Source organism: Stylophora pistillata, chromosome 11, assembly GCF_964205215.1.
Source record: "Stylophora pistillata chromosome 11, jaStyPist1.2, whole genome shotgun sequence".
NCBI classification, from domain to species: domain Eukaryota; kingdom Metazoa; phylum Cnidaria; class Anthozoa; order Scleractinia; family Pocilloporidae; genus Stylophora; species Stylophora pistillata.
Window position 1 is genome coordinate 27,400,993 of NC_142529.1, and position 70,602 is coordinate 27,471,594.

Sequence of the window (70,602 nt, forward strand, 5' to 3'; positions counted from 1 at the left end):
TACAGAAAGATTTTCAGCGTCCTCAATCGTCATCAGGCTCAGGTACAAGATCTTGTTCAACAACAGCCGAGCAAACCAAATGCACGGAACATGGCGCAATACAAAAAGGCAGTGTACAGTGCACTGTGGGTGCAGTTAGCATTGGTTGTTTGCTCTGCACCGATCAATTTAGTGGAAATTGTGATCGCTCATAGCAAACGATATCCAGCATATTTAGTGGTCCTCAGGCAAATAGCAAGTTACTTAGTTTTCTTTAACTTGACGTTAAACCCATTTTTTTACTGCTGGAAGATAATTGAGGTAAGACAAGCAGCAAAGCAAACAATTAAACAATCACTTTGTCCATGGAGTTGACGGGTTGAAAGGTAAGGGTGAAAGCGTTGTCTTCGTATTTTCTTAACTCAACATACATCGTGCTCTACTTTAATGTATCAAGCACTGTGAAACAGAAAAATCGAAACGCAGACGTCCTACATACCGTAACTCCTCTATCAAGCCCCCCCCGTCTTCTTTCAGGTACTTTGGGGACTTGGCTTATAAGAGGCGGGCCTGAATAGAAGGGGGGGGGGGGGTGGCTATTAATTTAATCTGATGTTTACTACCAGGATTCAAAAGGATATGATAAACCGTATATATTTATTCAAAATTGTTCTCACTTTACATTTTTTCAAATTGACAGAGTAAAAACCCTCAGTAAAGTGTGATGAGTTGTATAATTTGTCATAATCATTGCTCTGTAATTTCTGTATACCGTATTCTATTGATGCCAACCTGCTAACATCAATCAATCAATCAATCAATCAATCAATTGCCATGGTTAATTATAAATAACAAACTAAAATTACGGTACTTGATATTAAAATAAAGGTCCAAAGTAAAACTGAACGGTACGATGGCTTTTAGTTTATAATTAACATTGTTATTCTTTTTCTTATTATATTTATTATTATCATTATTATTATTTTCATCATTGTTATCAATAATGTTATCATATTAATTAGTTCTTATTTCTAACCTAGAACAGACTCCCCTTAACAGGTGTCAACTACTACCGGCTCCATACAAACGACTCATTCACGACATAAACATTACAAACGAACTGAACAGAACGACCTAACTTTACTGACGGATCGAAACAGACCATTCACGACCGACTTACGCCACTTGAGTCTTACCGCCAATAACATCACGGTAAAACTGAGCAATCATTTTACACGAACTGAAATAAGAACATTCTACTGACAGCAACTATTCACTTGACTCTGATGATGACTTCCGCACAGGTTGTCGAAACGTCAGTCACTACCACCGAGAACAGTCCTTCTCAGGACTACACTCACCCCGACGATCACACCACACTTTAAAATGTTACCCTCGGGTTCAAACCATTTACTGCAGTATTATTATTGTTACCATTTTTTTATTCGTTATAATATCATCATTTTAAATAATATTTTTAACATCATCACTGTTAATGTCACTCGTAACACTGAGTGGATCGATTTCCGACCTCGACCCTAGACTAATTTGTTATTAAAACAGAATGTTCGTGAAGTTTCTATGGCACAGGAAGAATGTTAGGGTACAAGCACCTGCCGCATACATGACACCTTGTGTACATGTAACAACCAAGCTTTTATCTTATCCCAACTACTGTCCAACTTGGGAAATAATTACAAAAGTGTCACCACGCTCTCTCGTACGCGACTGAAATGATTTGTTAGAGGGATAATCCTCATTGTCACACTCAACTTCTGTGCTAAGTTTCAGCCAAATCGGTTGACTACCACTTTTGGCCCCTGGAACACTTTCTCAGACGTAGGGAAAATAGCAAGTTGCTTAGTTTTCTTTAACTTGACACTAAACCCGTTTCTTTACTGCTGGAAGATAGGTGATAAGACAAGCAGCAAAGCAAACAAATGGACAATCACTTTGTCCAGGAGTTAAAGGACTTTTGACATTTGTTATCTAATTTTTAGAGATTCAACCAGAGATTGTCCGCAGACAACCTTTTTGAAACCACCTATATGTTTGATTCGTACCATCATGCCCTCTCCCACGTGACTGAAATGACTTTTTAGACGGATAATCCTAAACAATGTACAATAGCTTCACGGGATAACAATAGCTTCACGGGAGTGCATGGTTGAATTTAAAGGAAAATAAGTGAAATAGCCTAAAGCATTAATTTGGTTATGTAGCATTTCGTACCTGTCGAGTAATTGTCTCCGTTTCCAATTTTCGTCGGATATGAGGCGCAAAGAAAAAACCCAGTAAGGGGCTGTCATTTACGAAGTTTGCGTTCAAATAGTTTCCGATTTATTAACGTTTCATGTCGAATATTCAAGTTCAGCTTCCTGAAGCTGATCATCATTTTAAAGGTCTTTATAAATGAAAGCTGATACCAAAAATTTATTATTTATCCTACCAAGGACACTTTTTCTTAGTATTGGTAGCTTTTGCACTATGGTGTAAAAGCACAAAGTTTTCTATTTCTACCTGGTAGTGCAAATTCATTCGAAAATTAAAGTTAACCAGTGGGATAGACACGTAGTTTTGACGCAGAACAATTTTAGGTGATAAAGATCCCTGCCTCACCAATTATGAAAGATAAATTGCAAGAAAATCTTCCTTGCGGGAAAGAATATTTCTATCGTTCATGATGCTGCAAAATAAAGATATTCAGTGGATCTATGGAGGGATCTTTTAGAGTTTATAGACGGGATAATATGACATAGCATTACCTGTTGAAATTCATAAATGGTGATATTTAAAGCTACTGGGAAGAAATTGGTATCTCTTGTAACAGAATAAGCATTATTTAATACATGAGTGAAAGTTGCTGAGGACGTTTCTGGGTAAGTGTAATTAAACAGAGTGAGGTTTACGTGATCGTGGCCTGGCAGGTGCTGTCAAGGAAAAAATATCTCTCTTCAGATTCAATTGCAAAAAGGCATTAAAAAAAAAACAAAAAAAAAAAACAATTGTTTATGAAATGCTGGAGAATATTTTCTAGCCTAAATATTGTCTCTCGACTTCAACAAATGTAGTAGTCTTAGGCAGAATTTCATTTAAAATCTCCTTTTCAGAAAACGGTAAGTTATTATTTTTCTTTTCATGCTCGGTCGCTCGCTAGAAATTGATTTTCGGAAGCAAGCTACAAACAAAGGAAGAAATATTTTATATTTACGCGTACTATCTGCATTGTTTGAGACATTTTGCTTCAGAAGAGAGAGTTTTTGCTTATGCCATAGTCAAATTATGACACCAGTGCCAAAAATGCCTGGTATGTCTTAAATACTAAGTAAGACCTGCACTAGACATGCAGGTTTGGCAAACACCTTTATTTGGGAATAAAACTTCTTGTTTTTTTCATGTGAAGACAATTTGCGGAGAAGCTTTCCAGGTGTAGAACGTTCGTCGCACTCTTTCATATAGAAAAAAAAAAAAAAACAACAACAACAACAACCGAAAAGATCGCACCATTCAAGACTTACAATTATTGATATTACTTATGGTTACGTTCTGTTCTTTTTAATAAAGATTTCTAAGTAAAATGTAAATTATGGCGAAAAAGTCCAGAGAAATTAGAAGGGATCTAATAAGCTGCTCGTTACGCAGAAACTGGTTCCTCTCACGGGTGACAGTAAATGCAAAACACAGCGATGCGATCGGATAAAAAGTGACATGTATCTTAATCAAACAGACAGTTTTCACCTACATTTGAAATCTGGTAACTATGTTTTTGAAGTCAATATTCTAGGTTTTAAAATCAAAGCAAGGTATAGGGTTTTTTTTTTTTCGTAGGAGTGGTCTAAAGAAAATTTTGCTCGTTGCAATTTTTAGATAACTTCAAGGAAAAACGTATAATGAGGACAAAAGATTTAAAAGGAGGTGGATCACATACTCAAACATTTCAAGAAGAGCATTGCTCCCCCTCTTTGGTAGGTGGGCTTCAACAAGAATCAGTTTCGTTATCAGCGGTGCATATTCTCCTCTCGGTGACTGCTTTTCTTGGCAATTCCCTTATCCTTGTTGCCCTTCAAAAGGAATCTTCCCTTCATCCGCCGTCCAAACTGTTGTATCGTAGTCTGGCCATAACTGATCTGTTGGTTGGTCTTGTTAGTGAGCCTCTCTATGTTACCTATTGGATATTCTTGGTTCAGGAAAACTGGAGTCTTTGTCAATACGCAAGGGACGCATACCACATAACAAGCTATGCATTATGCGGAGCGTCTTTGATGACGATTTCGGCCATAAGCGTGGACAGGCTTCTTGCCCTGTTGTTGGGGATGAGATACAGACAAATTGTAACGTTAAAACGCACATACATCATTGCAGCTACCCTGTGGGTTATACCCACTGTCGCCGCTTTATTCATCAATTTATATCATAATATAACGAATTGGTATGAATATATAGTTATACCATCTTGCCTAGTTATCACAATCATCTCGTACACAAAGATTTTCCGCACTCTCAATCGTCATCAGGCAGAAGTGCAAGGTCGTGTTCAACAACAGCCGAGCCAACCAAATGCACTGAATATGGCGCGATACAAAAAGGCAGTGTACAGTGCACTGTGGGTGCAGTTAGCATTAATTGTTTGTTATGCACCATACTTTATAGTGGCAATTGTCATCGCTGAAAGTAAAAGATATTCATCACACTTAGTGGTATTAAGGGGAGCAGCAGGTATCTTAGTTTACTTCAACTCGACATTAAACCCGTTTCTTTACTGCTGGAAGATTAGTGAAATAAGACAAGCGGTAAAACAGACTATTAGAGAAGCACTATGCTGAAGTTAGAAATAATAATATGCGATTGCACGAGCAGTTATCGCGCATAGAAAAGTTCAATGTACTTGTTTCAGTTCAATCGAGAACAGCTAAAGAGAAGTCGAGTAAAAAAAACTCATTTTACTAAATGTATTAAAGTAGAGGAGAGTCTCTGGTTGGCATTCCTGATGATAAACAACGTATTGCAAACGGATAGAAACATGTTCTTGAGAGGTAGATAGGAGATGGGATTTTTTTCTTTTCTTTTTAAAAACAGCGTTAGTCAAATAAAGAATTAGGAGAGACTTCAGCTTCAAAAAGTAGGCAGTTTGCTTTAAGAGCCGGTTTACAAGTCAGCCGGTAAGCGAGATCAACATTTTTATCATGTAGTAATCCTTAAATCAATTTACTTTTTTTTAAAATCAAACTTAACCATGATTATCACTGTTTCTCATAGAGTTGTCTTTAAAGTAACAATCTTTAGCCAAAGACAAATTTACCGAAATTACAGCCGGAGAAAATCAAATTTATTCTCTTATTTTGATCGGGTTTCGACCGGGATCAGAATGCCGTTGCTACAGGAGACCATTATGATGAAAAGGTTCTTGTAGCTTTCACCTTTAATCCGAGTGTAGCGTTTCAAGATAACGCAAAAAAGAAAAAAGAAATCGAAATAACGATCACATTACAATCACTCAATCGCAAAATAATGAAGTGCGCATAATGACATGTAGATCTTCGGTTCAGAATACCGCAGGCACGCAGTTAGGCATTACACGAGGGCGTGAACTTCGACGAAAATCTAATTTTTAGCAAACATATTAGCGAATTATGCAAGAAGGCCAGTCAAAAGGTGGGCGTTCTCGCCAGGTTGAGAAACTTGGTTACTACGGAAACTAAACTATTACTATATAAAACTGCTATTATGCCATATCTCATATGGCATTTCTGTAGGGCGTCGGATGCAAGGAAAGTTGAAAGAATTCAAGAGCGAGCACTGAGGATAGTCTATAGTTCACATCCAGAAACGTAAATGTGCTTATTAGATCGTGCTAAACTACCTACCCTTCTTAATAGGAGATTGCAAGATATAGTTATACTTATGTATAAGGTTAAATATAGGCTAGTTCCTGATTTCATTTGTGACATTTATAGTCCTAAGTCTTGTAAATATAATTTAAGAAATCAAAATGTTTATATGCCTAGGTTTAATTCTGTATTGTATGGTAAACACTCTCTTAGATGTCTTGGACCATTTCTATGGAACAAACTAAAAAAAAAATCACTGAAATTAGTAGCCTCTCTAGGTTTCAGTTCCATATTAGACGTAAGGATCCTACCGAACTGATAAATGGTAACAATTGCTCCGCGTGCGTAATTTGTACCTTACGTTATATAATCTATAGCTTATTTCTTATAATTAATTAGGTTATTCATCTACGTTGCTCCGCGTGCGTAATTTGTATCCCTTACGTTATATAATCTATAGCTTATTTCTTATCATTAATTACGTTATTCATCAACGTTGTGTCCCCAATTAGCCTCAGCTAAATACATTGACACATGAATAAAGTTCATCATCATCATCATCATTATCATCTAAAAATACTCCTTTTTTTCTTCGTTTCAATAGAGTTATATTGTACCGTTGTCTGGCAGCGACTGATCTGTTGTTTGACCTTGTTAGCCAGTCTCTTGCTGCTACGTATGGGATGTCTGTGGTTCGTGAACGATGGGTTTTTTGTCGATACACATCAGAGGCAACTTTCATAACAAGCATATGTTTGGTGTATTTATTGACTATGACGGCCATAAGCTAAGCGTGGACAGACCTCTTACCTTGCTGTTGGAGCTGAAATACAAACATATCGTAGCTTTGAAGCGCATATATTTAACAAATGGTAAACACTACAGCGTACACTATTGAGTTATGATGCACGCGGGAAGTTGCTAAGCACGTAAGAAGTGTAAGAGTCGCGCGAGGCGATAGCCGAGAGCGACTCTAGCTTCTTGATTTTGTTATTAAAACAGAATGTTTGTGAAGATTCTACGGCACAGGAAGAATGTTAGGGTACAAGCACCTGCCGCATGCATGAAAGCTTGTGTACATGTAACAAGCAAGCTTTTACCTCATCCCAAGTACTGTCAAATTGAGGAAATAATTACAAAAGTGCCATCACGCCCTCATACACGTGACTGAATGATTTGTTAGAGGGATAATCCTAAATAATTTTAATAGCTTGATGGGAGGGCATGGTTGAGTTTTGAAGGAAAATAAGTGGAATGGCCCAAAGCATTAATTTGTTTATGTGGTATTTCGTACCTGTCGAGTGATTGTCTCCGTTTCCAATTTTGGTCGGATGTGAGGCGCAAAGAAAAAAAGCCGGTAATAGGCTGTCATTTACGAAGTCTGCGTTCAAATAGTTTCCGACTTAATAACGTTTCACGTCGAATATTCAAGTTTCTGGGTAAGTGTAATTAAACAAAGTCAGCTTTACGTGATCGTGACCTAGCAGGTGCTGTCAAGGTAACAATATCTGTCTTCAGATGCAATTACAAAAAGACATGAAGAAAAAAAAACAAAACAACTGTTTGTGAAGTCACGAAACGCTGAAGAATATTTTCTAGCCTAAATACTGCCTCTCAACTTCAAGAAATGTGGTAGTGTTGGGTAGAATTTCATTTAAAATCTCCTTTTCAGAAAACGGTAAGTTATTATTTCTCTTTTCATGCTCGATCGCTCGCTCGAAATTGATTTTCGGAAGCAAAATATAAACAAAGGGAGAAATTATTCATATTTACGCGTACTATCTACACTGTTTGAGACATTTCGCCTCAGAAGAGAGAGGTTTTTTTATCCCATAGTAAAATTATGACAGCAGTATTTGATACATCTTAAAGCAGTGCTAAGTATAGCATATACTAGACATGCAGGCTTGGCGCAGCCCCTAACAGTTTCTTTAGAAACTATCAGCTTTTATCCAAATTCATCAAGCTATTTAGAGGTAAATTAATTCGAATATCTTAAAAGAGTTGGGTATCTATCGCACTGTTAAAATACCGATATACTGAATACTGAATACTGATGTCTCTATTGATTCCTGTTGTTGCTATCTCATCCATGAGGCACCCACTCTCAATGCTACTGTTTGGGTGCCTCTGACTCACGAACAATGGAATCTTTGTCGATGCGCATTTGAAGCTTCCTCCCTCACAGGCTATACATTATATGGAGTGTCTTTGATGACGACGACGGCCATAAGCGTGGACAGACTTCTCGCCCTGCAGTTGGGGCTGAGATACAGACAAATTGTAACTTTGAAACGCACATACATCATTATAGCTAGCTTTTGGATTAAATGTACTGTCGCTGCTTTATGCTACACATTAGATTACCGTATACCCATTCTGTACTTCTGTATATTAATACCATCTTGCCTTGTTATTTCAGTCGCCTCGCATATAAAAATTTTTCGGGGTCTCAGTCGTCATCAGGCTCAAGTACAAGATCATATCCAACAACAGCCGAGCCAACCAAATACCCAGAACATGGCGCGATACAAAAAGGCAGTGTACAGTGCATTGTGGGTGCAGTTAGCATTAGTATTTTGTTATGCACCAAACTTTATACTGACAATTGTAGTCGTTTGCAATAAAACATATTCATCAGACCTAGTAGTAATATGGGAATTAGCAATTACCTTAGTTTTCTTTAACTCGACTTTAAACCCATTCCTTTACTGCTGGAAGATAAGTGAAGTAAGACAAGCAGTGAGGCAGACAATCAGACAAGCACTTTGCTGTCCATGGAGTTAGGTCCTCCTGAACTTATATAGAGTACTTTCGAAGCTGAAAGTGATTACACAGTTATTGCATGAAAACGCCCGTCAAATATGTCATTAGATAGGAAGAAATCGAAAGCTCAAATAATACTGCTGTTTGAGGCATGTACACAGTCTGTTGTAAATATTTTCCCCGTTAATTCTTGTTTTTTATGTTATAAATATCTCCCCCGTTAATTTATATTTTTTAGGCCGATTTATGTCAATCGTCGAACAATACTTTTGATTTCTGTAGCGCAAAGCTCTGTGGGGATCTCACTTCTAATCGAGTAATCATAATAACATAACAAATAGCTGAAAATAGAACACCATGCAAATAGCTGAAAGAAAGGCAATGGAAACACTAACCATATCTTTCCAGGACTGTTGTTCGTGTTAGCTAGCCACCAATGATCATGAATACTGAATACTGTAAGGTATAATTGAAGAAAGATATGCATGCATTTTACTTTCATGATTAATCTTCTTTTAGAAATATAAAAGTATTGGGTAAAACTTCAAAGAGTAGTTTGAGAGATTTTTTAATTTCAAAGTTCCTTTCCTAATTTAAAGGAAGCGACTTGTTATTGACGCCATATTACCAAACGAGTTGCGTTGGTTGACATTTAGTCTCGAAATTGTCTTGTTATCAGAAAAATTTCTGTAATGCTTATGATTATATAGAGATGGTTCTGTTGCCTGCGTATGTTAAACTTGCACCGCCCTCGCGGGAGCCTGGCCGTTCGCCTTAAACATAAAAAAAAACTCCAGGTATCCTTTGCGGATAAAAGGATGATTCTATGTGAACGGCACTTAGGATAAGAGAACTGCCTAGAAAAGCTGTGAAGGAGTGGCAAATGTTGACAGTAGACAAATACATTGGTTACCGTTTCACCTAAAAATCTTCCTCATTAGAGTTCCCTTTTCTTAAAGACTCCTTATATGAACTGCTTACCCTGTCAAAAGAAATGTCTGTTTTTCTTCTGAGATGTACGTGATGGAACCCTGCTTTGGTCATCACCCTTGTCACTAGCGTTTAGTCTTTAAAAATTCCGGCGCGAAAACCTTTTAAATGGGAAACATACCAATTATTTTCAGCGTTCATTGATGTGCCTTGTATTTACATTATCAAATAAACGGAGACAATTTGTGAGTTAAAAGCAAAGTAAAGGCCGGTAATTTTTCCAATTAAGCTGAACAAATTCAAGTTTCTTACTTCCTCTATAGTTTTGACCGGCTCGTATCGCAATATGACGGTAACGTCAAGTACTTTATTTTAGAAAGAAGGAATCAAAATTGTTTTACCGTCAAGAAACAAATTCTTCAATAAGATCTCCTTCACAACAACCTTAAGACCAGACTTTATTAACGTTAACAAGAAAGTTAGACAAGAGGGCAAAACCCAACTAAAAGTATGGTTAGCTTTTCTTTACCATGCATGAATGCATAGCTTCGTTTCTTTTATGTACTGTTGTATTTATGGCGAGTGCCGTCGCTCGAAAAACATTCTAAGACGTGTTTCTAGTGTTTCCGTTCGCTTTCTTTAAAAGATATAAGGAACAACTTGCTCAATAAATAACTTTAACCAAATTCACTGTCACCTTCTGTCATATTACTGGTCACCATAATTTATCAGTTCATCAGTAAGGCAGTGGTACACTAAGGAAAAGCTATTATGATCCTCCAGGTACGCTTCGCTTTGCGAGTTTGTGCAAACTATCTTCCCCCCCTAACGTGAAAACAGTAATAGAAAGATTCCTTGCGAACGGCACTTAGGATAAGAGAGCTGCCAAGAAAAGCTATGAGGGAGAGGCGAATGTTGACTGCAGACAAACAAAATTAATTGATTACTTTTGTAATCCATCAGTTAGCGAAGGGGAACGTGACTGGTCATAAAATATATGCTGCGTTCAACCTCGTGTCAGATTTTGGTCACGTTCTTCTAACAATCCAGTCCAATGAAGAGCCATCTCCAGTTTTTCGGCTTTGATTCAGGCAAGACATATGTTGTCTCACCTGAACTTGCAGCACCATCAGTACTTCAAATGATTTTTTCTTTACAAAATTTCCTTAAAAATCTTCAAACTGGATTAACTCATCTAACAATGTAACTGTCATCTGTTTGTCTAAAAGATGTCAAAATGTTTTTCTCATTGGAGTCAGTTAGTACATCTTTTTTTTTTCGCTATTACGAACGATTCTTTGGGAAATTTATTATTTGCTTTCTGCTCCAAAAGGCCCGAAAATAGCTACAAAGATGTTCATTTAATTCCTTAATACCGTACACCATGAACTATTAAAAGGTTCCGCGATAATTACCGGTAATGGAAGTTTTTATTGCAGAATCTCGCCCCGGAAATTGATTTTAAGATGTTATCGCTTTACGTAACACAGAACCAGTAGTAAAAATGAAGTGCAACTCAAATTGTAAACCCGTTTAAGGACTTGTCGTATTTACTATCGGCAAACCTCGAGCAACAATAACCGTATCCAACGAGCGTTCTCAAATAATAATCGTGACTCAGCCTTGAAGAATATTGATATAAGTATAGCTAGGAGAGGATCAAACTTCATGGACAGCAAAGTGCTTGTCCATAGGTAGTAGAGGGGACTGGTTAGGAAACGCGGCAAACTTCAGTCGGATAGGTTATTGTTCGATTTTATCGAGGTCACGTGACAATGGTCCTGGACACATAAATCCAAAATGGCGCCGCGGGCTTGTTTCGACAGTCACGTAGCATTTAAGTTTGTGGATTTTCTCCGTGATGGAGCGAAATCTTACCTTCAAAATATAGCTAAAAACATTAATCAAGTCAGTGGACATAAGTCCAGGTGAAAATTGTTGAGTATTTGGCTGTGGAACGTGTAGGAGAAGTAAAGGAATTGGAATCTGGAAGCTACCGGCGCCGCGAAACGTAGAAAACAAGAAGTGGCGAGAAGACTGGCTGAAAATAAATAAGTTACTCTATGTTAGATACTTTAACCATATAGCCTTTATACTCATTTTTGTCTATAAAATAATCATTAATGAGCAATATTTAATATGTTGCAGGTTGTAGCTACCAAATTAATCTTTTGTAATAAATTACTTATTGACAAATTGTTGCAGGCTCTTAATTCTAACTATATCTGCCTTTCTTGTTTGCTGGCTCTTTCCTTTCGTGGTGTTTTTGTCTTCATTTGTTTACATTGAATTTTGTGTTTCTGTATAACATCTTTGGCCAGTGAAAAACACCGTACAGTAACATATAAATGAATAATGCTGTCCAATACATCTTTTGCAATGCTGTTATCTACCACTATGTCTGAGTCCAACAACATGGTATTATATGCTAAGACCAAATGAACATCACAAGCTGATTTGGATTCTATCTTAGCATTGTCAATCTTCAGCTGGAGACTTCCTGAGATCAGAATCCTAAAATTATGTTCTATTCTCTTAAAAGTTGTTTGAGCCTTGTGCCCTCTACTAACTATGGCTTGTCTGAAAGACTGCTTTACTACTTACCTTTCCTCGCTAATCCTCCAGCAGTAAAGAAACGGGTTTAATGTCGAGTTAAAGACCTTGAGGACAACTTCAACTTCCCGAACGACGAATACGTATGATGAATACATTTTACTTTAAGCGATCACAACTGCCATTATAAATATTGGTGCATAGCAAAAGACTAACGCCAACTGTACCTACAGTCACTGTACACCGCCTTTTGGTATCGCGCCATGTTGAAAGCGTTTATTTTGATCGGCTGTTGTTGAAGCTGATCTTGCACTTCAGCTTGATGATTGTAACGAATACCGTTCATTGTTGTGATTGCGTGACCGTCAATACCTCCTTGTTTTATGCGACATATCGATTAGCTATCGGCATCACCTTTCATTCGACACACGTGTAAGTTACAAGCGCATGTAGCGGAAATTGATTAAAGGATCGTCGAATATATCATAGTAATAGAACGGAGAAAGAGGTATGTTATATCGTTCGTTCCCTTTATCTAGACCACGAAATGTACACCATTTAATCGAAAGCAGATTTGTTACGTTTAAGAATACTTGTGCCGTTTAGAATTATATATATGCGCGCTCCGCGTGCTCGAGTTAAAACATTTCGATTAGCGTAGATTTATAATAATAGCTCTATTCGGCTCGTTGTATTTTAGTTTTTACGAGCTTTCGAGTCCAATAAATCCATTGAGAAAGATAGATGCTTGAAGGTTCCGTCACTTAAAAAGCATTCTCCGATGCGGCGCTGTCAAGAATTTCACAGACCGAAAGAATCGATTGAAGTCAGCGTCCGCCCCGTTATAATGATTTCTGAGAGTGCGAGAAATTTTTGTGTAGGAGACAAACAAAATGACCAGGAAAAATGGTATAACCAGGTAGCAGTCACAAAGGCTATACGAATTTCAATACTGGAGGAAAAAGAGACGATTAGAGATAAAACCCAAATGGGAGCTACAATGATATATGTGCTCTTCAAAGTTGCAATTTGTCTGCATCTTAGCCCCAACAACAGGGCGAGAAGTCTGTCCACCCCGACGGCCATCATCGTCATTATAGACGCTCTAGATAATGCAGAGCTTGTTATGTAGGCTGCGTCCCTTGCGTATCGACAAAGACTCCAGTGTTCGTGAACCAAGGATATCCAATAAGTTGCAAACAGACTAACAAGAAAAATCAACAAGTCAGTTATGGCCAGAATACGATACAAGAGTTTGGATGGTAGATGAAGGGAAGATTCCATGTGAAGGGTAACAAGGATAAGGCCGTTGCCAAGAAATGCGGCGACTGAGAAGAAAATGTGCACCACAAAGACAGCCTTTTGCAACAAACTGTCACGTGATCGATTTTCCCTTGGCAACGCCATACTGGAGGGCAAGCCATTTAGTCTTTCCTTGACAACCAACAAAGGGCGAGTTGGCGGAGGGGATACAAAGTTAAGGTTAAAGGTCTTTTAAGGCGTTTGTTTGTTATGATGTCACAAGAAAACAACAGGAAAATATCTCTTTGAAATATTTACATACAACTGAACTAGTCTCGGACTGAAATCAGTCACTAAAGGCCGAGTTTCAGACTCGTGAAGTTTTAGCATGGTCAGTCTCTTTTGGAGTGATAGCGATGGCGGCAATGTTACCGAAAAATCGCCGTGATTCATTCGACTTTATTGCTGTCTTACACGGATATTTAAGCCTTTAGAATAAAAATATTGAGCGATAGTTTGGTTTAAATTTCAGGGAGATTAGCCTTGCATCATATGACGACTGCTGGTAGCCAAGCTGTTTCGACCGAACGCGAAGGTGAGTTTCTGTTGGAGGGAGGCTTCTTGCTCACAACAAGAATGCTAGCATATTTAATTGCAGTCTGGTTGTTCAGGGTGAACTCGAATCATTTTTCCTATATTCACAGGTGTGGAGTCCAGAGATTTAAGCAAGTTTCCTGATATTTCTTTCGCAGAAGTTGAAAGTTTTGCTCAGAAGGCGTCGGGATGCGAATATACCAGGAAAGCCTACAAGTTTTTTGCTGAACCTGGCTACCTTCATGATAAGAAACGTAAGTAAAATCTGGGATATCCTAACTTCTGTGTACAAATATAAGCTTAAATAAAGTCGTCGGGTGTTACATAATATTAAGGAGGAGGAAATCCTGGTGGAGTAAATGACAACAAAATAAAAAATATATATATTTAAGTGGTGATCAGCACCTAAACTGAACTGTATTTAAGCTTATATAAAGCCATAAGCTTAAGATCAAAATACCAAGAAAATTTCATAACATTGAAAATTGATATATATATATATATATATATATATATATATATATATATATATATATATATATATATAACTGCAGACAGTGCACACTGTTTCGACCTATGTGGGTCTCATCAGTGCAGTGCAGACACCGGGCAAGCTCTGGAATAAACCATTGCCTGGGCGCTACACTTGTGGGACCAAGTGCAGACACGTTGCCATGCGCGAGTGCTCAAATCACAACAAGGTGATGAGCTTCGCCCTATATATATATATATATATATATATATATATATGTCTATATCTAATGACAACTTTATGGGAATTTTTTAATGACAACTTTATGGGAAAATTGTAATGATGAACTCCCAGCAACATTGACTACTCCAACAATATACAGCTGTAAATCGTGTCGTAAAAGTGTCAAAAAATGCTCTTAGCGGTTTTAGCTGGGGTATCGTTTCTTATTTTGAACCAAAAGAGGGTAACGATTCTTTTAAAAAACTGGCAATTCCGTACTACTCTTCCCTTTCTGTCAACAATGCGCAAAAAGAAGTAAATAACTGAAGACGAAGACCCCCAGAAGGCTGGCGTTTCTTTTGGGCTTTTTTCAGTGACACCAAAAGCTACTCAGTGTTTATTTTAGCCGGAAAATGTATTTGGCTGTGGTTTTGTTATGGCATCGCTCAATATAAATACTTTACTCGGCCATATTGACGAGCTTAAGATATTTATAGGTAGTTAAAAACTTGCTATATTAGCGATCAATGAGACCAAGCTTGATAGTTCCATCGGTGATTCAGAAATACATCTACCGGGATTTGACGTCTTTTACCGTCAACGGGAGATGCGGTGGCGGTGTATGTTTTTATTTACGAAACAACGTAAATTACCATGTCTTGGAGGAGTTCAGTGCTGACCAACTTAAATGTCTTGTTGTCGAAATCACCAGACCGCATTCCAGACCTTTTTCAATAGGTACATGGTACAGACCGCCAAGTTCCCAACAAGAAATTATTAATCAATTTGAAAACCTTTTAGATATAACTGTTTCAGAACGCAGCGATTTCTACCTACTCGGTGGCCTGAATTGTGACATGTTGCACGAGCGGTCAAACAACCACACGTCGCCGCATTTAATGAACATATTTGATGTTCACGGATTGAGTCAAATGATTTCTGAACCAACTAGGATTACATCGATATGACGAACATTGATTTATCTTTCTATAAGTAATAATCCCAAAAAATATTTAATTCTGTGTCGTTCATCGTTGCATTAGCGATCATTCACTTGTGTTTATGACGATAAAGATACGCTATGAACGTGCTGATTCGCATTGCTCTATTGAAACTCGCAGTTTTAAGAATCTTAATATCGACCAATTTCTACATGACCTCGTACGAAAACCATGGGATTTAATTGGCTTAGGGTCAGATGTGGGACGCATGGAAGACCTTAAAGACGCTCCCAATGGATTTCACAAGTGCTCATGCGTAAAATCCACAAACGAAATTATTTTAAAAAAGAAAGCTGCCGGCAAAAATAATATTGCTAGGTGGGAACAGCACAAGCAGGCGCAAAATAGTCCATCAATCGAGATCGGAGATGAAGGGTAGTCAGAAAAAGGCTATTAACACTTGATTGACAATTTATTTTATTCTGTCTCATACTCCTGGGGAACCCATAGTTACTCTCGGCTAGGCGTTGAGCTTGTACAACACTTCCTTTCTGCTCCCCAAACCTTTCGCGTACTTCCTATCTGTACAACCGCACGCCGAGGCAGGAACCTATCATAGAATCTAGATTGTCAAAAATGAAGACAAAACAGCTCGGCTAGACACTATCGGCTTCGCTGTTAGACTGGAGTGTCATCAAAAACTAAATTATTCATATCGTTTTCATAGCATGCCACTTTATTTTTTTATTTTTACTCCATTGCTTTTGTTACAGACACCGGGATGACTGACAGACAAAACTGCTTAAATCCCTTCAATTATTGAATTAGGGTTTACTCCCGGAAATTGACTTTATAATTGCTAAGAACAAAGACTGCAGCTTTGGAACTAAACAATAGAATATTGGTCGCAGTCAGGTATTGATTCCATTAGGTAAAATTTAATCTGACTTCAATGAAAGTTTTTTCCTCGGCAAACAAAGACGACATCGGCCATACTATTGTTTGACAATACAGTAAGAAAACTCCTTTTTATCACTTTATTGAAATGAATTTAAAAAAGGAGTATATTTAGATCTGCTTTCATTTTCTAGGGTTGTGAATAATGCGGAAATACTCTCTCTGTATTGTTGCGGTCAATTCTAAACTCTAAAATTACTTCTTATAACGAATTAAAAGAGAGCAAATGAAAGTTAGGGTCAGTGAATCGCTTGGAAATGATGAAAGTAGAATCAAAACAACTTGGAGTTAATTCATAGATGCACCAGCAACAAACGTGAAAAATAAACATGGAGAATAAACATGAGAGTATAATGCATGTATATATTTCCTTCGATAATGACTTGTTCTATTCATGATGAAGTGTGGTGGCACAAAATACTCCTTTAAAAAGAAATGGATGGTGTCCGTTTCCTTCCCTTCAATTGTCTTCGTGCAAAAAAAAAAAAAAAAACAGACCATGTTCAATTTTATTGAGCTTTCTATGTCTTCCCATCCGTTCACATATCTGGCTAGACTTCTGAAATAATCATCGAGACTTTATAATTCTGCTTAGAAGATATTAATAACGGCAATGTTTGGGGAGGCACTAACTCGATGGAAAGCTAAATACTTCTCTGATAGTTTGCTTCACTGCTTGTCTCACTTCATTTATTTTCCAGCAGTAAAGGAAAGGATTCAACGTTGAGTTAAAAAAAAAACTAAGAGAGATGCTAAACCTCTTATGATGAGTAAGTGTGTTGAATATGTTTTTCTTTGGCTGATCACAATTCCCACCAAAACATGTGGCAAATAACAAACAAAAAATGCCAACTGCACCCACAGTGCACTGTAAACTGCCTTTTGGTTGGCTCGTCTGTTGTTGAACATGATCCTGTACTTGTGTCTGATGATGCTTGAGAGTGAGAAATATTTTTGAGTTCGAGGCCAGTGAAATAAAAAGGCAAAGTGGTATACTTATGTACCCGTACAACAAGGTTAAACGGAGATCAAAACTGGCGCTTAAACCGGCGACAAGAGATAAAACCCAAAAGGTAGCTACAATGATATATGCTCGCTTCCAAGTTACAGTTTGTCTGTATCTCAGCCCCAGCAACAGGGCGAGAAGTCTGTTCACGCTTATGGCCGCCATTGTCAACAAAGACACTCCAGATAATGCATAGCCTGTTATGAAGGTTGCGTCCCTTGCGTATATACAAGGAGACCAGTGTTTGTGAGCTATAAACATCCAACAAGAAGCCATGAGAGGCTGGGCTACAAGGCCAACCAACAGATCAGTTGTTGCCAGACAACGATACAAGAGTTTGGACGGCGGATGAAGGGAAGACTCCTTGTGAAGGGCAACAAGGATGAGAGAATTTCCAACAATTGCCGTGATGGAGAGGAGAATGTTAACTGTTGAGAGAGAAATTGACTCTTTATGAAGCCCACTCACCAAAGAGGGGGAGCACATCAGTTCTTCCAGTGTTTTCGTCTGCGTTCCACCCCCACTGAAATTTTTTTTGGACATTATTCGGTATTTATTACCTTCTTTTTATAGGTTATCTGTGATTGCACTAATATATTTTTTTTTGAACAGCACATGCTGAGCGACGATCACTGAGACCTTAATGACGTCCTTGTTAATTATCAAATAAGACTTCTCTACCAGTATTTATTTACTTACAATGCATCGGGATATTGTCTATTTTGTCAACGTAAAGAGAATGTTTTTTTTTCCTTGAACTTTGAACTATATGGCCATACCAACTGGCTATATGGTAATGTAATGTGTAGGATAAAAGAATGACATTAGATACAATCCAAAAGGTAGCTACGATGATGTATGTGCGCTTCAAAGTTACGATTTGTCTCTATCTCAGCCCCAACAGCAGGGCGAGAAGTCTGTCCACGCTTATGGCTCTCATCGCCATCAAAGACACTCCACATAACGCATAGGCTGTGATGGTGGCTGTGTCACTCTGCGAGTCGACAAGGACTCAGAAAATTGCCTATTATGGCAAAAAGCTTATTTTTGTCGCTTTAACTTGTCAGGTACACCCCGTATGAAATTGGAATAAGAGGAAAATATATTAAAACACATGGAACATTATCATTGTTTTCTCTGTGCGACAAACAATTCCTCCTCGGGAAGTCACTCATTACCAACGGTTCAGTACGAGTTACTTTGCTCGTGAATAAGTTTAACCCCTGAGCAACACGACTCGCGGACAAAGTAGTGACGTGCCGCTATGCTAATAACGAGGACTAGCTCGTAAGCTGACCCAGTTTTATTGACAGGGTGTCAATCAAATGTCCATATCATTTGTGTAAAGTTGAGGCTTGAATCGTTATCAGCATCAGCAAGCTAGAAATAAAGAAACTGAAACAACCGGTTATGGTGAATTTTATTTCACACGCATTATTAAAGCTTGTTAACATTCACAAGCAACGTCACCACTTTACATATTCATAAGCATTACGGAAATTTTTCTGGGACGACTAAACAAATTCGAGACTAAACATCGACAAATGCAACTCGGTTGGCAATATGGCGTCGATAACAAGCCTCTTTCTTTGAGTTAAGAAAAAACGTTGAATTTAAAAAACTCTTTTAAACTTCTCTTTGAAGTTTTATCCAACAAATTTCTATTGCTAAAAAAAAAAAAGAAAAAAGATTAAACGTGAAAGTAAAATGCACGCATATCTTTTTTCGATTATACCTTGCCGTATTCATGAACATTGGTAGCTAGCAAGCACGAAAAATACTCTTGAAGAGATATGGTTGGTGTTTCATTGCATTTCTTTCAGCTATTTCTGTAAAAAAATAGCTATTTAGTGCACACAACAAGCCATTTTGTTTTAATGAATACTCGATTAAAAGTGGAGCCCCACAGAGCCTTGCGTTAAAGAAATCAATAGTATTGTTCAATGATTGACATTAATCACATGACGAGCTTTGCCCACCAAAAAAAATTTATGCAAATTAGGCTAAGCCGGATCTGAGTTCCGCCTGGCAATTATTAACTGTAAGAGAAGATCTCAGTTCGCGCCCACATCACGTTCAAGGTGTTGCGGATGAAGTTTCTGTAATTACTTTTTGGCACTTTTCGGCGTCAAAATTGCATAGTTTGGGTAACCCAAAACCCTTAAGCTGACCTTTCTTGTCATAACACGAATGTTTTCCAGAAAGGGACACGCGGTAATGTCGGTGTCACTCGTGTGCAGGCATTTTTCCAGGTAAAACCCTCGCGTGGAATCAACTCATGTTTACTTTAACGCTCCTTTTAGGCGCACAATGTAAGCCAAAGCAATTTTATAGTTAAACGTGAAGATCAGATTATTTTCTTCTAAGGATGATAAATGATCGACGCTGAACTAAATTATACGTTGAAGAAAATGCAAAACAGCGTAACATGCAAAAGAGGAAATTTGGAAAAATTCGAAGTTACGGAAACCATGAAAATCTTCGATTTTTAAGAAAGGAAATTTTTATAATTCCAAGCTAAGTAAGCTTTTCTAGTGTTTCATTCTTTAAGGCTTTGTGTAGAGCGGGGCCTTTGTTTTATAAACCGTAAAACTTAGTGACAAGTCGAAACGGCTCGCTCTTGGCTATGATACCAAAGAGTAGAGGTACACCACAGTGATCTTCCAGGTGTTTGATCATCGTCGCCGCTCGTGGTGTACTTCGCTATTTAGGTGAGCGAGATCGACGTTCTTCCTCTCTTTAATTCTGACAGCTGTGTGAAAGACCTGATCCTTACAATGAAAAACGGTCGATTGTGTTTTTTCAGTGGCGGCTTTAAAGCTCGTCCATATTCAGCGCTTATCCTAAACATGGCATCTCTAGCTATCTACAAGACACGCTGCGATGTATTGTTCGTCCATGTTCAACACAACAACTGCGCTAGTGAGATAAAGAGTCGAAAGACCACATTGTTGCGCTCGAGCCAGAGTGCGCTAAGTTTGCCAAGTTCGACAATGGACAACAGATCGTACGGCCTCCCGCAAGAGTAGGGACAAGGTCTATCAGTTACAAGCAATGGATAAGTGGAATTGTAAAAAGTTTTAATTCGTCCGTGCATCGAAAGGCCGATGGTATGTAATTTTCCTCTTTTCCGTTCTTCACACACTCGAATAGCTGTTAAAATTAAATTTAATTGCGGGTTGTGCAGTCAAGATGCAACGTCGCCCAACATGGTTTTAGTTAAACCAGTGTCTTATGAGGCGCTTCCACGAAAATAATTTAGAAGGGAACAACAGCGCTAACCGATTTAATATCTTCTCAAGAACATGTCAAAGTCTATTAAAACGCAGAAATTAAAAATAGTAAGAATTGGTGGTGCACGTTAAAAATCATTAAAGAACAGTTCTCAGTTTGGCTCGATAGTGCTGTCACTTTGCACTAGTTGTTCATAGTGACTTACTCATTACTTTCAGTATTTGTTCGAGCTTTTCTTTGACGAAATAGGGGACATAAAAGAAATCGCAATTCACCTCTAAGGGCCTGATTACATGAGCCGAGCTGGCCCGGTTAGCCGGGCTGATCTCTTTTGTATACACGCTTTGGCGAACACCAAAACAAAAGAAATCAGCCCGGCTAACAGGGCCAGCCCGGCTCATGTAATCAAGCCCTAAAACAAAAATAATAACAAGCTCTTCTCCCAATTGGACACCAGATATGACTGCGTAGTAATAATTGCGTAGTACGCGAAGTTGCAGTGTGAGGAAAATAATTCTAAGTGCTGTACAGCGCGATTTTTAACATAGATTACCTAGCTAAAAGACCTGCTTGTCTTAGATATTTATGATAATATAGGAAGGTCCCCAAGGAATACTAATAACCCGGTGTGTAATTTTGTGATTGACAAAACCTGATAACTCAGGTTTATGTTTGAAAGGGCAAATCATTTAGTACATTTTACTCCAGAAGTAAATAATCTCTTAGCTTTCGTAATTATTATTTTGGTTTCAGGCAAATGGTGTCGAGTTGAAAGATACTAAGTTCCTGAAACATACATCCAAGCTTTGTTGGCAGGCATGCCGAATGCTTTTATAAACGTGCGAGGGAAAAAATGCATTTGCGGCCCCCTGTATGGAGAGAAAAATCCAAAGATTTTTATTACAGGGATGGTAGAGTGAATGATGTTATTTCTGGTCTGAGTCATCAAAGTTCTGTACCATTAGAGTTAAAGAAAAGCTATCGAAGGAATATGGAGGTTGCTGCAAGTAGTAGCTGTTAAACTCTCAACAAGCTTTACAGGCGGCCAAGGAAAGAGCATGGGGCAAGAAATCAAGCACGATTCTCACCCAGTAAACTAAAATGGTTGTTGGAAATTGAGAGGGATGAGCAACCAGAAAGTTTGAAGTAATCTGGTGGCCTGATCTTTTCTCAGGCACTAAAAATAGGAAACTGACCTTGCGATTTTATGTTCCTAAAGTGATACTTTGATTTCAATGATGTGAAGTACACAGTCTAGTTGACTTGTTCGTCATGTTTCCATCAATTTAGTGGCTGTTTCTTGGCAGTTTTTGTAAGTTTGTTTTAAAAAACGATAAAATGTGTTTTGCATTTAGAGGTACAAACTTGTCTGTAGAAGGCTAAGATTAAACCCTGAATACAGCAAAATGACCCTGTAATATTATTGCAATTCATGTCTAGCTGGGCGCACTATACTCTGATGTCCTTCATTCTGTTGTAACCAAATTCAGAGGAAAAAAAACACCAGGAGAGACTCTTAGAGGGATAATATCTGTGGACTTTCACCATTTCTATGGTCATCAGGAATGACAGAATAAAGCAGTAACTGTTCACAAGTCTTAATTCACTTAACTAAAAGAATAATGAGTTGGAGGGAACTATAGATCATTTTGTCCCAAGCATCTCTAATAATTCATGATGGAAATAAAAATAACATTGATAACAATAAAAATGATAATAATAATAACAGTGATGACAATAATAATGATAATAATAATAATAATAATAATAATAACAATGATAAAAATATTTACAATAGTTAGAGAAATAATGTTCATTATCCTGATGGTTACAATTCCTATGATTATTTCCATTAATCTAATCATTATTATTATCATTTATATTACTATTATGATTATTTCAATGTTTATCTATGAACAAAATGGTGTTATTGTTAGTCTAGCTGAATGAGTATCCAAGTGATTGAAACTGGGCCAAAAACAAATTAAGAAAAGACAGAAAAACCCCAAAAACTGTTCAGGACTGCAATTCTTGAGTTGGCTCATTGTGAAAGGTTTTGGGACTTCACTCAGCTAGTGCTGTCTGTGGTGGGCCCTGTGTCAAAGAGAGATGAGTAGCAGCTGAATTAATAATAATAATACTAAGGACAATGATAGCATTGATTGACCAAAGTCACCCTATGACTAATAACAGATGATACGTGACAAACAGCATAAGCAACACACTTTTCAAAACAAAAAGAGCAAGCTAAAACTGCCATAAGATAAAAATAACTGTCCATAAAAGACTGACAGCATAGAGCTGAAAAAAAAATAGGGACTGGTTCTGCCATCAGATAACAACAGTCCATAGACTGACCACCCACGAGAAACAGAACAGATTGGTGGTTCTGCCATCAGATAACAACAGCCCATAATAGACTGACTACCCAAGAGAAACAGATCCACCTGTTAGTTCTGCCATCAGATAACAACAGTCCATGGACTAACTACCAAAGAGAAACAGAACCAGGCAGGTGGTTTTGAATCAGAAAACAACTATTTAAGACCTCTGTACAATGTGTCTTAGAAAATCTTCTGCATTCTAACAATCTATTGAAGAGACAAACTATCAAAAACACTTGAATTTCTATTTGGGGGGAGGGGGGAGGAATGAAATGAAAATCTACTTGCCTCAGCATGCCATCCTTGTCACGTTCTAAAGTCGATGGAAATGGATACACACGAATCTAATCTATACATCTGCCATGCTGCTTTAATGATTCAATCCTCTCTTACATTACCTGCTTACCTACGTCATGTATGGCACACGAAGTGTACCTTACAAACACTACAATCCTCAATGAGCAGCCAATTTCAATTTGAAAATGATGATCACAATCATAAAGATAATGATAATGATAACGGTAACAATAACAAATCATTATTATTATTATCATTTATATTACTATTATGATTATTTCAATGTTTATCTATGAACAAAATGGTGTTATTGTTAGTCTAGCTGAATGAGTATCCAAGTAATTGAAACTGAGACAAAATAATTTCAAGAAAAGCCAGGAAAACCCTAAAAACTGTTCAGGACTGCAATTCTTGAGTTGGCTCATTGTGAAAGGTTTTGGGACTTCATTAAACTAGTGCTATCTGTAGTGGGCCCTGTGGCAAAGAGAGAAGAGTAGCAGCTGAATTAACAATAATAATAATGAAGACAATGATAGCATTGATTGACCAAAGTGCCTCTGACTAATAACAGATGATACGTGACAAACAGCATAAGCAACACATTTTTCAAAACAAAAAGAGCAAGCTAAAACTGCCATAAGATAAAAATAACTGTCCATAAAAGACTGACAGCATAGAGCTGAAAAAAATAGGGACTGGTTCTGCCATCAGATAACAACAGTCCATAGACTGACTACCCAAGAGAAACAGAACAGATTGGTGGTTCTGCCATCAGATAAAAACAGCCCATAATGGACTGACTACCCAAGAGAAACAGATCCACCTGTTAGTTCTGCCATCAAATAACAACAGTCCATGGACTAACTACCCAAGAGAAACAGAACTAGGCAGGTGGTTTTGAATCAGAAAACAACTACTTAGGACAAGCCCTCTGTACAATGTGTCTTAGAAAATCTTCTGCATTCTAACAATCTGTTGAAGAGAAAAATTATCAGAAACACTTGAATTTCTACTTGGGGGGAGGGGGGGGGGTAAATAAATGAAAATGTACTTGCCTTAGCATGCCATCCTCATTGAGCAGCCTATATTTCATTTTGAAAATGATTCAATCACAATCCTAAAGATAATGATAACAATAACAAAATCATTAATAATAATGATAATTATGATAATCATAACAATAACTACAATGACAAAGTCCGTGTTAGTCTGGCCTCTACCTTGCAGAAAATACAGCCCACCAACTGAAGCTGAATTTTTTAAAGGCATTGTATTGCAATTGGTCATTGAGGCACTTAAGCCACCTCACCACGACAAGGTTACATACATACATACTTTATTTATTCCAGAAGCAGACTATGTATACACTAAGAAGAAATGGAAAATATGCTTCCAGAAAAGGAAGTTAAGAGGTTATCCCTATGTGTAAACTCCCTAAAAAATAAGTCTAAATGAAAATAAAATACTTAGTTATAATTAAATATTTAAATACAATTTAAGCTGAGATTTAAAATGCTGAAGATTATCAGCTTCCACTATGTTTCTTGGTAATTCATTCCATAATTTAACAATCCTAATGAAGAACGAATGTTTATAACAATTAAGTCTTGCTGGTTTGACGTAAAGTTTGTACTGATGATTTGCTCTCGTACATCTAGTTGTGGCAAAATCAAAAAAGGTTCCAAAATCTAAATGGTAAAAACCAAAAACAATTTTATAACACTCAATTAAAGATAGATAAGTTCTACGGTCGGAAAGAGTAGGCCATTTTAGCAATTTGCATCGGTCTTCGTAGGACATGTCTCCTTTGCGTTGATTTAAAGCAAGTCTTGAAGCTCTTCGCTGTACATTCTCAAGAGCATGGATGTCCTTGACGAGGTAAGGACACCAGACAGGTACCACATATTCCAAAATTGGCCGTACAAGAGATTTGTAGAGCATAGAAAAAATATTTGCATTAGCGGTGCCTATCGAGCGTTTCATAGAACCTAGGACTTTATTCGCTTTGTTCACAGTTATACCAATGTGGTTACTCCATGAGAGGTCCTTAGTTATTATAACACCGAGATCTTTAAAGTTATCTACGTCTTTCAAGGGCTGTCCAAAGAAATAATTGGTCACTGACTTATCACGTGAATGTGTAATTCGCATAGATTTACATTTATCCGCGTTAAAACGTAATTGCCATTTACAAGCCCATTCGCCAATATTGGTAAGATCTTCCTGAAGACGCTGACAATCTGTGATCGGGTCAATTATCTCTCTATAGATCTTCGTATCGTCTGCATATAATTTGATTGTGGACGATACACATTCTGTTATGTCATTAATATACAGCAAAAACAATAAAGGCCCAAGGATGGTCCCCTGTGGAGTGCCGGAGGTTACATACGACCAATCAGAACAAGATCCCCTGATAACTACACGTTGTTTGCGACCAACCAGAAAATGCCTGAGCCAGTTAAGCAGACAACCGTCGATGCCATTACTTTTTAATTTTAAAAGCAGCCGCTCGTGAGGGACACTGTCAAAGGCTTTAGCAAGATCGAGAAAGATGACGTCGAACATTGAGGAGGAAAAAAGGGGTCTGTAAAATTGACTCCATGCTGATTCGAGATGAGAAATCTGTGTTCGAAGCTTCTTCAGTTCCACTCCAAGGAAATTTACTCTAGCTGATCTTTCGGTAAATTAGGAAGCGAGCTCTTCGGAGTCGTGACTGAGTTTGGCGCCAAAAGATAAATTTTTCGCGCCTTCGGGCTCAAAGTCTAGTGTGGCGGAGTTCACCAGATTTACGATAGTCATAAATCCCGCAGATTTAATAAGTTCGTCGGGTATTATTTTATCACGAAGAAGATGGACCAGCTATTAGACCGAACGTGAACACAACGTGAACGAGGTCGGGAATCCTGGCTAACCCCACTACTCCGAACGATGATTTGGCCGGATGAAGTTCCCGCGTCGCCACACTTTGGATTTCGTCGGGAAATATCTTAAATACATCGCATATGAAATATTTACGCAAAGGAACGTCACATACCTCTTTTAAAAGTAGATACCAATGCTTGGAAGGGTCAAGTGTGGCACTTGTAATCCTGCAAAGACTCTGCGTGGTTAAGTTAGCCGGTGGAAAGTCGCACGTCGAAAATCCGACTGCCTCTATGACTTCATTTCGAATGGTTTCGAAATCGAAAACATGATGCTTTTCGATATTTCGACATGAAAAATCTCGTCGAGGTTTAACATTATAATATTGGTAAGAATTTAACCAGGATACGAGGCCAAGTCGTGCGACCGCCACAGGTTTTGTACCAAAACAATAACATCGTGTACTACGATCGCAAAGCGTGAACACTGATCGATCCACCAAGTGACGCAATACTGGAAATTCGATACGGTTGTTATTCAGGTCGTACGGCACATGAAAATTGCGATATCTTTAGTTACTGTTTTATAGCAAACCAAGCGAAAGAATCACACCTAAATAATCGAAAGAGAGGCTTTTTCGAATACGGCGCCTCGCCGGTATTGCCTCTTCTGTGAAAAGGAAGGATCTTTGAAAGACTACGTGACTAAAAATGTCGTTATAAGGAAACAGGCAGAAACAGAGAGAACGCAGTATTTTATGACCATTACGCGCACAACAAACTTCATTTCATTTCATGATTTTGATTTTCATCGCCAACAGATGACCCCGCGTTAACTCGCACGCAATCGCGTATCTCTCGTGGATTCGTGGGCGCTAATCTGTATAATTACATTGTGGTGTAATTAATGTGATGACATCCACCCAACGCCTTCTTCCCCAAACCTCGGCATCAGTTTACGATGCCTGCTGAGAATTTTTTTCTTGAGCAAAGCTCGTCATGACATAAAAAACATAAATTAGCATGAAAAATATTCACAACACAAAAGAACATAGATCAACGGATACACTATCCTCAACAGACTGCGTACAGACCGCGAACAAAAATATTATTTGAGCTTTTGATTTCTTCCTATCTAATAACATATTTGACGGGCGTTTTCATACAATAATTGTGTATTAGTAATCACTTTCAGCTTTAAAAGTACTATATATAACTCGAGGAGGACCTAACTCCATGGACAGCAAAGTGCTTGTCTGATTAATTGCTTCACTGCTCGTCTTACTTCAGTTGTCTTCTAGCAGTAAAGGAGGGGGGCCTTGGGATTTTCGGTTTTGCGGTTTTGACTGTTTTTTGGATCGGTTTTTCGGTTTTTGGGCCAAAAAGGTTCGGTTTTTCGGTTTTTCGGTTTTGATGTTCAGAGCGGTTTGCGGATTTTATGTGTTTTTGCATTCGATTTTCGGTTTCCACGAAAACTCTGATGCGGTTTTCGGTTTTTCCTTTTTGACCCCTGTAAAGGTGAAAATGTAGCGGTTTTGTCAGGTTTGCATGCGGTTTTCGGTTTTGCTGCCTTTTTTCGTCGGTTTTTCGATTTTGGAGGTTTTTTTTTCCGGTTTTGCGGTTTCCCAGAGGCCCCAGTGCCCCCCTCGTAAAGGAAAGAGGTTTAACGTCGAGTTAAAGTAAAATAAGACACTTGCTCTTCCCCTTAGGACTACAAAGTGTGATGAATACGTTTTACTACAAGCGACTACAATTGTCTCTATAAAGTATGGTGCCTAACAAACTACTAACGCTAACTGTACCCACAGTGTACTGTACACTGCCTTTTTGTATCGCGCCGTGTTAAATGCATTTGGTTGGCTCGGCTGTTGTTGGACATGATCTTGTACTTAGGCCTGTTGACGACTGAGACCCCGAAAAATTTTTATATAGGAGGTGACTGAAATAACAAGGCAAGATGTTGTTAATATAGAAAAATACAGAATGGGTATACGGTAATCCGACGTGTAGCATAAAGCAGCGACACTAGATAAAATCCAAACGCCAGCTGCAATGATGTATGTGCGTTTCAAAGTTACAATAATGTACAGTCTGTGAGGAAGGAGGCTTCAAATGCATATCGACAAAGATTCTTTTGTTCGTGAGTCACAGAAAGCCAAAAACTAGCAACGACAATTAGGCTGGGTAACAAGACCAACCAACAGATCAGTTGTTGCTAGATAACGATACAAGAGTTTGGACGGCGGATGAAGGGGAGATTCTTTGTGAAGGGCAACAAGAATAAGAGAATTGCCAAGAAATGCTGTGATGGAGCGGAGAATGTTGACTGTCAAGAAAGAATTTAAAAAAATTCTTGTTGAAGCCCACCAACCAGAGAGGGGGAACAATACAGTTCTTGAAATGTCTAGGTCTGTGTTCCACCCCAGTAAAATTTGTCGTCGACATTATTCTGTATTCCTCTCTTTTTTTCCTTTTTTGAGAAATATTCGATCTAAACAGCTACACAACGACGACGATCACTAAAAAAAGAGCTCCCTACGTACTGAGTCATATGACTTCCCCATCATTGCTTATTCGTTTGAAAAATGTCAGAGAAATTGTCGCTTTAACTTGTCAGGTACACACCGTATAAAATTGGAAAAGGAAGCAAATACATAAAAACACCTGTAACATAATTACTGTTTTCTCTGTACGACCTAAAATCCCTCTTAAGTTAGCCTACGGGTCCATTATCGACGTTTCAGTAAGAGTTACTTCGCTTGTGAATGATAAGTTTGAGGCCTTGAGCACCGCGACTCGTGGACAAAAGAGCGACGCAAAACTAATAACAAGGACCTACTCGCAAGCTGACCTAGTTTCATTGATGGGGTGTCAATCAAATGTCCATATCATTTGTGTAAAGTTGAGGCTTGAATCATTATCAGCCTAAGCAGGCTAAAAATAAAGAAGATTCAAGTTAAGGATTTCCAACCCATATCAATCAGGCAAGGAAATTCAAATTCCTATAACGAATTGAAATTGATGTATAGCCACACATGCAAATTTACTTTAACATATTCGAATTCAACAGTGTAATTAGTAACATTTTTCGTATATGGGCACGACCCTTCGCAGTAAAGCACTATTTAAGCAATAGTGAAAATCAGACCTGAAAAAAATTCAGGCCTGTACGGGTTTCGAACCACTGACCTCTGCGATACTAGTGCAGCGCTCTACCAATTGAGCTAGTATCGCAGAGGTCAGTGGTTCGAATCCCGTACAGGCCTGAATTTTTTTCAGGTCTGATTTTCACTATTGCTTAAATAGTGCTTTACTGCGAAGGATCGTGCCCATATACGTTTCATAACCGCAGTTCATATATATGTATTTCATATATATTTGTTGTTAGTAACATTTTGTGGCTCTTTTACCTCCGTTTCGTCTCCGACAAAACTAGAACAAAGCAAAAGAAGAGCTAAAAAATGACGCGAACATACAATTTTCTGCCGCTTTCGTTTGCATTCTCTATTTGTTTTCCTCCTTTCGCCAACAAATTAATATTCTTAGTGATTTTCCTGGATATTAATAAGCCAAAGTTTGCCTATTATATCGTAGTTATACAACCTCTTCGCTTCCAACGTCTTGTTCGCGAAAAGACAAGTAAATTATTTTGGTATCAAACAAGCTTTGACGTATAAGGCAGGTCACTGAATTCTTCATGTCGTAATTCTCTCAAGCGATTATATTAGCAATTGTCCTCTGATAATGAAGTTTTTATTATAATGGTAAAGTTAACATGATAATCCATTGATCGAGAAGTAAAATGAACGAGTTGGGATAAATTTTATCGAAAAAACAAAGTTTGTGTTGTTAACTTGCTTACTGCCAATTTTGGTGACCGAGAGATCAAGGGTTTTAGAGAAAATGGTGAAAGAAACAAAGGAATCAAAAACTGTGTTCAGCCACCTTGATGTAGGAATGAATTAGTATCAAGAGTCAAACACATGGACAAATGTAATAGCATTGTTATTCTACAACTTATTAAAAGCTCAGTCTTGTTATGTAGAAATTCATTCAGAGCTGAGTAAGGAGGATTAATGAATATCATCAGTGTGGGGAAAAAAAGAAAAATCCGGTGAAAAGAACTCTATAAGAACCAGTAACTTCCATTTTATTCCATATGCTAATTTACACATTGCTAGCATTAGTCAAGCAATATTATACATCTCTAAAATTCATAAGCATTATGCACTATGTACAGACTTCCAATTTTTTGATAAGTTTCTAATTTCTTCCTATATAACCAACATACAACATATCTGACGAGCGTTCTCTCTGGCTGGTACTAATCGTGACGTTTCTACTAAGCTATGAAAACTGTCCATTAGAGTGTACCCTAAGAAACCGCGGACCTAACTCTAAAACCATGGACAGCAAAACGCTTGTCTGATTGTCTGTTTCACTGCTTGTCTTACTTCACTTATCTTCCAGCAGTAAAGGAACGGGTTTAACGTCGAGTTAAAGTAAAGCAAGACACCTGCTACTCCCATTATGACTACTGAGTCTAATGAATACGTTTTATCGTCACCGATTACTACTGCCACTATGATTAAGTATGGTGCATAGCAAACTACTAGTGCTAACTGCACCAACAGTGAACTGTACACTGCCTTTTTGTATCGCGCCATGTTCAGTGCATTTGGTTGGCTCGGCTGTTGTGGGCCATGATCTTGTACTTGAGCCTGATGATGACTGAGACCCCGAAAAATGTTTATATACGAGAGGAATGAAATAACAAGGCAAGATGGTATAATTATACAGGTATACCAAATGGCTATACGGTAATCTAATATGGAGCATAAAGCAGCGACGCTAGATGCAATCCAAAAGGTAGCTACGATGATGTATGTTCGCTTCAAAGTTACAATTTGTCTGTATCTTAGCCCCAACAACAAGGCGAATAGTCTATCCACGCTTATGGCCGTTATCGTCATCAACGACACTCCACATAATGCTACGGATGTGAGGAAGGCGGCGTCATATGCGTATCCACAAAGATTCCATTTTTCGTGGACCACGGAAATCCAAATCGCAACAACGAGAGGCTGGGTAACAAGACCAACCAACAGATCAGTTGTTGCCAGACAACGATACAAGAGTTTAGACGGCGGGTGAAGGGAAGATTCTCGGTGAAGGGCAACAAGGATAAGGGAATTGCCAAGAAATGCTGAGATGGAGAGGAGAATGTTAACTGCTGCGAAACACACTGATTCTTGCTTAGGCCCACTCACCAAGAAAAGGGAGCACCGCAGTTCTCCAAGTGTTTTGGTCAGTGTTCCACCTCTTGTGAAATTTGTTGGGGACATTGTTCTGTGTTCGTTTCGTTTTTTCTGGCAAGTTATCTATGATTGCAACGAGAAATGAGGTCCAAACAGCACACGCCTACCAACGATCACTGAAACCCTACTTCCTAAACAATGCCCACAATTAAAAATCCTCACCAGCGTTTAAGCATTTAAAATGCGTCAGAAAATTCTCTGTTGTGTTAAAAAATGGCTGGAACATGCGAAGTATCTCCGTTGAGAAAAAATACTAAAATATGGAGACATCTGTTATTAACCTCCACTGACAGGATGCTTATCAAATGTTCATATTATTTTTTCGGAATTGAAAATTAATCATTATCAGCCTCAGCAAGTTTGACAGATAATTTAAACTGGCGATTTATCTCGGTCTTAGAATAAACTGAGTTTGACAAACGGATCAAAATGTTTTAATGCAAATTGTGGTCGCAGCTGCGAATTTATCCAAAATATTCGAATTTACCCATGTAGTTAATTGTGCTTTGCAGCTTTTCAGTCATCTTTACGTATCCGACCAGTACCTTAGACGAAATTGCCACAAAAGCAAAGTATTACGCCAGCAAACCATTTTCTACAATTATTTTGTCATTCTTTGTTTATCCTCCTCCTTTTGCCAGTGAACTCATGGCGATTATCCCTGATAATGACAAGCCTAAGGAAGCCAACTAGACCCTAGATCAAATTTGTTTTCTCAGTTCCAATGTCTTGAACACAATATATAAGACCAAGAAAATACTTTCGTATCAGGTAAACTTCCATGCAAAAGGAAATTTACTAAACTTTTCTTCCTGTGATTGCCTTCAGCGATCAATGATTCTCGCTGGGTAATGCTGACAGCTATTTCCCAATATGGAGGTAAACATGACAATTAATTGATAGAGATGGAAAATAAAGGGATACGTTTTCCAATCGTATCGCTGACTCGATGAACAATTTATTTCCTACTAGTTTATTATAATTTTTTTTTTGTCTTTCGAGCTCGATTGTAAAATTGGCATTTAAAATGTCTCTGGAAACTATCTACCGTGTTAAAAAAGTTACTTTTTTCATACCCTAAATGGTATGAATTAGCAATAAAAGGCAAGCCAGATATAGAGACATCTATCGTATCATTTTTAGAAGAGCCACAAACCATCTCTCTTAATTTGATAGGGTGCTTTTGAAATGTCCATATCATCTGCATGAACTTTAAACTTGACTGATCATTATCAACCTCGGTAAAATAGAAATAAAGAAAAATTAAAGCTGACGATTTCACTTGGTCTGAGAAAAAAACTGGAAACTCGAAAGCATCAAACTATTGAAATTGTAATCAGAGATGCCAGCTTATATTCAAAATACTTCATTTCAATTTCTAGTGAACACAGTTTTGCACATTTTCCCATACATTTCCTTCTAATTTTCAAGTGTGGACACGCTATTGTCCTAGAACCGGTATGTTCTAACTACTGTCTCGTCGCTAAGAGTTTGGACGGCTGATGGAGGGAAGATACCTTGTGAACGGCAACAATGATAAGAGAATTTCCAAGAAATGCTGTTGGGAAGAGGAGAATGTTAACTGCTGTGATAAAAACTGATTCTTGTTTAAGTCCAGCTTCAAAAGGTGGGGGGGGGGGGGGGGGGCAGCATAGGAGTTCTTGTGTTGTTTTCGTCTACTTTCCACCTCTAGTGAAATTTGTTGTCAACATTATCTGTTTTCTTTTTCTTGTCGTGTACCAGTGATTGCAAGGAGAAATATTTGTGTAAACTGCAGACACCAAGCCGCGATCGCTTAAACCTCACTTCTTTAAATTTAGCCAAATAAAGACCACCTCACCAGCCTTTTTTCATTCAAAATGTGTTCGGAAATTTTCTGTTCTTTCAAAAACTGATTAATTTTTTCCGGAATCCATCAGGTGCCTTACGTATGAAATAGCAATAAAAGGAGATTATAGACACCTGCTTCAGTTTTTACAATGCACTGAACAGATAATAATAATAATAATAATAATAATAATAATAATAATAGCCTTCATTTTAAGAGGGTGACACCAATTACTTTTGAAAGTATTCTCCCTAGAGTCCCTCTTTACCTGGATCATTTCATCCGGATAATTTGAAGCGAATATTTTGGTACGAAGCAAGTTTTCTTTTATGTGGCAAGAGATTGAAGTCTATTTGCGATTCTCTTGAGCGATTGACAATTCTCTTTTCGCAGTGAAAGTTGTTATCCAATATTGAATTAAACATGATAGTTTATTGATGGAGATAGAAATGAAGGGATGGGTGGTCATAACCTTTCAAGACTCGATGAACAATTCTTTTCATTCTAGTTTTTTTAATTTTATCATCACTTGTGAATATTAAGTTGCGTACTGCTCCGCCTATTACCAACTCTTACCAGTCTTTCAAGCTCGACTGTAAAATTACCGCATGCTTCATATCGCACACAGACCAATGAATAATTGTTAAAACTCAAAATTTAGGAGACATCAGTTAGTCATGACAGATCCGACCTCGTTTCGAGTCTAGGCTTTATCGAATACCAAATTATTCATTTTGTACTCGATCTATAGTTACTTTTCGTTCAAGCCTATAATTTTTTTTTACTTTAAATCTGTTATTATATTAATCGACGGGGAACTAGCTGATGAACAAACCAAACGAGTGCGTGAATCTGTTGCTTAAAAGATGCAGTATATCATGCAATTCTTCAATACGGTTTAGGAGTTTATGCAGGAAATTTTTACTCCTTTTAAATTCTCTTTGATTATTCCGAATAGCAACTGCAGCTGAACTTCTAAACAGTTACGAGTGGGCCGAGACCAGCTTTTTCTTCTCAATTAGTAGAGTTTAGCTAAAAAGAATTATTGTTGGCAAAAACAAAGACATCGGCTATATTTCTGTTTGACAATACCATAAGGAAACTCTTTCTTGTCACCCTTTATAAGAGAGGAATTAAGTGGTACATTAGGATAAATTGTCATTTAAGGGCCGATTATTAAGTGGAGATGTTCTCCCTTTATTGCATTCGATACTAAACTAAAGATCTGTGTGAAGTTCAGACTTGACACATGATCAGCCTCAGCGAACTGAAAATAAAAAGTTCAAGCTGGGTACTTTACTTGGTCAAAGCATGAGATCGTCCGAGGAAACATTAATTTCGTGACAATCTCCGACTGCATCAAATAACTGAAATTCAAATTTTTGTCACAGATGTCAACTTTGAATTAAATTTGCAATGAACAAAGTTTTGTAGCCTATTTTTCTCCTTTTTGTATCCCCTGACTAAAATCTTAAAACAAAACCGTGACAGGATGTTAACCTACCAAACCATATACTTTTTGCAATTTTACAATCTTGGTTAGAATATTCAAAATGAACGTCGTTTATAATATTTTAATGGTGCATTTCTCTAAATTCTCCTTTGATCACGACGGATTGAATTACGAATTGTTAAAGCGCCACACGATGATTGAATTTCATTTACGTCAAGACGACGAGAGTAAATATTAACCAGCGCGTTGAGCAATAAAGCGTCAAAATCAAGCAATTTCCCTAGGGAAGCAAACAAAGGTGGAAATTGTTTAACTTAACATAAAAATATGTCGAGAACTCTCCGCTGTAACTACTCTTTAAAGTTTTACCCAATGCCGTCACATTTTGTTAAAGAAATTAAACATGAGAGTAAAATGCATATAACTCTGGTTTCATGACAAAGTTAGAATTCGAATAGGATTAGATTTAATCGAACATGATCTAATGATAAAAATAAGTGAAAGAAGTGTTACACTACGTTTCGACGACACCATGTCATCATTTTCAAGTGAGAGGAGAATAAAATTTGACAAGTTAATATATACCGTGCAAGGCGATAAAACGTAAAATATGCATGTAAAAAGTGACAAATTCAAATAAAATTAATAAATAGTTTTGCGCGTATGGAGTCTGATTGTGTGTTCAAGCATGGCCTTTTCTTTGTTATGAATAACATTTCATAAATCAGACAGTCCAGTTTTCCCTTACACTCAGTTGCTGAAGTTCTTATTTCTTGCTTATCCAAGGACAGATCTTACGAACGTTCTCAAATAAAAATCGTGACTTAATGACTCAGCTTTGGAATGTAAAATAATATATGTATCAATTTGATGAGGATCTAGCTCCATGGACAGCAAAGTGCTTTTCTGATGGTTTGCTTTACTGCTTGTCTTACTTCAGCAATCTTCCAGCAGTAATGAAAACGGGTTTAACGTCGAGTTAAAGTAAACTAAGACAGCTGCTACTTCCCTTAATACTACTAAGTGTGATGAATATGTTTTACTGTCAGTGTTTACAATTGTTACTATGAAGGATGGTACATAACAAACTACTAACGCTAACTGCACCCACAGTGCACTGTTCACTGCCTTTTTGTACCGCGCCATGTTCGGTGCATTTGGTTGGCCCGGCTGTTGTTGGAGATGATCTTGTACTTGAGCCCGATGATGACTGAGAACCCGAAAAATTTTCATATACGAGGCGACTGAAATAACAAGGCAAGATGGTGTAATTATACTATCATATAAAATGAGTATACGGTAATCTAATATTTAGCGTAAAGCAGCAACACTAGATATAATCCAAAAGGTAGCTACAGTGATGTATGTGCGCTTCAAAGTTACAATTTGTCTGTATCTTAACCCCAACAACAGGGCGAGAAGTCTGTCCACGCTTATGGCCGTCATCGTCAGCAATGACACTCCACATAATTGAACGTCTGTAAGGAAAGCGGCGACAAATACGTATCGACAAAGATTCCATTGCTCGTCAGCCAAGGACATCCAATAAGTAGCACTGAGAGGCTGGCAAACAAGACCAACCAACAGATCAGTTGTTGCCAAACAGCGATACAAGAGTTTGGACGGAGGATGCAGGGAAGATTCTATGCGAAGGGCAACGAGGATAAGAGAGTTTTCATTCACATGCAAATTAAACTCATTTTCACAAGAATGGTTGAGCACCAGGCCTCGCTATGAAAAAGAGGTTAAGGGTAATTCGGAAATGGGCTATTAAAACGGCTGTTTTATATCTCCATTTTTTTTGCATCAAGCTTGATTCTCATGCACTTCGTTCTAGAGACGGTGGCGAGTTTTGCGCAATACTTTCGCGGCTTTAGCGACGTATATATATATCTATGTATGATAGAGGGGAGGGGGGTGGCTTATTGATTTAGTCCGATTTTTACTTAGTTCTTATTAACCGAGCGGGAGGTCTTTATGGGAGAATCTTGACCGAGGTCGCCAGTAGCTCGGTTGATAAGATGTTTATTATGTGGCTGTGTCTTATATGCCAATTTTTTATATTCTCTGTACCTTTTTTTTTCTAGACCGGTCTAGATGGGAAAATGTAGACCGCTTTCAATATTGATTTCAGCCAATCAAATTTGTGAAGTCGATAGTTCCCAGTCCTTGTGAGACACAGCCATATAATAATACCAGAATAAAAAAGGATATGATGTACCGTATTCATTCAAAATTGATCTCAATTAAAGTTTTTCAAATTGACAGAGTCAAAATCCTCAGTAAAGTCTCATGAGTTGTATGATTTGTCATAATCCTCGCTCTGTAATTTCTGTATACCGTATTCTATTGATGCCAACATGCTAACATCAATCAATCAATCAATGGCCATAATCAATTATAAATGACAAAGTAAAATTATAGTACTTGATATTAAAATAAAGGTCCAAAGTAAAATTGAAGTTTAACATGTTGAACGATACCATGGCTTTTAGTATCTAATTAACATTCTTATCCTTATTCTTATTATATTTATTATTATCATCATTATTATTGTCATCATTTTTATCAATAATGTTATCATATTAAATACAATTATTAACATCATCACTGTAATTGTCAGTCGTGGCACTAAAGCGATCGATCTCCGATCTCGACTCTAAATGATTTTGTTATTAAAACAGAATTTTTGTGAAGAATCTACGGCACAGGAAGAATGTTAGGGCACAAGCACCTGCCGCATACATGAAAGCTTGTGTACATGTAACAAGCAAGCTTTTACCTCATCCCAAGTATTGTCAAATTGAGGAAATAATTACAAAAGTGCCATCACGCCCTCATACACGTGACTGAATGATTTGTTAGAGGGATAATCCTAAATAATTTTAATAGCTTGACGGGAGGGCATGGTTGAATTTTGAAGGAAAATAAGTGGAATGGCCCAAAGCATTAATTTGGTTGTGGTATTTCCTACCTGTCGAGTGATTGTTTCCGTTTCCAATTTTAGTCGGATGTGAGGCGCAAAGAAAAAAAAACCGGTAATAGGCTGTCATTTACGAAGTTTGCGTTCAAATAGTTTGCGACTTATTAACGTTTCACGCCGAATATTCAAGTTTCTGCGTAAGTGCGATTAAACAAAGTCAGGTTTTCGTGATGGTGGCCATGGTCAAAGCAACAATATCTCTCTTCAGATGCAGTTCGTTACAAAAAGACATTAGACAAAAAAACAAAACAACTGTTTATGAAGTCACGAAATGCTGAAGAATATTTTCTAGCTTAAATACTGTCTCTCAACTTCAAGAAATGTGGTAGTGTTGGGTAGAATTTCGTTTAAAATCTCCTTTTCAGAAAACGGTAAGTTATTATTTCTCTTTTCATGCTCGATCGCTCGCTCGAAATTGATTTTCGGAAGCAAAATATAAACAAAGGAAGAGATATTTCATATATACGCGTACTATCTACATTGTTTGAAACATTTCGTTTCAGAAGAGAGAGGTTTTTTATGCCATAGTAAAATTATGACAACAGTGTTTGATATATCTTAAATCAGTGCTAAGTAAGGCCTATACTAGACATGCAGGTTTGGCAAACACCGTTATTTGATGATAAAACTTCCTTTTTCTTTTCATGTGAGGACACTTTGCTGAGAAGCTTTCCGGGTGTAGAAGTTTGGTCGCACTCTTTCATATAGAAAAATAAAAAAACAACCGAAAGTATCGCACCATTCAAGACTTAAAATTATTGATAGCACTTATCGTTACGTTCTGTTCTTGTAATTAAAAGTTTTTAAGTAAAACGTAACTTCTGGCCAAAAAGTACAGAGAAATTATAAGGAATTTAATAAGCTGTTGGTTACGCAGAAACTGGTTCCTCTCACGGATGACAATAAATGCAAAACACAGCGATACAATGGGATAAAAAGTGACATGTATCTTCATCAAACACAGTTTTCACCTACATTTGAACTGTGGTAACTATGTTTTTGAAGTCAGTATTCTGGATCTTAAAATCAAAGCAAGTTATATGTGATTTTGGTGCGTAGGAGTATTCTAAATGAAATATTGCTTGTTGCAATTTTAGATAACTACAAGGAAAAAGGAAGCGAACGTTTACTAAGCTGCGCTTTAATGACGACAACAAATTTAAAAGGAGGTGGATCACATACTTAAATATTTCAATAAGGGCATTACTAGTAGTAGACATAGTAGACATCTATATTTATACAGGATAGCCCCATCAGTGTAGTAAACACTGGTATCAACGGGGGTCCTGTTACCCACCCATCCCACCCCAGGGGAGGACATCCATCACACAGTAATCTCGTGCGTGGGAAATAAACGTCTCCTGCCCCTAACCCTGCAGGAGACGGGACCTCCATTCATTGGTCCTTATGCGAGAAGACTAGAATATCTAACCATTTCTTGATGTAATAGAAAGGTACCATATTCTTGTCAATTATTTTAAGACCCTGAGTGTTGGTCCGGCTTGAACCCTCGACCTCCCGCACAACAGTCCAGCGCTCTATCCATTGAGCTAACCGGGAGGCGGCTAAACTCCCTCTTTTGTGGATGGGCTTCAACAAGAATCAGTTTCGTTCTTAGCGGTGCACATTCTCCTCTCGGTGACCGCTTTTCTTGGCAATTCCCTTATCCTTGTTGCCCTTCAAAAGGAATCTTCCCTTCATCCGCCATCCAAATGGTTGTATCGTAGTCTGGCCATAACCGACCTGTTGGTTGGTATTGTTAGTGAGCCTCTCTATGTTACTTATTGGATATTCTTGGTTCAGGAAAACTGGAGTCTTTGTCAATACGCAAGAGAAGCATTTCAGATAACAAGCTTTGCATTATGCGGAGTTTCTTTGATGACGATGACAGCCATAAGCGTGGACAGACTTCTCGCCCTAGCCTGTTATTGGGACTGAGATACAGACAAATTGTAACGTTGAAACGCACATACATCATTATAGCTACCTTCTGGAAGTTATATGTAGTGTCGCTGCTTTATGATTTCAGCTCGATCATCGTGTAACGAATTGGTATGTATATATAGTGATACCATCTTGCCTAGGTATCACAATCATGAGCTCGTACACAAAGATTTTCCGCACTCTCAATCGTCATCAGGCAGAAGTACAAGATCGTGTCGAACAACAGCCGAGCCAACCAAATGAACTGAACATGGCGCGACATAAAAAGGCAGTGAACAGTGCACTGTGGGTGCAGTTAGCATTAGTTGTTTGTTATGCACCATACTTTATAGGGGAAATTGTAATCGCTGACAGTAAAAGATATTCATCACACTTAGTGGTATTGATGGGAGCAACAGCTGTCTTAGTTTACTTTAACTCGACATTTAACCCGTTTCTTTACTGCTGGAAGATTAGTGAAGTGAGACAAGCGGTGAAACGGACAATTCGAGAAGCACTATGCTGAGGTTAGAAATAATGATATGTGATTGCATGAGCAGTTATAGCGCATTGAAAAGTTCAAGGTACTAATTTAAGTTCCACTGAGAACAGCTGAAGAAAAGTGAAGAAAAAAAACTCATTTTCCTTAGTAGAGGAACGCCTCTGGTTGGCATTCCTATGATAAACAACGTCTTGTAAACGGATAGAAACATGTTAGTGAGAGGTAGAAGGGAGGTGGGATGTTTTTTTCCATCTTTCAAAAAAATTTGTTGGTTAAATGAAGACTCAGGAGAATATTCAGCTTTAAGAGTAGGTAGTTTGCTGTAAGAGCCGGTTTACAAGTTAGCCGGTGAGCGAGCTCAATATTTTTATCGAGTGGTAATCCTTAATCATTCTTTTTAATCAAACCTGCTTATCACTATATTTCTCATAGAGTTCTTTTAAAAGTATTAATCTTTAGCCGAGGAGAAATTTGTTGAAATTATAACAAAAGAAAATAAAAGTTTTTCACTTATATTGATCGAGTTTCGACCAGGATTACAATTTTGTTCCCACAGGAGACCATCATGATCAGAATGTTCTTGAGAAGAGGAAGAATGTTGACAGTTTCAACTGCAGTATACATGATAGTTTTTATAACCACCTAACTATATCTCATCTCAAACATTGCTAATTTACTGATCATAGGAGGAAAATATACAAGACAGTTACTTTTATCACGAACTTTTGCATATGATTAAAATGTTTTGTTTAGTTGGTGAAAAACAAAGTGAATTTGTTTGTTAAAAGGAAGAGTACGGTTGATTTAGGAGGAGAAAGGGTTTTCATTACTCCGACAGAAAGAATCTAAAGAAAAGTGAATGTTATATGGGCACATTATTTCGGGACGTGACATGTCTTGCCTTTCGAGTAAATTCTCTGCTTTAGATTTAAGTCGCATGTGAAGCGTAAAGTAAATTTAAAAAAAAAGGAGAGGGGTTTTTCACGTAAAAGAAACCGCCTTAAATCCCCTGCCTCTCTGTCTATACATTCAAGTTTTAAAGTCCACATTTTGTATTCAAATCTTTTCCACACTGATCATGATCACTTTACCTTCAACAATCACTTTCTCGTAGCTGATAATAGTTCCAGAAGTTAAGTGATGTCAAAACTGATATTAACGGCACTGCATGGTAAGAAACTGACATCTCTTGTGACAGGATAAGTACAGTAACTTCGTACTTGCATTTTTAACCTGAGGAAGAAAAACGAAACCACTGTTTATTAAGAAACGAAATGATGGAGACTAATTTCCAACGTAAATACTCTTGTTTTCAAGAATCCGATTTTACTCGATCAAATCTCAATATAAACCTATTTGTCACATAATGGTATCACTGTTTCACTTGCTTGAAATTGATTTTCTCAAGTAGAATTGAAATAATTGGTGAAAATTTGAGTAAGTATTACTTAAATTAGCTGTCTTCATTTTTAGACAGTTTACCTGCAGGTTTGGCAAACAGCTTTATTTAGTGATAAAGTTAAACTAATTCATAGTTATATCAAATATGCAGGTTTGGCAAACAGCTTTATTTAGTGATAAAGTTTCTTGTTATTTTATGCAACAGTAGACAGTTTGCTGATAAGTTATCCCGACTTAGAAGGGCAACGAAATAGTTGAAGTAGCCCAAAGCATGAAGGATAGTGGAACGCAGACACGGTTAAAGAGGCGACTTGAACAGTTAGAAACGTACCATTTCGTATCTGACGAGCAATTGCCTCCGTTTTTAATTTAAGTAGGATGTCAGGCGTACAGAAAAAAACAAAAGGTATGGGGCTGTCTGCGACCAAAACAGTTTCCATGCTTGATGTTTTACGTCGAATAATCAAATTCAGCTTCCTGAAGCTGATTATAATTCGCAAAGCCTCTACAAATTGAAGCTGACATCCAACACTTGTTTACTTACTTTACTTTACTTTATTAGCTTCGCCGATCGGCAGGGACACCGCAACAGCCTGCGCCAATTATTGCGCATTTATTCGTCCCTATCCGAGAAGACTAGAATATCTAACCATTTCTTGATGTTATAGAAAGGTTGCAAATTCATCTCAATTATTTCAAGACCTTGAGTGTTAGTCCGGCCGGGGCTCGAACCCTCGACCTCCCGCACAACAATCCAGCGCACTATCCATTGGGCTACTTGGGCGGCGGTATTCATCTCAAGATCTTATCAAGGTCACTTCTCTTTACTACAGTTGGCTCTTGGATCATATCGTAAATCTTGGTAAGAGCTCAAATTTTTATATCCTCATCCCTTAATTAAAATTCATCCCAAGATTGAAGTAAATAATCGGTTGGATAAACACTTGGTTGGTTTTAGATTTCACACATCCTACCTAACTTAATGCCAAAAAAATTTGCAGAAAATTTTCCTCCGGGAAAGGATATTTCTATCTTTCATGTTGCTGTAAAATAAAAATTTTTTTGCATTTAAGAAGAGACTTTTTAGAGTATGTTGCAGGGAAACTGATTAAAAATAAGTTATATGTAATGCATCTCCTTAGGGGAGATTGGCATCTCTTGTGACAGAAAAAGCATGACTGACGTACAGTACTTGTATTTTATAAAAAAGGGAATTTACTAAGTTTCTGTAAATTTAAATTAAGAAAGGTAAGGTTTACGTAATCGTCGCCGGGCAGGTGCTGTCAAGAACGAAACAATTGTCTATTAAGTCACGAAATGCAAGAGAATAATTTCTAGCATAGCTAGTGTCCCTCGCTTTCAAGAGGTGAAATTGTCCTGGATAAAAGTTCATTTACGATCTTCTTTTCAAAAAACGGTAAGTATGATTGTTCTTACTTTGATGCTCAAATGTCTCTGTCAAATGTCTAGGTATGTCCGTAATGCTAATTAAGACATATTAACTTCCCGTTTTTTTTTTCAAGTGAAAAAAGACAATTTGCTGAAAAAGTTTTCTGTTGTAGAAGGTGGTCCTAATCTTTCAAATAGGCAAAAAACCGTTTAGGTAGCAACCTTTGGGGCTTAAAATTACTCATCTGATGTGCCCCAAGTATAAACGAAAAACAGAAGGAGGTCGTACTTTCACTATTAGGACTATAAAGGACTGGAATTGCATGAATTATAATATAAGAAATAATGGCTCGCTAGCAAGTTTTAAGCACAATGTTTTTAAATCCTTTCTAACTGAACAAAAGGCTGCGATGCGCCTTAGACTGTAATTTGTATATATGTATTATATTGTTTTTTATTTTCTTTGTCATAATGTCTTCTATGAACTATTCATTATATTTTATCCTTTTTAAATATGAAGATTTAGAAATGCAAAGACTAGCAAAAACTAACGATAAAAACCAACGTTTCGGTGTCATCATGACGCCATTGTCAAGGAGAAATAAAAAATAAAGTTTGTGGCAAGGTGTAACACTAAATTAGCATAAATATGTTACACTTTAATTAGCTCGTAACATATTTATGATAATTTAGTGTTACCCCTTGCCACAAACTTTATTTTTTATTTCTCCTTGACAATGGCGTCATGATGACACCGAAACGTTGGTTTTTATCGTTAGTTTTTGCTAGTCTTTGCATTTTTAAATATGGTATATTTTATAGTTATTAGTTGTAGCATCTATATTTGTAATTGTTTTAAGGGCCACAGAGTCATCAGTGTCTTAGGGCTACTGTGAAGTGCTTTTACCCTCTCTAAATAAAGCCTATTATTATTATTATTATTATCATTATTATTATTACTCAGTTAATATACTTAACGTTTTGTTTCCCTTTTTATTATTATTTTTTTTATTTTTAAGGCAAATATACACTATGATGGAGCAGTCTCAGCGATTTTGCAGAACCGAAGAAGCTGCGAATTACTGAGAAATTAGATTCTCTAAAATAAAAACAAAACCTAGTTATTCAATGAGATAAAAAGTGACATGTACCTTTACAAAACAGACAATTTTCATCCGAATTTCAGAGAAGAAACACTGCTATTAGTTTATTTGGATCTTGGTACCAAATTAAGGTTTGGATGCTACGCGCGCAGCGTAGCCCCATACTCAGAAAATGGTAGTAAAAACAGACACCCATCAAACCGATAACATTTGGTGGAACCACCAAACTTTGGTAGGTTATGACAGTACGTCCGTACATACAAGGCGCTATTTTTAGCATGACCGGCCGACTGCATTGTGGGCTCGCAACTAGTTAGGGGAATGGAGAAGGTAATACGCAGGCGCGATTGTATGCGTAATACGGAAAATCCCATTCATGTGTGCTAGGAAACTCTAATGCAAAATGATGTGTTGCATGTCGATCTTCGGTTCAGAACACCGCAAGCACACACTTAGGCATTACACGAAGCCGATAGTACTTAATCGAGCTGATTTGTCTTCGTTTTGACAATGTAGAGTCTATGATAGGTTCTTGGCTCAGCGTGCGGTCGTAAAGATATGAAATAAGCGAGAGGTTTGGGAATTACAAAAGATGTGTTTTACTCGCTCAACGCCTAGGCGAGAGTAGCTATAGGCTCCCGACGAATAAGAGAATTACAGACCTATTTCCCTACCTTGTACCTTATCCAAAGTTCTCCAAAGATGTATTTTCAATAGATTGATCACCCATCTTAGCAGTTCCTTATCGACTCGGCAACATGGATTTCTGAGTTGTCGCTCGACAGTCACCCAGATACTTTGCTTTCTTCATAAAATCGGACAGGCCCTGGATAACTCTCTCCAATCTGATGTTGTTTACTTGGACCTGTTTAAAGCATTTGACACTGTCTCTCACTCCCTTCTATTACAAAAACTTGCAGCTTCTGCCATTGATGGCTCTCTGTTCCAATGGTTCGCAGATTATCTTACAAATAGGTCCCAGAAAGTGTTAATCAAAGGCGCAACATCTTCATCCTTACCTGTGCTCTCAGGAGTACCCCAGGGAAGTATTCTGGGGCCACTGCTCTTCCTATGGCATATTAATGATTTACCAGATGTGTTATCTAGCTCTACTATGGCTTACCTTTTCGCAGATGATACCAAGCTTGCTCGCACTATCCACACCGAGTCTGATATAACTAATTTTCAACAGGATATTGATAAAGTGCTTGAATGGTTTACTAACTGGCGCATGAAGTTTAATCTCAAGAAGTGCGAAGCCATACGTGTAACTCGAAAGAAATCTCCACTTCAAGGCTCCTATCATATTGGAAATCATGTCATTTCTCAGACCGATACCCAAAAAGATCTTGGTGTTATTCTTAATACCGATCTAAAATGGAGTTCCCACTTTTATTCCATATCATCCAAAGCTAACAATTTGCTGGGTTTTCTCTACAGAACATCTGACCCTAGTTTTGGAACTACAGTCAAGCGTTCCTTGTACCTGAGCGTGGTGCGATCTCATCTGGGTTATGCAAGTGAGGTGTGGAGTCCCTTACATATTGGTGGTCTTCGAACAATCGAAGCAGTTCAACGTAGAGCAACAAAGTATATTTTAGCTCTTATTCCCTACAAAGAAAGGCTTATTTAACTGAACCTATTGCCAGAGTCGTACTGGTATGAAATCAGAGATTTATTTATTTTTCTTTAAGGCCATTAATGGCATCTATACCATCGATATCACAGAGTTTATTCAGCCCAAAGTAATAGTTAGATCTACTCGATCGTAATAGTTGTTCCTCAGTAGATTATCAGCCTTTGAAATGTAGAACGTCTCTCTTTCAACGTAGCTATTTCAACAGAACTGTTAAGTTATGGAATTCTTTGCCTTTGTCATTAAGAACTTTATCTAGTGTTATTTCTTTCAACGGATCATTAATTAAACGTTACAAAAAAGCTCTTATCGAAACGTTCGATCAGGACAGCGTTTTTACTTCGAAGTCCTTGTGTCCTAAATGCTTTGCCACCAGGAATTTAATTGGTTTCCGCCAGTGTTGCTTCTAATTACTTATAAACTATTATACTTACGTATATTTTATATATTTCAGGAATTTGCATATTTTATATAGATATTTTTAAGACATTAAATTAGTCTTATATCACCAATTTTTTTTTTTTTTTTTTTTGGAGGACTTTCACCTAGTTGGAGCTCGCTCTTTTGTGATTATTCCTCACTGAGCTTTTTGCATTTCGCTTTTCGTTTTGCTATTGAGCTTATTTTTTAACTCAGTGGAAGTTTAACAAATAAATAAAGAGGTGGAATGAAATAAATTGTGAATAGAGTGTAAGTAGGGTTGCACTATCCATCCCTTTGTCTCTGATACCGATATTTTTAATATTTTAATATTTTTAATAGAATATTTTGTTCACTTCACTGTTCGAATGTAACTTTAACTGTAATCAAAGGATAATCGTTGATCACACACGGAAATCGCTACAAGAAGAAGTCAATCACCTACTGTATAGATGAAAGCTTGCTTGATACAGAAATGCCTTTCTTGTCTTTTTATTAGCAAGACTTTGGAATAAATGAAATTGGATCCAATGCAAATAGAATAACTTTGGCTTGCTATTATTCAGGACTATTGCCAGAGGCGTTTTCTTTCTAACTTGTAATGTACACACAAACCGCTTGTTCTGTCACATGTTACGTCAATTTTGTCCGGGACTTTCTTGAAGGTCATCTGTACCGATTATCATACATTAGGGAATCCTCTGTCTGTAACAGACAATCTCCTATATTTCATCTGCCTTTTCCCTTATAAAGATCTCCGATAAGATTAAAAAATTGTCAACCTTATTCGCCCTGAGTGATAGAAATTTTCCTATCTCCTGGAGAATCTATGCACCATCAGAAATGTGTGATGTTGTCCTCATTTCACAATACGATAGAAAAGATCCCTCAATTCAGAACAAAATTTTCCGAATGGGTTCATCATTGATGAATGTTTAACCTATTTTTTTCATTTCGAAATCTTTAAAAGTATTATCAGCTTCGGGAAACTGAACTTCTGATCAGATACAGAGTTCAAGATAATTCACTCATCAGCCTGGAAATAATTGAAAAAAAATTATGGGCTTTTTGCATAAGTTATACACTGACAGAGATGCCAAGTGCAATTGATCGAAAACAATGATTTGGTGTTGTTCCTGACATGTTCTTTCTGAAGTAATTCTGCAGTTTGATGAGCGGCCATTTCCTTTTTTCTCACAGATAATCTGTTTATTGCAGTAAGGAATGTTTCCTTCAAAGGACTTCCTCCTGGTGATGATCACCTAAAACTTTCTTCCTCTGTAGCACATAAATAAGTCATCTCCTTTCACACCGCAAAAAAAATGAGAGACTTCTAAATTATTACTTAACAAAGGTGTTTGTTTAGCCTGTTTGTTTAATCTCCAGGTATCTCAGGCTGAATCAGAATGAAGGACATATATATAGAAGTATGTGCCATTGCTATCACAGAAAATTTTTTAGCAACGTTCCCTTATTCAATAAGTGATGCTTATTTCTGTCACAAGAGATACTAATTTTTCTGATAGCAAAACAAATTCGAGACTAAACTTCGACCAATACAACTCGTTTGGCAATATGACATCAATAAAAAGCCTTTTTCTTTAGGTCAGGAAAAAAGCCTTGAAATTAAAAAAACTCCCTTCAACTACTCTTTGAACTTTTCTCCAATACTTTTCTATTACTAAAAGAAGATTAAACATGAAAGTAAAATGCATGCATATCTTTCTTCAATTATGCCTTGCCGTATACATGATCATTGGTAGCTAGCTAGCACGAACAACACCCTTGAAAAAATAGGGTTAGTGTTCCATTGCCTTTCTTTCAGTTGTTTCCGTTAAAAGAAAGCTATTTAGTGCACACAACAAGCCATTTTGTTCTAATGATTACTCGATTAAGAGTGAGAGCCGCACAGGGCTTTGCTTTACAGAAATTAATAGTATTGTTCGATGATTGACATTAATAAACATAAAATGCATACTATAAAGGGGAAAATATTCACAACACAAAAAGAAATTCATTAACAGATAAAATAGTTCCTCGAACAACAATGTTATTTGAACTTCTTACTTCGTCCTATCTAATAACATTGACGGGCGTTTTCATAAAATAATTGTGTAAACACTTTCAGGTTTAAAAGAAGTCGAGGATAACCTAACTCCATGGACAACAAAGCGCTTGTCTTATTGTCTGCTTCACTGCTTGTCTTACTTCGCTTATCTTCCAGCAGTAAAGGAAAGGGTTTAAAGTCGAGTTAAAGTAAATTAAGACACCTGCTGCTCCCCTTAATACCACTAAGTGTGATGAATATGTTTTACTGTCAGCGATTACAACTGCCACTATAAAGGATGGTGCATAGCAAACTACCAGTGCTAACTGCACCCACAGTGCACTATACACTGCCCTTTTGTATCGCGCCATGTTCAGTGAATTTGATTGGCTCGGCTGTTGTTGGACATGATCTTGTACTTGACCCTGATGATTACTGAGACCCCGAAAAATTTTTATATACGAGGCGACTGAAATAACAAGGCAAGATGGTATAACTATATGGCCATACCAATTGACTATACGGTAATCTAATGTGTAGGATAAGGCATTGACAGTAGATACAATCCAAAAGGCAGCTATGATGATGTATGTGCGCTTCAAAGTTACAATTTGTTTGTATCTTTGCCCCAACAGCAGGGCGAGAAGTCTGTCCACGCTTATGGCGGTCATTGTCATCAAAGACACTCCGCATAATGTATAGCCTGTAAGAAATTTGGCGTCATATGCGTATTGACAAAGAATCCATTGTTCGCGAGCCACGGACATCCAATAGGTAGCTTGGAGAGGCTGGGCAACAAGACCAACCAACAGATCAGTTGTTGCCAGACAACGATACAAGAGTTTGGACGGCGGATGAAGGGTAGACTCTTTGTGGAGGGCAACTAGGATAAGAGAATTTCCAAGAAATGTTGTGATGGAGAGGAGAATGTAGATTTTTAGGAGAGAAATTTTAAATTCTTGTTGAAGCCCACCAACCAAAGAGGGGGAACAATACAGTTTTTGAAATGTCTTGGTCTCTGTTCCACCTCCAGTGAAATTTGTTGTCGACATGATTCTGTATTCGTTTCCTTTTTCTTGAACTGAGGTTATCTGTGATTGTAGCGAAAACGAATATTTCATCAAAACAGCAACACAACAACAATCACTATAAACTTACTCATTTCCTGCATAATAATAAGATAAAGATTTTCTCATCACTTTTTACTCGTTTAAGAAACGTCACAGACAAATTTGTCTGTTGTGTCAAAAAGCTTATTTTCGTGGCTTTAACTTGTCTGGTATATCACGTATGAAAATGGAATAAGAGGCAAATTTATATAAACGCCTGGAACATTGTTATTGTTTTCTATGTGCGACAAACTATCCCTTATTACTTAGCCCACGGCGAGGCGCTCATTATCAACGCTTCAGTACGACGTACCGCAATGCTGATAACGAGAACCAGCTCGTAAGCTGACTTACTTTTATTGACAGGTTAGGGTGTCAATCAAATGTTCCTACAACAATAATGATAATAATAATAAAGAATTTATCTAAAGAGGGTTAACACTTGATAACCAAAGGCTAATAACTTTGCGGCCCTCGGAAAATAAATTTACTAACTATGAATACATGTCATTTGTGTAAAGTTGAAGCTTGAATCGTTATCAGCCTAAGCAAGCTAAAAATAAAGAAACTAAAACAGCCGGTTATGGTCAATTTTATTTCATACGCATTCTTAAAGTTTGTTTAACATACACAAGCAACGGAACCTTTTTACATATCTAAAAGCATTACGGAAATTTTTCTGATAAGAAACAAATCCGAGACTAAACGTCGACCAATGCAACTCGTTTTGCAATATGGCATCAATTGTAAGCCTCTTTCTTTAAGTTAGGAAAAAAACGTTGAAATTAAAAAAACTCTGTCTAACTACTCTTTGAAGTTTTATCGAATACTTTTCTATTGCTAAAAGAAGATTATACATGAAAGTAAAATGTATGCATATCTTTCTTCAATTGTGCCTTGCCGTATTCATGATCATTGGTAGCTAGCTAGCACGAACAATACTCTTGAAAAGATATGATTAGTGATTCTATTGCCTTTCTTTCAGTTGTTTCCGTTAAAAGAAAGCTATGTAGTGGACACAACAAGCCATTTTGTTTTAATAATTACTCGATTAGAAGTGACAGCCCCACAGGGCTTTGCGCTACAGAAATCAGTAGTATTGTTCGATGATTGACATTAATAAACATAAAAAGCATAAGATGCACGATCCTCGCAGTAGATAGCGCTATTTAAGCAATAGCGAAAATCAGACCTGAAAAAAATCAGGCCTGTACGGGATTCGAACCACTGACCTCTGCGATACTAGTGCAGCGCTCTACCAATTGAGCTAACAAGCCAACTGGGAGCAGGCCGTTAAGTTGATTCGTAATAAACCCGTGAAAGTGATAAATGAGATACAATGAAATATATGAAGTTCATATATTTTGTACTGCGGTATTAGATACATATGATGCACGATCCTCGCAATAGATAGCGCTATGCTTGTTAGCTCAATTGGTAGAGCGCTGCACTAGTATCGCAGAGGTCAGTGGTTCGAATCCCGTACAGGCCTGATTTTTTTCAGGTCTGATTTTCGCTATTGCTTAAATAGCGCTATCTACTGCGAGGATCGTGCACCATATGTATCTAATACCGCAGTACAAAATATATGAACTTCATATATTTCATTGTATCTCATAAAAAGCATAGATTGATGGGGGAAGTATTCACAACACAAAAATACATAAATTAACAAATGAAATATTCCCAACAGACTATGTACAAACCTCGAACAACAATATTATTTGAGCTTCTTATCTCTTACTATCTAATAAAATTTATAATAGAGTTCGGATATAACACGCGCTGTCATTGGTTGAAAGGGCGCGCTCTTTCAGAATAAAGAAAATGGAGTCGAAGCTGTCACTCCATCTGCCAATTTTTAACATTGCGGACCAAATCTCGAATTTTTTTCTCGGGTTTTTATTCGACTCAGATGTCCTTTACGACCTATATAGAAGACGAAAGCTTTTAGCGTCGATCGATTTAGAGGATGCTGTCAATGATAGTGCCACCTACCTGTTAACTGAACTCAGTGAGGTTTCCGATGAAGTTAGTCATGAAAACAATGAGAACTGAAGGGAAGACTCTTTTTGAAGGGGAAAAAGGATAAGAGAATTGTCAAGAAACGCTGTGATGGATAGGAGAGTGTTAACTGCTGCTGATTCTTGTTGAGGCCCACCCTCCAAAGAGTGGGAGCTTAGCAGTTCTCCACACGTTTTCGCCTGTGCTCCACCTCTAGTGAATTTGTTGTCGATATTGTTCCGTATTTAACCTACATGTGGATGATGGCGATAATTTTCAAGCTAGAAGGTTCGTGGATATTCTGGAGTCCTACAATCTCAGGCAACATGTCACCGAAGCCACTCATATTAGCGGTCATACTCTCGATCTTGCGATTACCAAATCAAATGACGCATTCTTTACTGATAGTTTAATTTTTGACGCCGTGATCTCAGACCATTCTGCTGTAAAAATTAATCTGCTGCTACAGAAACCTATGTCCAGGAAGGAAACTAGGAACTATCGAAAACTACGCTCAATTGACTATGATGCCCTCTGTGATGACATTAATAATTCCGCTTTAATTGAAGAACCATCTTATCACTTAGACATCTTGGTTTATCAATATGATAACGTGCTGCGCTTGTTGTTAGACCGACATGCACATATCAAGCAACGTGTGGTTACAGTTCGTCCATCAGCACCCAGCTGGTATTCAACTGAGATTGCTCAAAATAAACGCATTAGAAGAAAACTAGAAAGAAAGTGGCGTTCTACCCTACTTCCAAGTGATCGCGAACTACACGTTCACTAATGCAGCGTTGTTAACAATTTAATAGACTCAGCGAAATCATCTTATTACACCACCGTTATCAGTGATTTCTCAGGTGATCAGAGGATGTTATTTAAAACTGTTAACAAATTACTTCAGAAACAGAAAGTACAACACTATCCTTCCTGTTTTCCTGATTCCATCAGCCTCGCGGATGCATTCAACAATTTTTTCATCAGTAAAATTGACAAGATACACAATGCATTTACAGAGAGAGTTCCTAAGAATGACCTCAGTTCATCTCATACTATTGACAGACCTCTGTGCGATGTGCAGATTCACAACTTTTAGTAAGTTACTTTGGATATGGTAAAGAAACTAGCTGCGAAGACATTAACAAAATCATGTGACTTCGATCCACTTCCAGCATCTCTTCTAAAAACATGCTTTCCCATTATTATTATTATTATTATTATTATCCGACAGTTGTAAAAACTTATGTTTGCCATAAGATCATACACAGACTGGGGCAATAAACGTGGCTCGGGTTGCGCGTAGGAATAAAATCTTTCTAAACTTTGAAAACGTAAATAAATAAATCAATAAAAATTAAATGATAAAATACATATATATATCTAATAATCTGATAAATACAAGAAACTTAGTTACGAAAAGTCTCTAAAAGTTATATAAGTGAGCTCCTTAGCTATCTGGTGATAATTTTAAAAGTTCTTGAAATGTTCAAGGTGTTCGAAAGGACAGCTTTCTGCATTTTTCTTAGGATCCCCTCTCCCCGGCCTCCGAATAGCTCTATCATAGACACGTCCACATTTCTCGACCATCCACCCAGGGCATCAATGATGATATTATGTTGTTTGATGGTGTATCCTGGATACTGCTGAGCCATCTCCCACCTCAAAGGACCATACTTTGCAGTCTTCTCCGCGGTCTTCGCCAGCCCATTGTCTATCCACGGGCACGACATCTCCACAGCTATCACCTCTTTCATCTTGACGTCAATGAAACGCACATCTACTCTATTCTGCTTCACAAAACTGCGCTCCGCATACACTGGAATATCCCAGAGGGCCTTGGCCTCCTGGGACTCATAGACTGGTTTAGGATCTACGGACGAGTACCAGGGGGGGGCCGCATCTATCAGTTCCAAATCCCTCAGCTTCTCGAAAAACAAGACCTTGAGGGCCGCATCGTGTCTCGACAAGCACTTTTTTTGCGCGAGAGCCGGGCAGCCGGGCAGGACACGGGGAAGGCTCTCGTGTGCTTTGTTGCACATCCTACACATAATAGCATTGACCTGTGTTATTCTCACTTTCATCGCTGTATACAGCTTTGTTGGTGTAAGCTGCTCGTATAACTCTACAATCCCCGCAATAGTGTGCGAGGGTACCTCCGTCCAGCTCCTCAGCCAATCCCAACACCCCCTTTGATTCAGGTTGTCGTCTTCCCACCTCGCCGAGAGGAACTTTCCTTGCCACCTCTCTTCTTGGATCTTTTGTTGGCGTTATTATTATTACTATTCGTTTCCTTCTTCTTGTACAGAGGTTGTATGTTCTTGGAACAAGAAATATTTCGTAGAAAACAGCGCATGCCGAGCGACGATAACTGAATTTTTCTTTAAATAAACACATAAAGACTTCCTCACCAACGTTTACTCATTTCAAGTGCGTCAAAAAACTGTTGGGTACCTTAGAGATGAAATAGCAATAATAGGAAAAAATAGAGACAGCTAAAATATCAGTATTTTAACAGTGCGATAAACAATCGCTCGGATACAAAACTATTTTGATATATTCGAATTAATTTACATCTAAATGATATGATAAATTTGGAGATTGTTACGAATTCAATTTTTTCTCAGACCAAGTTATTTAACTTCGCAATTCCAGTTTGTTGAGGCGGCTAATGATTCAAGTCTTAACTTCACACAAATAAGATGAAAACTTGATTAGCACCCACATTGATGAAAGTTCATTCAGGTGAAGTGACCAAAATATGAATGAATTCGCCGGCATCAAGAGTGAAACGTACATACATCTTTGATACTATCATTATTTCCAAATTATTGTCAACTATATCTTCTCAGGTAGAAAATTCACCTTTAACTGAGTGGAGAAGATGGAGTGTTACGTTCAATTTCGGACAATATTCATATGAACTGACTTCATTAGAAGCACATCGACAATTCTCCTTTTACACCAAAAAAAAAGGGAGATTTTATTACTTAACAAAGGTGTTTTCTAAACCTGTTTGCTTACTCTCTAGGTATCTCAGGCTGAATCAGAATGACGGACACAGTCATTGCTATCATTATTTCAGTACTGGATATAGAAACTCTTTCTTCTCAGTACGCGAACTGTCTAAGAAGGGTAGATGGTAAATAAATTGCATAAAGTATGTTTCTTTGCCACGGAAAATTTTATTGTGGTTTTTTTCTCCCCATTGAACAAATTCACTCAAGAAAGTTTAGGCAAATGATCTGGTATCAAAACAAAACCATTGATACTTAACATTTTCTGAAAGGATATTTTGAATAAAATTTTTACAGAAGACAACAGTATTTCTTTAAGACAAAAAAGGGTCTTTTCCTGTAGGCTAATTTTAACTGTTTGTGACAAGAGACTATTTTGTTTCCACAGCACCTGCCCAGCCACGACCAATTTACTTTCTTAATAACATCTACCTTAAAAATCTTCCTCAATAGAGGTCCCTTTCCTTATAGAACCCTTATACGAACTGCTTGCTCTGTCAAAAGACCTGTCTATTTTTCTTCTGAGATGTACGTGATGTAATCCTGTTTTTGTCATCACCCTTGTCACTAGCGTTTACTCTTTAAAATGCGGCCGCGAAATCCTTTTAACTAAGAAACTGCCACTTCTTTTGGCTTTCATTGATGTTCCTTGTATTTAGTATACATTATCTAATCAAAAGAGACAATTTGTGAGTTAAAAGCAATTTGTGACGTTTTAATTAGCTTCATCATTTTAAAACCCCAGAAAAAAAAGCCCGTCATTTTTCAAGTAAAACTGAACAAATTCAAATTTATTACTGCTTCATTCGTTTTGACCGGCTCGTATCGCAATATGACATTAACGTCAATTGCTTTATTTTAGAAGGAAGAAGGAATCAAAATTGTTTTACCGTTAAGAAACAGATTCATCAATCAGATCTCCTTTACTACAACTTTAAGAGCAACGTTAACAAGAAAGTTAAACAAGACGGCAAAATCCACTGACTAAAAGTCTGGTTAGCTTTCCTTTACCATGCATAAATGCGTATCTTCGTTTCATTAATGTACTGTTGTATTTATGGCGAGTGTCGTTGCTTGAAAAACATTCTTAAGATGTAGTTCTAGTGTTTTCGTTCGCTTTCTTTCGTGATAAGCTTAAGAAATAAAATATACCAATAACTGCCTGAGTATCTTATAATATCATAAAATAATATAATATGAAAAGCTTTGTGTGGGAAGCGATTGAGAAAACTACTGATGTAAGAGAGAGCACAGACAACGGATGCAACCCAAAACAGAACTACAATAGCTTATGTGCGCTTCAAAGTTACTCTTCGTTTGCATCTCAACCCCAACAACAGGGCGATAATTCTGTCCACGCTTATGACCGTCAAAGTAAACAAAGACACTCCGCATAACACATAGCTTGTTATGTATATATGTGAATCATGTGTGAATCGGAAAATGATCCGGTTTTCAAGAGTGCAGAAAATCAAAAAAGGTAGAGAGGCGGGTTGACAAGACCAACCAAGAGATCAGTTGTTGCTAGGCAAGATTCCTTGTGCAGGGCAACAAGGATAAGAGAATTGCCGAGAAATGCTGTGGGGAGGAGAATGAGCACCACTAAGAAAGGGGGATAAACTCAAGTCACCCTCACCTTCTGTTATATTACTGGTCACCAAAATTCATCAGTTTATCAGCAAGGCACTGGTACATTAAGAAAATGTTATGGGATCCACAACTCCAGGTATCCTTTGCACAGCGAATTTGTTCAAGCTATCTTTCCTCCCAATGTGCTAACAAAATCTGTTGACGGCGGATAACAGGAAGATGTTTGTGAACGGCACCTAGGATAAGAGAATTGCTAAGAAAAGCTGTGAAGGAGAGGCGAATGTTGACAGCAGACAAAAAAATTGATTACTGTTGTAATCCACCTATCAACGAAGGGGAACCGTGATGACTGGTCATAAAATCTTAGCTGCGTTCCACCTTGTGTCGGTTTTTGGTTACGTTCATCTGACAATCCAGCCTAAAAAACAGCCGTCTCCAAGTTTTCGGCTTTAATTGCAGCAAGGAATGTAATGTCTTACCTGAGCCTGCTGCACCATAAGTACTTCTCGCTCCGGAAATTTCCTCTAGGATGTTATTGTTTTATAAAAAACGGTAGCGGTAGTTTTGTATTTTAACAATGGCATGCACCACATATTGTGAACCGGTTCTAGGAATTTTCGTATTCACGTGCAAAAAGTGAAAAAAAAAAAAAAAGTTATCAGCAAACCTCGAGCAACGATGACATATTCAACGAGCGTTCTCAAATAATAATCGTGGCTCAGCTTTGAAGTATCAATTCGAGTATAACTAGGAGAGGATCTAATTCCATGGACAGCAAAGCGCTTGTCTGATTGTCTGCTTTATTGCCTCTCTTACTTCACTAATCCTCCAGCAGTAAAGAAACGGGTTTCATGTTGTGTTCAAGAACATGAGGACAACTGCTTCGTCCCGAGCGACGATTATGTATGATTATATTTTACTTTGAGCGACCACAACTGCCACTATAAAGAATGGTGCATAGCAAACAATTAACGCCAACTGCAGCCACTGTGCACTGTTCACAGCCTTTTTGCATGGTGCCATGTTCGATACATGGCAAGAGCCCTTATACGAACTGCTTACTCTGTCAAAAGACATGTCTGTTTTTCTTCTAAGATGTGTGATGGAACCCTGCTTTGGTCATTAGCCTTTTCACCAACGTTTACTCTTTAAACATGCAGCCGCGAAATCCTTTTAAATGGGAAACATGCCAATTCTTTTTTAGCGTTCAATGATCTTTCTTGTATTTACATTATCAAATAAAAGGAAACGATTTGTAAGTTAAAAGCAATATTGTGACGTTTTAATTAGCTTCAGCCTTTTAAAGGCCCCAGAATAAAGGCCGGTCATTTTTCCATTTAAGCTGAACAAATTTAAATTTAGTACTGTCTCATTAGTTTTGACCGGCTGGTATTGCAATATGACGTTCACGTCATGTGCTCTATTGTTTTACCGTCAAGAAAAAAATTCATCAATCAGATCTCCTTCACCACAACTTTAAGTGGTTAGACAAGACGGCAAAGTCCAACGAAAAGGCTCACTAGCTTTTCATTACCATGCATGAATTCATATCATCGTTTCTTTTATGTACTGTTGTGTTTATGGTGAGTGCCATCGCTTGAAAAACATTAAGACGTGGTTCTAGTGTTTTCGTTCGCTTTTTTTAAAAAATACGAATAAAAACTTGCTCAATGAATAACTTGTGCCTCATATAGTATCATAAAATAATATAATTTGAAAAGCTCTGTGTAGGAAGCGACTGAGACAACTGCTGATGTAAGAGAGAGCACAGACAAGGGATGCAACCCAAAACGGAGCTACAATATCACATATGCGCTTTAAAGTCACTAGATTCGTTTGTATCTCAACCCCAACAACAGGGCGATAATTCTTTCCACGCTTGTGGCCGTTAAAGTAAATAAAGACACTTTGCATAACACATAGCCTGCTATGCATGTATGTGAATCATGTGTGAATCGGAAAAGAATCCAGCTTTCAAGAGTGCAGGAAATTAAAAAGGTAGAGCGGCTAGTTAAGTACCCTGGTCCCAGAGGTTCTCCTCTCTCTAAAAAAAAAAGGATAAATCTCTTCTCCCTAAAAAAATCGGCGCCAAGCACCGACAACGAGCTGCGAAACAGCAAGCAGTCGAGAGAACCTCTGGTGGAGATCGTTGAGAACCTCACTTTGGTGCATTCAGCTGATGATCGTGGCGATCTGATTGGCTGTTTTTTTTCGATACCAGTGATTGGCCAGTGAAAAAATATGTGGGGGAGGGTGTAGTATTCCGATATCGTACCGAGGGACCGGACAGTTGGTAGCTTTAGCATTGCCAATATTATACACAGGAGTGTGGCAAGTATCACACCACAAGATCGCATTGCTCCACGAGACTTGTAAACATGCTTTAAAAGAAGACAAATTTCAGTATATTTATCATCAGAACATGGTGTTATCGGAACGTTATTTTGACACAATAGGTCATTTGAATCTGGAGAATCGTTTTCCAGAGATAGATCAACTCGCAAATGAACAAAACGACGCTTTGTTTGCTTTGCTTAATCGTGAAGATGTGTTCGCCATCTTGCCAACTGGTTACGGCAAATCCATCATTTTCAACTTAGAGACAAGAGAACCTCTGGGACTAGGGTAAAACCTGTTACAAGAGTGTCGACAATGTAACAGAAATCAACGAGTTTACTTCGAATGTTCTCACCTCTGCTCGTGCACAACTACGTTTTCGATCCCTCGAATCGCAGAAATAATCAACATCCAAAGCTGAAAAAGGATCTTCTATGTCATTGTTATTTTGCACACAAAGTTTTCTTTTGCTCTTTGGAGCTGCAGGAAAGGTACATGCTTTTTTCCTTGCATTCTTTATGCCATGATTATCAAGATCTGTCCTCTTTTTAAAGTGACATTGATAAAATATCAGATTGGTGTGAGATGAACAAGATGACAATTAATACTAAGAAATGTAAGATCCTGCGAATAACCAGGAAAAAGGCACCCTTAGTTGGGGAGTATAACATTGAGGGTCAACCTTTGGAATGTGTTAATGTTTATAAAGATTTAGGATTATTTACTGCTAGTGGTCTCTCATGGAACCAGCATATAGATAGAATAACTGCTAAGACCAATAGGGTTTTAAGGTTGGTAAAAAGGACTTGTAGGGACTTCAATGATGTTGAAACCATGAGAACACTTTATTGTAGTCTTGTGAGACCCTTATTGGAATACTCATGTTAAACTTGGAACCCTTATACTAAACGTAACATTGACAAATTGGAGGCTGTTCAGCGAAGAGCTACCAGATGGATCAGTAGGTCTGATGATGATTGTAATATATTAAGTACCCTCTAAGGTTACTGTGTATGTACCAGAATACATTGCGGGAATAAAGTTGTGTTGAAGCGGCCATTTTGTTTGACCTCGTGGGTTTATATCACTAGCAATATATTACATTTTGGCGACGAGGATGGGATGTTTTTCCACGTCATTCAAAAGTGCAAGGTCTTTGGACAACGCTGTGTGTGTTGTGGCATAGAAGATGGCCAGCACTAGTGCGAGTGGATTATTTGGACGTGTTGGCGAGTTCAACGTCGCACGTGAAACGTTTAGTGCCTACGTTGAGAGGATGGAAATGTTCTTTACAGCCAACAACATTGTAACGACAACAGGAGAGGGAAGCGCTGCCACCAACCTTGTGGTAGCGAACAGGAAACGTGCCATTTTCCTGACAGAAGTGGGGCCAGAGGTATACACAACCCTCAGCAACTTATTGGCGCCCACTAAACCGAAGGATGTGTCATTCACTAACATTGTGGAAGTCTTGGAGAAACACTACAACCCGAAGCCCCTGGAAATCGCACAAAGTTTTCACTTTGGCACGCGAAATCAAAAATCCGAAGAATCAGTTAGCGATTATGTGCTGGCTTTGAAGAGATTGGCGGTCCACTGTAATTATGGTGAATTCCTCAATCGGGCGTTACGTGACCGATTCGTATGCGGACTGAACAATCCGAAGATACAAAACAAACTACTGAACACAGATGACCTCACATTCGAAAAGGCTTGCAGTATTGCCAAGACCATGGAGATGGCAGACAGGAACACCCAAGAATTTCACCCTTCACGCAGTGAAACTGTTCAAGTCAACAAGTTGACAGAACAAGGAAGTAAAAACACTGAAAAGAAGAACACTGAACAATTGTCATGTCCTAGGTGTGGGGGTAATCATTCAGGTCAGTCTTGTAAATTTAAGTCAGCAAAATGCTACAAGTGCTCCAAGATTGGGCCTTTAGCTTCTGTTTGTCGCAGTAAGGATGAAAAGAAAAAGGGTAAAATTCATAGTGTACAGGCTTCAGAATCAGGCAATGATGAGTGTGAGGATGAGGAATTAGGAATTTATTCTCTGAATTCGCTTGACCAAAACAAGCCTAACTGCAGTAGGTACACTGTAGAAATGGAAATCAATGGTAAACTGTGTATGATGGAGTTAGACACAGCTGCAGATTTCTCAATAATGAGTAGAAGTGAATATCTAGAGAGGTTTGCAGACAAGCCTCTGTCTCCTTCTAAAGTAACACTTAAGACATACACGGGTGAATTACTTGATGTGTCAGGGGAAATGCAGTGTGACATAGTGTATAAGGGTAAACAATACTCTCTACCCATTCTTGTAGCCAATTATGATGCAAAACCTACTTTACTTGGTAAAAACTGGCTGCGGCACATTAAGTTTGAGTGGGGTGAGATATTTTGTATTCCCAAGGGAGACCCTAGGAGTGCTGATAGTCAACTGAATGAGTTGCTATCTAAACATAGCGAATTGTTTACTGAGAGTTACAAAGGTATGACGGGCCTTGAGGCCCATATTACTATGAGAGGCGATGCAAAACCTGTATTCGTGAAAGCGCGTAGGGTTCCATACGCTTTAAAAGAGCAAGTCGAAAAAGAGTTAGACAAACTAGAAAAGCATGGTGTTATTAAGAAAGTTGACAGGTCACTTTGGGCTAGCCCAATTGTGGTAGTGCCAAAGGCTGATAACACTGTCAGAATATGTGGAGACTACAAATCCACTATCAATCAGTCAGTTGAAGATGAGCAATATGTTTTACCTACTACTCAGGATTTGTATGCTGCTCTGGTTGGCTCTAAGGTATTTAGTAAGCTTGATCTATCACATGCCTATGCCCAGCTGAATGTTGACAAAGAAAGTCAAGAGTACTTGACAATTACCACTCATAAAGGCCTTTATTCCTACCAGAAATTGCCCTATGGGGTCAAGTCATCCCCAAAAATCTTTCAAGCAAAAATGGATCAAATTCTTCAGGGAATTGAAAAATGTGTTTGTAAACAAGATGACATCTTGATAGGGGGCAATGACTGGCAAGAGAATCTCAAGATACTTGCTGATGTGTTGGACAGGCTACACCAATACAATTTACATTTAAAACTGGCAAAATGCGAGTTTTTGAAACCTGAAGTGGTTTATCTAGGTCTGAGAATAAGTGCCGAAGGCCTGCAACCGGTGGAGGAGAAGATCAGTGCAGTGAAAAGAGCCCCAGCCCCAAAGAATGTGAGTGAATTAAGGTCCTTCCTGGGCATGGTTCAGTATTATCATTCCTTTTTGCCAGGGCTGGCTACAACCTTAGCACCTCTGCATAGGCTTTTGCAGAAAACTACTCAATGGGAATGGACAGATGACTGCCAGAAAGCTTTCGAGGCATGCAAGGAGGGCCTCACCAGTGAGTCGCTGTTGGTCCACTATGATCTAAATCGTGAGCTTAAGTTAGCTTGTGACGCATCGAGTTATGGTTTGGGGGCAGTGCTTAGTCATGTAATGGAGGATGGTCAAGAAAGGCCAATAGCATATGCATCACGTACCCTCAGCTCAAGTGAGAAAAATTATGCTCAAATTGAACGGGAGGCCTTGTCTATTATTTTCGGGGTAAAAAAATTTAATCAGTTTCTATATGGACGAAAGTTCACTTTAGTAACTGACCACCAGCCATTGTTGGCTATTTTGGGCCCAAAAGCTGCTATACCCACACTTGCAGCTGCCCGTATGCAGCGCTGGGCACTTGTCCTTTCAGCATATGACTATAACATTGAGTACAGGAGCTCCGAGAAGCACAGCAACTGTGATGCCCTTTCTAGATTACCCCATGAAGAGTCTAAGATTGGCAGTGAGAGTGAGATTTACAATGTAAGTGCCATCGACAAAGATTTCCCCATAACTGCAAAAGAGATTGGGAAAGCTACATTGATGGATCCAGGGTTAAGCAAGGTACTTGATTGGGTCATGGTGGGGTGGCCAGAGGTTTGTGATGAAGATTTAAAACCCTATTACACCCGTCGACATGAACTTTCTTGCGAACAAAATTGCATTCTCTGGGGTTCCAGGGTGATCATTCCCCCAGTATTTAGGGAAAAGATGTTGGAGGAGTTGCATTGGGAGCACCCAGGCATTTGTGCAATGAAAGCAATAGCACGCACCTGTGTTTGGTGGCCCAAGATGGATGAGGAAATTGAACAAAAGATTAAACTATGCTCAGTGTGTCAGGATGTGCGGACCTCTCCACCTTGTGCCCCATTGATACCCTGGAAATGGGCCACGCGACCCTTTCAGCGTATTCATGTTGATTTTTGTCAGAAAGGGAGTGATTTTTTTTTTGTGGTGGTTGATAGTTTTTCAAAATGGATAGAGGTTAAGCACATGACCTCAATCACCACAGAGAAAACCATAAATGAGTTGCGTCTTATATTTGCCCAACATGGTTTGCCCGAGGAGTTGGTATCAGATAATGGGCCACAATTTGTTTCAAGTGAGTTTGCTGAGTTTATGTATAAAAATGGCATTAAACATACCCTAACTCCTCCTTATCACCCACAATCAAATGGTGCTGCTGAGAGATCAGTCAGGGTAGTAAAGGAGGCGCTTGTCAAACAAGTTCTAGAGGGAAACAAGGGAAGGTCTATCAAACATAGACTAGCAGACTTCCTCTTGAGATACCGTACCACCCCACACAGCACCACAGGTGCTACGCCAGCAGAACTGCTGATGAGACGTAGACTGCGTACTCGTTTAACTCTAGTGAAACCTGATCTAGCCAAAACCGTAGAGAGTAAACAAAATAAGCAGAAGGAATATAAGGATTTAAAGGGTCATCAAGATAGGCTGTTTGCAGAGAATGACATAGTTCGAGTGAGAAATACTCAAGCACGTAGCAATACTGAGAGGTGGATTCTGGGAAGGGTAGTTAAGGTCTGTGGACCCAGAACATATTTAGTTAAGACTGGCTATAAGACCAGATATGTTCATGTTGATCATTTAATTAAAGCATATGATCAGGTGCCATATGAAACTAGAGAGTTGGACATACCTGTCCCAGAACTGTGTGAGCAACCCACTCTAAGTGTAGATAATAGCCAAGTTTCATCCGGGGTGCCGCAGCCACCAGTCAATTTTTCAGATAAAGATGATGAGCCTAATTCTAGTATTAGTGAAGAGAATTTAAACACACCATCGCCGGTTGTTCTGAGGCGATCAGAGAGAATTAGGAAACCTGTTGACCGACTGAACCTGTAGTGAATGTTATGGCTACTATTGTGTTACTGGTAAGGATATCTTATTTGTAAGGGGAAAGCAGTGTAATATATTAAGTACCCTCTAAGGTTACTGTGTATGTACCAGAATACATTGCAGGAATAAAGTTGTGTTGAAGCGGCCATGTTGTTTGACCTCGTGGGTTTATATCACTAGCAATATATTACAATGATTATGGTACTAGACTATCTAAATTGAAATTGTAGCTATTATCTGATAGGCGGTTCATTAGGGATGTTACGTTTTTGTTCAATGTAATTAATGGCCATTATAACATAGACATTTCCAATAAGCTCATATTTTGTAAGAACAGAAGCATAATTTGAGGAAAAATGACACACAGGACCTTGTCCCAAATTTTAGCAGAACTAACGGTCTCAAATATAGCTTTTTTAACCGTATCGTTGGTGAATGGAATAGCTTACCTAATCACATTAGAGAATCAGATAGTATTGAAACTTTTAAAAAGAAGGTTTTAAGTTTTATTAAGGATAAGGATAATTAGGGCATCTATTTTTATATTTCTATATAGTTTTGCTGTATTAAATTTTTTTTAATTAGAGGGGGCATCCCTTGTATGGTGCGTCAGCGCTTTTGGTTGTCTCCTTCTCCACAATTTTTCCTTTTATGGTTTTTATTAACCTTAATTGTAATTAATACTAATTGTTTGTGTATTCTTGTGGAGTGAATTTGTAATAAATAAATAAATAACCTGCAAACAAAGCAAACGCCCTTCAGTCTAAGCTACAAAATGATATCGTCAACAAATCTAACAGGAAGTGGGAAACAAACGAACACATTCAAAGAACTGTCATGTTCTTCCTCTTTGGTGGGTGGATTATAACAACAATTTATTTCTGTCTCAGCCGTCAACATTCTCCTGTCCATCACAGCATTTCTGGACAATTGTCTCATCCTTGTTGTTCTTCGCAAGGAATCTTCCCTCTTGTACCGTTGTCTGGCAACAATTGATCTATTGGTTGGTCTTGTTAGCCAGCCTCTCGCTGCTACTTATGGAATGTCTCTGGCTCGTGAACGATGGATTTTTTGTCGATACGCTTCTGGGGCAACTTTCATAACGAGCTACGCATTATGTTTGGTGTCTTTATTGACTATGACGGCCATAAGCGTGGACAGATTACTCGCCTTGTTGTTGGGGCTGAGATACAAACATACTGTAACTTTGAAGCGCACATATATTACTCTAGCTGCCTTTTGGGTTCTATCCATTGTCACTGCTCTATTATACATTTTAGATTATCGTATAACTATTTGGTATGGCCGTGTAGTTGGACCATCTTGCATAATTGTCTCAATCGCTTCGTACAGAAAGATTTTCAGCGTCCTCAATCGTCATCAGGCTCAGGTACAAGATCTTGTTCAACAACAGCCGAGCAAACCAAATGCACTGAACATGGCGCAATACAAAAAGGCAGTGTACAGTGCACTGTGGGTGCAGTTAGCATTAGTTGTTTGCTCTGCACCGATCAATTTAGTGGAAATTGTGATCGCTCATAGCAAACGATATCCACCATATTTAGTGGTCTTAAGGCAAATAGGAAGTTGCTTAGTTTTCTTTAACTTGACGTTAAACCCACTTTTTTACTGCTGGAAGATAATTGAGGTAAGACAAGCAGCAAAGCAAACAATTAGACAATCACTTTGTCCATGGAATTGACGGGTTGAAAGGTAAGGGTGAAAGCGTTGTCTTCGTATTTTCTTGACTCAACATACATCGTGCTCTACTTTAATGTATCAAGCACTGTGAAACAGAAAAATCGAAACGCAGACGTCCTACATACCCTAACTCCTCTATCAAGCCCCCCCCGGTCTTCTTTCAGCTACTTTGGGGGCTTGGCTTATAAGAGGCGGGCCTGAATAGAGGGGGGGGGGGTTATTAATTTAATCCGATGTTTACTACCAGGATACAAAAGGATATGATAAACCGTATATATTTATTCAAAATTGTTCTCACTTTACATTTTTTCAAATTGACAGAGTAAAAACCCTCAGTAAAGTGTGATGAGTTGTATGATTTGTCATAGTCATTGCTCTGTAGTTTCTGTATACCGTATTCTATTGATGCCAACCTGCTAACATCAATCAATCTATCAATCAATCAATCAATCAATTGCCATAGTCAATTATAAATAACAAACTAAAATTACAGTACTTGATATTAAAATAAAGGTCCAAAGTAAAACTGAACGGTACGATGACTTTTAGTTTATAATTAACATTGTTATTCTTTTTCTTATTATATTTATTATTATCTTTACTATTATTTTCATCATTATTATCAATAATGTTATCATATTAATTAGTTCTTATTTCTAACTTAGAACAGACTCCCCTTAACAGGTGTCAACTTCTACCGGCTCCATACAAACGACTCATTCATGACATAAACATTACAAACGAACTGAACTGAACGACCTAACTTTACTGACGGATCGAAACAGACCAATCACGACCGACTTACGCCACTTGAGTCTTACCGCCAATAACATCACGGTAAAACCGCCTCCCGGTTAGCTCAATGGATAGAGCGCTAGACTGTAGTGCGGGAGGTCGAGGGTTCGAGACCCGGACCAACACTCAAGGTCTTAAAATAATTGAGAAGAATTTTCTACCTTTCTATAACATCAAGAAATGGTTAGATATTCTAGTCTTCTCGGATAGGGACGAATAAATGGAGGTCCCGTCTCCTGCAGGGTTGGGGCAGGAGACGTTAATTTCCCACACACGAGATTACTGAGTGATGGATGTCCTCCCCTGGGGTGGGATGGGTGGGTTAGAACAGCAGGTTCACATCAGCTATTACAGCTGCCAATTAATCAACCTGCTTAAACAAATAAATGAACTTCAAGCTTCAATCATTTTACACGAACTGAAATAAGAACATTCTACTGACAACAACTATTCACTTGACTCTGATGATGACTTCCGCACAGGTTGTCGAAACGTCAGTCACTACCACCGACAACAGTCCTTCTCAGGACTACACTCACCCCGACGATCACACCACACTTTAAAATGTTACCCCCGGGTTCAAACCATTTACTGCAGTATTATTATTGTTACCATTTTTTTATTCGTTATAATATCATCATTTTAAATAATATTTTTAACATCATCACTGTTAATGTCACTCGTAACACTGAGTGGATCGATTTCCGACCTCGACCCTAGACTAATTTGTTATTAAAACAGAATGTTCGTGAAGTTTCTATGGCACAGGAAGAATGTTAGGGTACAAGTACCTGCCGCATACATGACACCTTGTGTACATGTAACAACCAAGCTTTTACCTTATCCCAACTACTGTCAAACTGGGGAAATAATTACAAAGGTGTCACCACGCTCTCTCGTACGCGACTGAAATGATTTTTTAGAGGGATAATCCTAAATAATTTTAATAGCTTGAAGCGAGGGCATGGTTGAATTTTGAAGGAAAATAGGTGAAATAGCCCAAAGTATTAATTTGGTTATGTGGCATTTCGCACCTGTCGAGTAATTGTTTCTGTTTCCAATTTTAGTCGGATGTTGGATGCAAAGAAAAAAACCGGTAATGGGCTGTTATTTACGAAGTCTGCGTTCAAATAGTTTCCGACTAAGTATAAACCTTTCATGTCGAATATTCAAGTTTCTGAGAAAGTGTAATTGAGCAAAGCAGGTCAGTTACGTGATCGTGGCTTGGCGGGTGCTGTCAAGAAAAAAATGTCTCTCTTCAGATGCAATTACAAAAAGGCATAGAAAAAAAAAGACAAAACAAAACAAAACAACTGTTTATGAAGTCACGGAATGCTAAAAAAACATTTTCTAGCCTAAATACTGTCACTCAACTTCAAGAAATGTGATAGCGTTGGGTAGAATTTCATTTAAAATATCCTTTTCAGAAAACGGTAAGTTATTATTTCTCTTTTTAAGCTCGATCGCTCGCTTGAAATTGATTTTCGGAAGCAGAATATAAATAAAGGAAGAAATATTTTAAATTTACGCGTATTATCTACATTATTTGAGACATTTTGCATCAAAAGAGATACTTTTTTTATGCCATAAGAACTGACACAGTTTCACAAACGTCTGGTATGTCTTAAATGCTAAGGAAGACCTGCACTAGACATGTAGGTTTGGCAAAACCTTTATAAGATGATAAAACTTCCTGTTTTTTTCATGTGAAGGCACTTTGCTGAGAAGCTTTCCCGGTGTAGAAGTTTGGTAGCACTCTTTCATATAGAAAAAACAAACAAAGGAAAAGATCGCACCATTCAAGGCTTAAAATTAATGATATCACTTATGGTTACGTTCTGTTCTTTTTAATAAAGACTTTTAAGTAAAATGTAACTTATGGCGAAAAAGTCCAGAGAACTTATAAGGAATCTAATAAGCTGCTAGTTACGCAGAAACTGGTTCCTCGCAAGGATGACAAAAAATGCAAAACACAGCGATACAATGGGATAAAAAGTGATATGCATCTTCATAAAAAGACAGTTTTCAACCACATTTAAAATGTGGTAACTGTTTTTGAAGTCAATATTCTGGATCTTAAAATCAAAGGAAGTTATAGGTGGTTTAGGTGCATAGGAGTATTCTAAAAGAAATGTTGCATGTTGCAATTTTAGATAAATTCAAGGAAAAAGGAAACGAACGAACAATAGATTTAAAAGGAGGTGGATCACAACTTCAAATATTTCAAGAAGAGCAATGCTCTCCCTCTTTGGTGGATGGGCTTGAACAAAAATCAGTTTCGTTCTTAGCGGTGCACATTCTCCTCTCGGTGACCGCTTTTCTTGGGAATTCCCTTATCCTTGTTGCCCTTCGAAAGGAATCTTCCCTTCATCCGCCGTCCAAACTGTTGTATCGTAGTCTGGCCATAACTGACCTGTTGGTTGGTCTTGTTAGTGAGCCTCTCTATGTTACTTATTGGATATTCTTGGTTCAGGAAAACTGGAGTCTTTGTCAATACGCAAGCAACGCAGCGTACATAGCAAGCTATGCATTATGTGGAGTGTCTTTGATGACGATGACAGCCATAAGCGTGGACAGACTTCTCGCCCTGTTGTTGGGGCTGAGATACAGACAAATTGTAACGTTGAAACGCACATACATCATTATAGCTACTATCTGGGTTATGTCCACTGTCGCTGCTACATGCTTCAAGTTAGATCATCGTATAACGCATTGGTCTGTATATATATCTATACCATTTTGCCTAGGTATCACAATCATCTCGTATACAAAGATTTTCCGCACTCTTAATCGTAATCAGGCACAAGTAGAAGGTCGTTTTCAACAACAGCCGGGCCAACTGAATGCATTGAACATAGCCCGATACAAAAAGGCAGTGTACAGTGCTTTGTCGGTGCAGTTAGCATTAGTAATTTGTTATGCACCATACTCAATGATGGTAGTTGTAATCGCAGACAGTAAAACACATTCGTCACACTTAGTAGTAATATGGAAACTAGCTGTTGTCTTAGTTTACTTTAAGTCGACATTAAACCCATTTCTTTACTGCTGGAAGATTAGTGAGGTAAGACAAGCGGTAAAGCAGACAATAAAAGATGCACTATGCTGAGGTTAGAAATGATAATATGTGATTGCATGAGCAGTAATTGTGCATTGAAAAATTCAATGTACTTGTTTCAGTTCCATTGAGAACAGCCAAGGAAAAGTCGAGAAAATAAAAAACTCATTTTACTGACAGTACTATAGTAGAGAAACGTCTCTGGCTGGCATTCTTATGATAAAAAAACATCTTGCAAACGTCTTGCAAACGGATAGAAACATGTTATTGAGAAACTATAACAGAAGAAAATCAAATTTATTCCCTTATAACGATCAAGTTTCGACCAGGATCACAATGCTGTTGTCACAAGAGACCATTATGATGGGAATGTTCTTGTAGCTTTTGCCTTAAATCCGTGTGTAGCGTTATAAGATAACATACAAAAGAATGGGAAATCGCAATAACGATCGCATTTTGTTTCCTTTATTTATTATTGTTGTTGTTTTTTTTCATTTTTAAGGCAAACATACATTATGGCGGAGCAGTCTAGGTAATTTTACAGAATCGTATAAGCTGCGAATTACTGAGAAATTGGATTCTCTAAAATAAAAGCAAAACCCAGCCATACAATTAGATAAAAAGTAACATGTATCTTTACAAAACAGACACTTTTCATCTGCATTTCAAAACAAGAAACACTGCCTTCAGTTTATTTGGATCTTGGTACCAAATTAAGGTTTGGAAGTATGGGTGAAGTCTAAATTAAACATTCCTTGCTGCAATTTTTAGCGGAGCCCATACTCATAGAAAAAGGTAGTAAAAACAGTAACCCATCAAGCAGAAAAAAGGTGGTGGAATTACCAAAATTTGATAGGTTATGACTGTGCGTCCGTGCGTACAAGGTGCTACTTTCAGCTTGAGCGGCTGACTGCAATGCAGGCTCGAAACTAGTCAGAGGAACGGAGAAGGGGACCTCAAATTTGACCTAACTTTAGCCCCAAACCCCTCTCTGTCTAATCGTTTGAGAACAAAGTTACATTTATGAAGTAAAAGTCCCACTATAGCAGAGTCCATGGTGAAATTCATTTGGCAGCACAATTTACCAATGAAGTTTTATAGCACTTTCAAAATGCCACCTAGCAGGGTGAATGCTTGGTGCACCATAGGCCACAGATGGGACCCCCTCCTGAAACTCCAGAACAAACAGTCAGAGAAGTGAGCGAAAGAGGCTTTTGAAATATCTTGTCACACTCAACTTCTGTGCTAAGTTTCAGCCAAATCGGTTGACTACCACTTTTTGCCCCTGGAACACTTTCTCAGACAGGGACACTTAAGGCAAATAGCAAGTTGCTTAGTTTTCTTTAACTTGACACTAAACCCGTTTCTTTACTGCTGGAAGATAGGTGATAAGACAAACAGCAAAGCAAACAAATGGACAATGACTTTGTCCAGGAGTTAAAGGGCTTTTGACATTTGTTATCTAATTTTTAGAGATTCAACCAGAGAT

The 70,602-nt window shown here is 38.0% G+C and overlaps 5 protein-coding genes and 1 long non-coding RNA gene across 12 annotated transcripts; 3 read left to right on the forward strand and 3 right to left on the reverse strand.

The window, feature by feature from the left end:
- The first annotated feature begins 3,602 nt into the window (after window positions 1–3,602).
- Window positions 3,603–9,296, forward strand: LOC148720936 (melanocyte-stimulating hormone receptor-like). Of its 7 annotated transcripts, none has more exons than XM_088738942.1 (3): window positions 3,603–4,673; window position 5,056; window positions 8,458–9,296. In XM_088738942.1, the coding sequence occupies exons 1-3, from the start codon at window positions 3,870–3,872 to the stop codon at window positions 8,592–8,594; spliced, it is 942 nt and encodes a 313-aa protein (XP_088595068.1). In that variant the 5' UTR covers window positions 3,603–3,869; the 3' UTR covers window positions 8,595–9,296. The 7 variants fall into 7 exon arrangements, with proteins under 7 accessions (XP_088595068.1, XP_088595069.1, XP_088595063.1 ...); XM_088738943.1 differs by lacking the exon at window position 5,056 and adding an exon at window positions 6,470–6,521 and having other exon boundaries at window positions 3,603–4,637; window positions 8,473–9,296; XM_088738937.1 differs by lacking the exon at window position 5,056 and having other exon boundaries at window positions 3,603–4,695.
- Window positions 9,297–20,693: 11,397 nt separating this feature from the next.
- On the forward strand, window positions 20,694–22,080 carry LOC148720937 (uncharacterized). Its single transcript, XR_015993546.1, has 2 exons — window positions 20,694–21,350; window positions 21,478–22,080. It is a non-coding gene; the product is annotated as an uncharacterized LOC148720937 (long non-coding RNA).
- Window positions 22,081–30,402: 8,322 nt separating this feature from the next.
- Window positions 30,403–31,705, reverse strand: LOC148720938 (melanocyte-stimulating hormone receptor-like). Its single transcript, XM_088739531.1, has one exon. The coding sequence runs from the start codon at window positions 31,612–31,614 to the stop codon at window positions 30,667–30,669; it is 948 nt and encodes a 315-aa protein (XP_088595657.1). The 5' UTR covers window positions 31,615–31,705; the 3' UTR covers window positions 30,403–30,666.
- Window positions 31,706–47,772: 16,067 nt separating this feature from the next.
- LOC148720939 (5-hydroxytryptamine receptor 1B-like) lies at window positions 47,773–49,324 on the reverse strand. Its single transcript, XM_088738934.1, has one exon. It carries the CDS (start codon window positions 49,322–49,324, stop codon window positions 48,377–48,379), a length of 948 nt encoding a protein of 315 aa, XP_088595060.1. The 3' UTR covers window positions 47,773–48,376.
- Window positions 49,325–52,842: 3,518 nt separating this feature from the next.
- On the reverse strand, window positions 52,843–53,655 carry LOC148720940 (uncharacterized; the record flags this gene model as incomplete). Its single annotated transcript, XM_088739095.1, has 1 exon — window positions 52,843–53,655. A coding segment is annotated over one exon (813 nt), but the record flags the coding sequence as incomplete, so codon positions are not given.
- A 14,531-nt stretch (window positions 53,656–68,186) lies between these two features.
- Window positions 68,187–69,164, forward strand: LOC148720941 (melanocortin receptor 5-like). The gene has a single exon (XM_088739097.1). The coding sequence runs from the start codon at window positions 68,187–68,189 to the stop codon at window positions 69,162–69,164; it is 978 nt and encodes a 325-aa protein (XP_088595223.1).
- Window positions 69,165–70,602: the final 1,438 nt, after the last annotated feature.

What these genes read in the sequence shown, in the direction of transcription:
- LOC148720936 (XM_088738937.1), top strand. Translation starts at nt 3,870, where the DNA reads ATGAGGACAAAAGATTTAAAAGGAGGTGGATCACATACTCAAACATTT. An exon ending in GGTATTAAGGGGAGCAGCAG is followed by an intron (nt 4,696 to 8,457) that starts GTATCTTAGTTT and finishes CAGACCTAGTAG; the next exon opens with TAATATGGGAATTAGCAATT.
- LOC148720938 (XM_088739531.1), bottom strand. Translation starts at nt 31,614, where the DNA reads ATGTCCCCAACAAATTTCACAAGAGGTGGAACACTGACCAAAACACTT.
- LOC148720939 (XM_088738934.1), bottom strand. Translation starts at nt 49,324, where the DNA reads ATGTCGACAACAAATTTCACTGGAGGTGGAACAGAGACCAAGACATTT.
- LOC148720941 (XM_088739097.1), top strand. Translation starts at nt 68,187, where the DNA reads ATGTTGCATGTTGCAATTTTAGATAAATTCAAGGAAAAAGGAAACGAA.